Genomic DNA, 72,089 nt, shown 5'->3' on the forward strand with positions numbered 1-72,089 from the left:
CACATAATAAGAGTGGACATAATTAAGTATTGATTTTTAAATATACTCCTAGATTAATCCATGCTATAAATTGTTTTTTTTACTATAGCCTGATTAATGTCAAAAATAATTCACAGAAGAAAAAAATAAAAATAAAAAAATAATAATTCACAGAAGAAAGCAGATTTCGAAGGATGATATGATATTTAAGAACTATAAATAGAGTGGAATTTATTCAGGTAATTCCATGAGGTGTGGCTGGGAAATTGAGAGCCATCAGCATGTCTAGAGTAAGATACAAAATGAAAAGTAGATCCAAAAAATGGATAGCAGTATCTCATTGTCAGAAGCCCCATATCTCTGCTGTCCTTAAGTATAATATATAGGTCTTTATCTAACATATTATGCTGAATGCTTAAGTCATTTGTTTTCATTGGTTGTAAAAATGGTTAAGACTATATTTTCTTCTCAGTACTATTTTTTTTAATAAATTTATTTTTTATTGGTGTTCAATTTACCAACATACAGAATAACACCCAGTGCTCATCCCGTCAAGTGCCCCCCCTCAGTGTCCGTCACCCATTTACCCCGACCCCCCGCCCTCCTCCCCTTCCACCACCCGTAGTTCGTTTCCCAGAGTTAGGAGTCTTTATGTTCTGTCTTCCTTTCTGATATTTCTCAGTACTATTTGAATCTAGACCCATTTGTTTTTATATATAGTGCTTTTACTTAATTGCAGTTTTAATTTTTTGGATTCAGGAAGTGTTCAGAAGTTCTAAATAAATATTTTTCTTTTTTTAAAAAAGAGTAGGTTATAACATTCCCAAATGTTTCAGAAATTTTTTCATCATTATCATTGTTGTTTATGCTTATTTTTAGTTGATAAATTTGTCCATTGAGTCCAGAGGTTGTAAGTTATGCTATCATTACTGTTTAAAATTTATTGAATTTTCTTTTGTGGTCTAAATGTATTTTTGTTTTTATTTTTATTTTTTTATAAAAATTTATTTTTTATTGGTGTTCAATTTGCCAACATATAGAATAACACCCAGTGCTCATCTCATCAAGTGCCCCCCTCAGTGCCCATCACCCAGTCACCCCCACCCCCACCCACCTCCCCTTCCACACCCCCTAATTCATTTCCCAGCGTTAGGAGTCTCTCATGTTCTGTCTCCCTCTCTGATATTTCCCACTTATTTTTTCTCCTTTCCCCTTTATTCCCTTTCACTATTTTTTATATTCCCCAAATGAATGAGACCATATAATGTTTGTCCTTCTCCGACTGACTTATTTCACTCAGCATAATACCCTCCAGTTCCATCCACGTCGAAGCAAATGGTGGATACTTATTTTTTAAAGCATGCCACCAACACTTGAGAAGGGGGTAAATTTTTTCTTTGCTGATTAAATAATGTTATCTTTATGCTGTTCATATTCTTTCTGTTTCTATTACTATGTCTCTACTTGGACTTTGTTTGAGAAAAATATGTTCATCTGCCCCTATTAGTATCTTCTATAATATTTTCTTTATTTTCAAGAAGTCAGTGCTTTAAATATTTGATGCAATAATTTCATATATGAAAGTTTAAGAACACAGAATCATTATTTTGGATTACTTTATTTTTATACAAGTAGTTTACCTTTTAAGTTCCAATCTGTCATTTTCTTTTAAACATTTTATTTATTTAATTATGAGAGACACACAGAGAGGCAGAGACACAGGCAGAGGGAGAAGCAGACTCCATGCAGGAAGCCCAACGTGGGACTCAATCCCGGGATTCTGGGATCATGCACTGAGTCAAAGGCAGATGCTCAACTGCTGAGCCATCCAGGTGTCCCTGTCATTTATTTATATATATATAATCCAAATAGCAGAAAAAAAATATTATTTTTTCAATTTTTTGAAATACTTAATTTTTTTGTCATATCGTAATGTCTTATTTATACCAGTAACATTTGTGGGCTCTCTTCTAATCTACTGATTTACCTGGCTAGAACAGTGCTTTGCCATATGGATTAATATCACTCTAAAATATATTTTAATATTTGCTAAGGCATATCTCCCTTTTTAATGATTTTTTCCCATATTTTTTCTGCCTTTTCTCTCATGTTGAGATTTAGGTAAAATTAGAATAACTTGATATCAAATTGCAAAAATAATTCAGTGAGTTTATAAGCTATATTATACTCAGCTGATATTTTTATCAAGGCAGAAACTTTTTCTTAGACTTTTGGTTCATACTGAGTTTGAATCTCGTGTGGAAAGAAATGAAAAGCACCTAAAAAGAACAAGGGCTATTATTTAGGGCTTGCTATAATAAGACAGTCAGTTACTATCACGTGCGTCTGACAGAGACTCAAAAGCAGGCAGAGGAGTAGGAAAGCTGATATTGGAGGAAAGGCTTCAGTTATGCCCTAATTGGAGGATGCTGGCATTCACTGTTGGTGGGAATGTAAGAAGTTATACAGACATTACAAACAACAGTATGGAGGTTACTTAAAAAATTAAGGCCCTGGGCAGCCTGGGTGGCTCAGTGGTTTAACACTGCCTTCAGCCCGGGGCGTGATCCTGGAGACCCAGGTTCTAGTCCCACATTGGGCTTCCTGCTTGGATCCTGCTTCTCCCTCTGCCTGCTGCCTGTGTCTCTGCCTCTGTGTGTGTGTGTGTGTGTGTGTGTGTGTGTGTATCTCTCACGAATAAATAAATAAAGATCTTAAAAAAATATTAAGGCCCAGCAACGCACTTCTGGGTACATATCCAAAAGAATCCAAAGCAGGATCCTGAAGACATATTTGCACATTCATGTTTATTGCAGCATATTCACAATATCTAAGAAGTGGAAGCAAACCAGGTATCCATCAACAGATGAATCAATGAAAAATTGTGGCATATACATACAATTGAAAACCGTGCAGCCTTAAAAGGGAAGGAAATTCTGTCACATGCTACATGGATGAAACTTGAGGACATTATGCTAAGTGAAATAAGCCAGTAACGAAAGAGAAAATACTCTATGATTCCTTTCATAAGAAGCACCTAAGTAGTCAAGATCGCAGAAATAGAAAGCAGAAGATTGCCACGGGATGGGGGAGAGGGGAAAGGGAATTAGTATTTAGTGGACATAGAGTTGCAAGGTGAAAAAGTTATAAAAATCTGTTGTACCATAGTATAAATATACTCAACACTAGTGAAGTGTTACTCAACACTAGTTACACTTAAAAATGGTTAAAATGGTATGTTTATGTTTTTTTGCCACTATAAAAAAATTATGGTTTTACTTATTCTTTTGAAGGTCCCTTAGCAAAGATAAGGAGTTCTATCAAATGCTTTTTTCCCCACATCAAATCAAGGGTAGGAATATTTCCCTTTGACTATTAATATGTTAGATTCTATTATTATAATTATTCTAATACTAACTAACGCATATTGCTATTCCTAGAAGAAATGTAAAAAAACCCTCAGTTTTTAATATTTCTCCCCCTTCCCCCACCTGCCCTTTCCAATGTTCATTTCATTTCAATAACAATTCCATTATTTCAGGAGCTTAGATCAAAGTCATCTGGGGAATTGTACTGGTTCTACCTTCAAAATTGAGCCTCCCTCCATCCTTGCCATTGTCACCACCTTTGTCTAAGTCACCATCACCGCTGGTTTGGGTCATTGCAGTAGCTTCCAAACACCTGTTTCTGCTTTTATTCATATGACTTTTACACAGAAGCCAGCCTTATCACATTCTAAGGGCCAAAATTTTCCTTTATAGGAAAATGTTGGAAGGATGGCCATCAGTAAGAAACAATTTTAGGATTTGCAATATCATCTCCATTATTGGACATTTTGTAGAGAGTCAAAAAATGCAACTTAGATAGAAAAATCAATGAGAGGGATTATAATTGAAATAAAGAAGTACTATAGACTATAAATTTGAAGAAGCACTATAGACTATAAATTTGAAGATATAGAATTTGAAGATATAAAATTTACAAACAGTAAGAATGTCCATTCCTAGTAAATTTATTAAATAATATACTATAAATTTTTAATTAAAATAATAATGAATAGTTCAAAAGAACTGACATTAAAGATCCAAGATATATTTTTAAAATAAAGAAGTGTACGACAGTTTAAATGTCACATTACCAAGTTAAATTTATCTATACTCTTTCTTTCTTATGTTGCCATTGTCTGATATTGCTACCATGGTTCTAGACTCATAGAAATAAATATCCAGGGCAAAACATGTCTTGAAATTGCCAATGGATTATTTTGAATGCTAATTCAGTTTACTTAAAGACAATGGTCTGGTCTTTTTCTTAAAAAAAATTTTTTTTTGTTGGTTTACAATTTTTCCTGGAAAAAAATTTTAAATTTTCAAAATATGTTTACATAAAATTGTGCATAGTACTTTTTAAGTTTTCTAAAAGCATCTCTTGTCTTCCTTTGCTTAATCCCCTCCACATTTCTAATAGTATGCGCTCGCCATTTTTTATTGTTAGTTTTGCTAGAATTTCATCTTTCCTAGGCTTTTGCAAAAACCATCATTATATTCTCTTGATCTTTCAATGTCTACACTTTTTTTCACAAAAAATATAACACAGCATTTTATTTATTTTTAAAGATTATATTTATTTTTTTGACAGAGAGAGAGAGCACAAGTAGGGGGAGTACAGAGGGAGAAGCAGGCTCCCTTCTGAGCAAGGAGTCTGATGCAGCGCTTAATCCCAGGATTCTGGGATTGTGACCTGAGCCAAAATCAGATGCTTAACCAACTGAACCATCCAGGCACCCCATAACATAGCATTTTAAAGATTACATAGATTAATACTGAAAAACACTTAGAACCTAGAACAATGCCTAGAACATAGTAGTTAGTACAGAGTGTTTTAAAAATAGGGGTGCCTAAGTGGCAGAGTTGGTTAAGCGTCTGACTCTTGGTTTCACCTTAGGTCCTGATATCAGAGTTGTGGGATTGAGCCCCACATCAGGTGCCCCACTCAGTGTGGAGTCAGCTTGAGACTCTCTCCTCTTCCTCTGCCCCCACCCCCACTCTCTTTATCTCTCTCAAATAAATAAATTTTATTTTATTTTATTTTTTTCAAATAAATAAATTTTAAATTAATAAACAAGACCAAGCCCCATGTGGGGGCTCCACACTCAGTGTGAAGCTGCGAAGCCTGCTTAAGATTTTCTCTCTCTCCTTCTGCCCCTCCTTTGCTCTTGCATGCACGTTCTCTAAAAATTAAGTGAAATTAAATAAATATTAAGCATAGAAAATAAAGTTTTTTTGTATAAGTTGATAAATTGACACCAAATTTTTGAAAATTTGGGAGAGAGAGAGAGGGAGAGAGAGAATGAAAGGGGAGTGAAAGGGGCAGAGGGAGAAGCAGACTCCCTGCTGAGTAGGGAGCCTAATGCAGGGCTTGATGCCAGGACCCTGGGATCATGACCTGAGCTTAAGGCAGATGCTTAACCAACTGAGTCACCCAGCACCCTGATACTATGGTTTATTGGAAAAATTGATGGGCACTGAATAGTAAAAACGATTCAAAGGAAGAGAGTAAAGGTGGTATAAAAGAATTTGTGTCACATGATTCAAGACCTTACAAAACGCCAGCAATTAACTTTTGGGGTACTTAAACAGGGATATAATACATAGACCAATGAACCAGTATAGAGACTCCTGACCATCCCATGCACATATAAAAATATGGTCAATGACACAAATGGTATTACAAATAAGAAAGTAAGAAGAAATTGAAAAACTGAACAGAGATTTTGAGCCATCATATGGAAAAATACTGGATTCGTACTACAAAAACATACAAAAATTAAAACACAAAATATCTTAAAATTGATAAATATGGGATCCCTGGTGGCGCAGCGGTTTAGCGCCTGCCTTTGGCCCAGGGCACGATCCTGGAGACCTGGGATCGAATCCCACGTCGGGCTTCCGGTGCATGGAGCCTGCTTCTCCCTCTGCCTGTGTCTCTGCCTCTCTCTCTCTCTCTGTGTGTGACTATCATAAATAAATTAATTAATTAAAAAAAAAGAAAAAAATTGATAAATATGAAAGAATGCATTAAAATAAAATTAGTTGGATAATAATATTTAACATTGTATGGTAGAGAAAGATTTCATATATAAATAGAGAAATCATAAAGGAAAATAAACAACCATAAAGGAAAAGATAGGCAAGTTTAAAATATGCCATTAATATATTGAAAGGTTTGAAGTTAATTGTTGTTGTTGTCCAGAAAATAACACAGGGAAAAGACAAGACACAAACAGAGAGGATTATTCAGTGCTTTTAACTAGGATATTAACAAAATGAAAGAGAAATGTCATAATAGGAAAAATAGTTAGAAATATGAACAGGCAATTCAATTATTAGAAAACCAAAATTATTCATTGTAAAATGTGATTTATTTTGATAACGGGAATAGAAATGCAAATGAAAACCACAATGCTATACCTTTCAGTTCCTTTTAATTCTCAAGAATAAAAACGTCTGTCACTATCAGTGTCAGAAAGCATCAGGACAAATGGGTTCTCTCATTCACTACCAGTAGGCACATGAATCAATAAAGTGTCTGGAGAGGAATTTGGCAACGTCTAGTGAACTATGAAGATTTCTTCCCTTCAATGATGCTTTGTTTGTACTGGTACAAAGATTGGAAAAATAATCATTGGGAATTAGTAAGTGATGATGTATTGATTTCTTGGAGTGCTTTAAAATGGTTAAAAGTAAATTATTATATTTACATATATCAGTATAAAAACACTTTTAATGCTGGGTAAAATATCACAGGCACTGTGGTAACATCTGCATAATTAGGTTTTAGAAACCACAGTAAAATATTTAGACATGAAATGATATGGTGTTGGGAATTTACTTCAATAATAATCCATTTGGAAATGCGAACTGGATGGAAGTAGGGATGAAGCAAAGTGATGAGTACTTTATGTACGCATTAGCTACCCTGGCATTTCTTTTCTCAATTTTTATATATGTTTGAAATTTTTCATAAATAAAAAAGCTAAAGAAGTGAACAATTTGTAAGTAATATATAAAATTTAGATAAGACTTATAATACAGAAGTATGATTTCATTCTACAAAGATTCTGAGCACTGAAGCTAAGTTAAATTAGTGTATGTTTAATTACATGTGAATCTCTAAAAATTATTATCCATGCGATGCTACTAGTGAAAATTGCATATAACATACTGTGAAAATTTTCCTACAGCTATGAAACAGACACATGGATATACAAGGACAGAGAGAACAGATTTCTTACAACAGTGGTGCCATTCTAGACAGACAAGAGATAATTTTTCTTTACCTGTCCAGACAAGAGATAATTTTTCTTGTCCAGAAATTTTGTGATTTTTTTAAAGCTAATAATGTAAATAACATGAGATTTTGCATGCTACCATAATCAAAGATGATCCAAAAATTCTTCAGAAAAACTATGTTGAAATTACTTGTTTTATAACATTAGTTTATTTTTCTTCTAAAATCTTTATAAATATCTTTTCCAAATGCCTTTATAACTGCCATCATAGAGCATGGATAATCTTTTTAATATTGCTTAAATCTTATGATTTCGAGATGACATATACCTTATCAAATGCATTTTTGCTCACTTAAAACGAGAGACTTCATGAGAATAGACACTATTGTTCATCATGGAATAATGGTACACATCCTTGTTGTATTAAGGACTAATAAGGAAATCATTTTGTTCTCCTCTTCCAATAAAAAGTGATTGATGGTGGTTTGTGTTTATGAGGATGGAGGTAGCGGGGAAAAAGAAAGGAGAGACAGAGACAGAGAGAATAGGAGAGACATCAGTATTATAGACATCTTACTGTTACTCAGCCTAAACATCTTATTGGCTGTGATCAGCTAAACTAGCTTATAATTGTCCAGTGAGAGCATAGAAGGGACTGGCCTGACCCAGAAAAAGTAGTGTAAAGACAATATTGCTGGCATGAGCCTCTGACTCATTACCATCTTTAGGGGTATCACTTCCTTTGGCTTGGTTATATGAAAGGAAATTAAGCCCTTGGGATTTTTTTTTTTTTTTTAGTATTTTTTTTTTCTTTTTTCTGCTGAGAGTAACAATGGAAGATGATTGAAGAGTAAAGACCCAAGACTCTTCAATTTTCCAAATTGCTTTAATTTGATAGAGAAGGGATGCTACATTTTGTTAAATTATATTATGATAAAGAGAAGCTGGTTGCTTCTCAGCATGAATCTAAAAGCAAATTATTTCCACAAAAAAGGACGATGTATTTAACTAGAGAAGTAATTACCTTGTGGTGCTACTATCTCCCCTGCCTCAGATTAGAAAAGAAGAATTCAATTACTACATCATTAGATCAAAAAATAATTTTAGTGATACATTCCAAGTGAATTAATTTATTTCTAGGCAGGTTCTAATGAATTTTTGGATTAATGGTCATGCATTTTGCTGACTGAGATTTTCAGTCAATGCTTTTATTTAAAAATCTAAATTGTACTTACTTTATATTTTAACATTTTCTTCAATATTAAATTTTTCTTAAACTATACAGTTACATATATTTAATTTATAGCATAACATAATTGTTTTCTTTAGTTTAACCAAATTACTATATTACTGTATTTCTAGAGAACTCCATTTTGATTTCCATTATTTTGCAATGAGCAACACATACAAATATATCATAAATGCATACTACATATATATTTTTTTAATGTGTAACTATATGGTGAGGGAAAGAGAGAATGAGAAACAGATATGGTTAAGAGGGTAAACGGCCATAATTATACATTTTTGGTGTTTTGGGCTAAAACTGTTTATATTTTGTCATATTTATTTTTAGGCTTCTATTAAAGAAGTTTTAAGTACAGTTAATATCTTCTCTTTTTTATATAGTGTATTGAGGTACACATGATATATAACAAAATATGTATTTAAGCATTAAATTTATATATATAAACTATACTAAATAAGCTTTATACATACTGTCTATATACAATATATCACATTATACATAATTATATATTACATGTAATTGTATACAGTACATAATATATACATTATATAAACAATCTTGCCAATAAAAATCCTTCCATATCCATTATAGAAAATAGAGAAAACACAATTTATCAGTAAGAATTATACATTATACAATGTAAGCATACAATTATACATGTAATGATAGCACAAAAGTGTCTATAAAGAACTCGAACAAAATTTCATGTATATTTATACAAAAAAGTAAACAGTAAAAGAACAATAAAAACTTCTCTAATCTATTGAGAGATAAGGAGACTCACCTTGTGACTGTATCCAATACCCTCTTGAGGGAATTCTAAGTTCTTTTGGAAGTATGTATCTATTGTCCAAGGGTCAGAAGTCTACTGATCTTGAAATGTGATTAAAATTTCAAATCTGTCATTGGTTCTATTATGTTTTTTAGCAGACAAATCAAGGAAGAAGGGGCATGTTCTTCCTTTTCTTCATTCAACTGAGTAAGCCTAGTCATCTTACCCTTATATTTATATGAATCCATTACCACAATTAAGATAATGAACATACCTTATTCTCCAAAAGTTTCTACATCTCCATTTAGTATCCCTATTAACCTCCCATCCCCATCTCCTCCATTCTGAAGCAAGTAAATTGGTTTTCTGTTATTTTAGATTAGTCTACATTTTCTAAAGTTTTATGTAAATGGAATCTTATAGTATATTCTTCTTTGTATCTAGGTTCTTTCACTCAGTATATGTATTTTATGATTTATTCACTTTGTCTCTGCTTCTACTGTCCTGATTGAGTAGAGGAGGGAGAAAAAGAAGAGGGAAAAGAGGTCGTAGGATTTAATAACCAAGAGGCTTGCATTTAAAGGATTTTACACTCAACTGAAAAGGGTAGAATTGGTGTGGTTCATGAATAAGGCTGAACATATTAAAGCTGTAAACACTAAGAGAATGAATAAATATGAAAAATAATGCAGAAAGAGATTGTAAGAAAGATTACCTGTTTCAATTTCAGATCTAAATAAGCAAGAAAAAAATCCCTACCCTGAGAATTCATCACTACCGGTTTTCTGTCCTATGGGTTTGAGGCCAAATTTATAATATTTATATATCTACTTATAAACCAGTAAATTTATGTAAAAATTACTCCTAGGATGGTTATATCCAGTAAACTCTAAGCCTAAAATCCCAAATTATAAAAATACTAGGAAAGAATCTACCACACATGAGGATCTATCTCCTAAATAAATAGCAGTATCAGACCCTTAATCATTCTATACAATGTAATTATCAGATATTGACAATAACTTATCTGTGCTTAAAATGATGAAAGAAGGAATTGAAGGCAAGCACACAAAAAAATAAGATATTAACAATGCAGCCAACAATAAAAACAGCTAGATTTGAGTGAACAAGTGGTCAATGAAGTTTATAAAATGAAAAATTCATTTGGTGGTTAAGCAGTAAGTCAGATACAGTTTAAAGAATAGTTAGGGTTCACAGGACATATTAGAAGAAATCATCCATAATATGACATCAGGAGTTGGAAAATATGAGAGATTTATACCTGTCATAATAAAACTATGGAATACCAAGATACTGAGATCTTAAAAGCAATTAGTGAGGAAGGAATGACAATATTGATAACCTACTTCTCAACACGACTGATTGAAGCCAGAAAGTTATGGATATGTTTATCCTAGAATGTATATATCAGGAGCAACTACTGGAAGCAATCCAAGAGAGTGATAGGTGCGCAAACCCTCTGTTTAATTCCAATTTGTCTTGCCTTTCCAGCATGAACTGCCAAAAGCAAAGGCAGTCCCTTCCTACTCATCCTAGCTCCGTATCAGTTTATCCTCTAGGTTTTCTCAAGTCGATTGCCTCTTCAGTCATGGGTGAGCACCATATACATACAACATTCAGAGTGAAACAGAGTATTAATAAATTATATATAATAATTTATTTTAGTACACATGAATCATTACTAAAAACCATATATTATAGCCATATTCAATATTGTTTTGTACAGGTTTTAAATGCCAGACTGAGGTTTCACTTAATTATTTGGTAGTAGGCAGCTACTTTTTAATGACTGAGCAAGTGTTGGAGTTTTATGTTTAGAAAATTTAATACTATGTAAGATAAGCACAATACCTTCTGTTTCTCTTTATATTCCAGAGTTCCTAGTAAAATACTGTAATGACATTTTAATAAGCATTTAATGAATTGTGTTCAAATTACTATTCATCTTTTTGGTAAAAAAAAAAAAAATCACTGTATTTTCAGTTTTATACCAAATGACATCAAAATGTGAATTTCGGTATCCCTGGGTGGTGCAGCGGTTTGGCGCCTGCCTTTGGCCCAGGGCGCGATCCTGGAGACCAGGGATCGAATCCCATGTGGGGCTCCCGGTGCATGGAGCCTGCTTCTCCCTCTGCCTATGTCTCTGCCTCTCTCTCTCTCTCTGTGACTATTATAAATTAAAAAAAAAAAAGTGAATTTCTAGAAGGTATTTTTTTAAAGATTTATTTATTTATTGTGAGGGGGTATGCAGAAGAAAAGAAAGAATCTCAAGGAGACTCTGTGTTGAGTGCAGAGCCAGATATGGGGCTTTATCCCACAACTGTGAGATCATGACCCCAGCCAAAACAAAGAGTCTGATTCTTAACCGACTAAGCCACCCAGGTGCCCTATAATCTATTTTTAATAAAACAAGATATACATGGTGATTTTGAAGAAATTAAAAGATGAAGACAAGAACAATAAAATCATCTATAGTCCTGCTACTAAAGGTAATCACTCTTAACATTTTATGATATAAATTTTCAAAAATTTTATATATATGATCACATACATAAATATATAATAAAAAACAAACATATTTCTGTATATATATATATTTATGTATCTAAAGACATTACTTAATGGTGCTTATCTACATAAAAATGTATAACTTTATAACTTTGTACTCCAAATGGTTTATTAAAATACTTACCTATCAGTAACAGTATAATTTCATTTTATTTTATTTACTTTTTTAAAGATTTATTTTTAATTTTTTAATTCTAATCTTTTTAACTCTCTCTCTCTCTCAAGTGAGAGTGTGCATGTGCAAAAGTGAGCATGAGGATGGAGAAAGGTGGGGTGGAGGGAGGTAGAGAGAGAGAGAGAGAGGGAGAATCTTAAGCAGATTCTGCTCTGAGCTCAGAGCCCACCACCAGGCTCAATCTCACAGACCTGAGGTCATGACATGAGCTGAAACTAAGAGTCACATGCTTCATTGACTGTGCCACCCATGCACCCAGAATATTTTCATTTTAAATGTTTGCATTACATTTCTTTTATAGGCATGTTATCAGTATAACTGATGACTTCATGGATTTTAATTTTCCTTACTCCTGTGAAAATTTTGAGAAACTTTTATTTCATACACATTCTTTTTTGAAGTTATATTATTTTCTTACAACATATTTCTAAGTTGAAATTCCCAGATTAAATAATATAGCCATTAGTAAAGCATGAACAAAATTTTGAAGCCATTTTCACTCTTATCAGCAGTTAGAAATTTTAGAGATGTAGTATCCTGCCACAGGCATATAAAAGCAGATTTTCTTTTTCTCTGTCAAGTTCTTCCCAAAATGTATTTAGATTTTGAACTCTATTCTTCCCAAAGAACATCTGCAAATTTTCCACATTTATAATTTCTCACTGACTGAAAACAATTGGTTAGAATTTGTTTTCAAAGCCGTATTAGATTATTTTATAAGTGTTCTCTGATTAGACATCTGAGAATCTGGTATGTTTCTATTTTGTTTCTCTAAGTGAATTTGGATATGGTGTAATTTTTAGGCCTGCCTCAAGAAGATCAAAAGAAAATAACCTTGGCATTTGTTGACTTAGCATAGACCTTATAATCTTTGAAAATTAATTAAAATGCATGATATTGACTTTTCTTAGTTTAAATAATAAGTACTATCCAAATCAAACTGAGAGTCTGAATGGCTGTACTTCACTTAGAAAGGGTAAAGAAAACTGCATCCACAAAGCTGGATTTATTTAAATGAAAAAAAAAAGATAAATTTTGTATTAATTCAGTTAACCACTTTCTGAAGTACACTGTTTTATTTTAATCTAGTGCTATTTCACCCTCTCTTTTTGTCCTGGATGAGGCAATTACTACCCCAGATTGCTACATGGCCTAGGATCACCAGGAAGATTCTTAACACCTCACTTCTCTGGCACAACGTCACAGTCAACAGCATATTAAAATTCCAGTACAGCAACAATGACTAATGTGCAGCAAAGGCCTGGAATTTACTTCCAACTCATTTAATTACAGAAATCAATGAACTCTTAGAGCTGTAGCAGGTGAGAGAAAATGAACCTAGCCTAAATGACATTTTGTTTGTGCCATCAAGATAGTTTAAGCAACTCTGCTTCAAGAAATTATTACAATCTACAAGACATCAAATTGGCAAAATGATGATAAGAAAGTCCGAAACATTTGCTTTTGAATAAAATATGTGACACAGGTTTGCAATTACACTAAGTCACAATGAAGAAAAAATTTTTTGACCATGACTCATAGTAAGAAATATCACAATCTATTACACACACACACATACACACACACACCCCACAGTAACAATCAATAAGGGTTTTTGAAGAAGACATAAAAAAGAGTATCATATAGCATAGAGTCTGGCATGTGGTAGATTACCTCAAAAAGTGCTAGTAATAATAAATTATTCTAGAATCCAATCCAGAAATATGTTCTTATGTGAAATCTCACTATAAGGTATGAAGGGAAAATTTTTCTAAAGCAGCAAAAATATCTGATACCACATATTTAGAAACTGACTGAGAAGGGGCAAACAGTGCATGATAGTTAGCAACTAAGTATACAGAAAGCTTCCAAATGTTTAGAAAAAACAATGACAGCGAGCTAGGGTGGTATCATAAGAAGCAATGTTTGGACTGACTGGGACAACAGAAAGAATAGAAAAGAAAAGGGCTTTGGGGATTAATGAAAGATCAAGAAGTAAAACACAGACTTGAGAGTTCTCTAATAGCAGTAAACATGGGAGAAAGAGAAGCACATGCAGATTTTATATCCCGTTAATTAGCCTTCACGGTTTTCTTGGTTATAAAATAGAATGATGATAACCTCTTATAGTTCGTGACTCTTAAAATTTTTAATGCTTTAATATTAAGACATGAAACACTTTGCACAGAGTAATTTTTCAATATTAAATGTTAATATTATCATTATTGTCCTTATTATCTGTATATACATACTACAGTTACACACTTTATTTTGCTTATCTCTCAATTGTTAGGCACTGATCATGTACTCCCCTTCATTGCTGCAATTGCAGCATTTGCCAAAGCAATAGCATTTCAGTAGGTTACTCTTAACATTCAACATGAGCTAATTTCCTTATAGATAAATGGAAACTGCCTTCCAATAGATGGTGGATGCCTAATAATTGCCCTTCAGAGCCATACTGATTCATATACAAAACTCTTCCTCATAATTTTTCTCCAGATTTCCTCCTCCTTTCCTCCCTTTCTTTCTTTCTTTCTTTCTTTCTTTCTTTCTTTCTTTCGTTCTTTCTTTCATTCTTTTTTTTCTTTCTTTCTTTCTTTCTTTCTTTCTTTCTTTCTCTTTCTTTCTTTTCTTTCTCTTTCTTTCTTTCTTTCTTTCTCTTTCTTTTCTCTTTTCTTTTCTTTTTTTTCTTTTCTTTTTTTTTCTTTCTGGTATCTTCTCTTTTCTTTCTAATAGTACTACCATTCTTTCTGACAGCCAAACTACACATCTTGAATAATTTGTCATTAAGTAGAGTACTGGGGAACATGCACAGGGCAGGACTCTTGTGCCCTCAAATGAAACAGAAATGACAGTCTGAACCATGGACAGTGGCACATACGTGCTGTCCTAATACTATAATCACAAATAAAGCATTTTACCTTTTGGTTTCCTTCATTAAATGCATCTAAAAATTATTCTGATTCTATGCCCAATATTTTAACATGCAGTTATTTAGCAGCAATATATTCATAATCCATAATATATACTTAAAGTTTTTGGTACAAAGTTATAAAAAAAACAATATTGGTCTAAAAAATTCAGTATCTGTACCAGGGATATTCAGTATGATAATGTTTGATGAGCATTATAATACAAGATATACTGAGATCTAATGAGGCCAAAGGATAGAGTAGAAACAGAAATGCCAATCCAAGGTGTGGGCTAATGGTTCAAGTAAAAAACAGATGCTTGAGCTCAGTCTTGAAGAATGTATAGAAGTTAACCAAGGTAACTGTATTAGCTTGCTAGCATCTCCATAACTAAATATTACAGATGGGGTGACTTAAACAACAGAAATTTATTTTCTCACAGTTCTGGATGCTAGATATCCAAGATCAAGGTGTCAGCAGGTTTGATTTCTTCTGAGGCCTCTCGACTTGGTTTACAGATGGCATCCTTATCTTTCTGTTTTCACGTGGTCATTCTCTGTGAACTTACATCCCTGCTATCTCTATCTAAACTTATTCTTTTAAAAAAGGACATTAATCAGATCAGATTTGAACTTGTCCTAATGGTCTCATTTTAATTTAACCACCTCTTTAAAAGCTCTATCTCCAGAGACGCCTGGGTGGCTCTGTGGTTGAGCGTCTATCTTCTGTTCAGGGCATGATCCTGGGGTTCCAGGATTGAATCCCACATTAGGCTCACTGCAGGGAGCCTGCTTCTCCCTCTGCCTGTGTCTGCTTCTTTGTGTCTCTCATTAATAAATAAATAAAATCTTTAAAAAAGGGGGGAGGAGTAAAGGATGGGTTCAAATTTAAGCAACTCTCAACTTAATAGAGTCTGCTATATGCATAAGATGTCATTTACAAACCTAATGGTAACACAAATCAAAAACTGGTAATAGATAAGCAAAAAATAAAGAGAAAGGAATCCAAGTATATCAATAAAATAAGTCAACAAACCACAGGAGATCAAAAGAAGAAATGAACAACAACAAAAAAGAACTACAAAACAACCATAAAACAAGGAATAAAATGGCAGTAAGTACACCTATCAATAATTACTTTGACTATAAATGGACTAAATGCTCCAATCAAAAGACACAGGGTTTCGAAATGGATAAAAATTAAGACTCATTGTTATGCTGCTAACAAGACTCATTTATATCAGAGACACCCACAAAATAAAGTGAAGGAATGGAAAAGTATTTATCATGCAAATGTATGTGAAAAGAAAGCCAAGGTAGCAATCCTTATATCAGACACAATAGCCTTTGTTTACAAAGTCTGTAATAGGAGACAAGGAATGACATCATAGAATTATAAAGGGAACAATCCAAGAAGAGATATATAACAATTGTAAGCACTACGCACCCAAGATGGGAGTACCCAAATACATAAAGCAAATATAAAGGAAGTAATTGATAGTAATGCAGTAATATTTGAGGATTTTAACACCTCACTTACATCAATGGATAGATAATCCAAGCAGAAAATCGACCAGGAAATAGTTGCACTAGATGGATATAACAAATACATTCAGAACGTTCCATCCTAAAACAGTAAATACACATTCTTTTCAAGTACACATGGAACATTCTCCAGAATAGACCACATATTAGGGCATAGAACAAATCTCAACAAATTCAAAATGACTGAAGTTATACCATGCATCTTTTCCAATCCAGTCACAACACTATGACTAGAAACCGGTCATAAGAAAACATCTGGAGGTTACATGGGATATATGGAGGTTAAAAAACATGCTACTAAACAATGAATGGGTCAACAAAAAATTAAAGAGAAAATAAAAAATCACATGGAGACAAATAAATATGAAACACAATAGTCCAGAATTTTGGGGATGCAGCAAAAGCTGTTCTAAGAGAGCAATTTATAGCAAAAAGGCCTACTTCTAGAAGCAAGAAATATCTCAAATAAATACCTAACTTATGTAAACATAAGGGAGCTTGGAAAAGAAGAAGAAGAAAAAAAAACCCAAACCAGCAGAAGGAAGCAAGTAGGAACAGTAAAAAGATGTCTACCCTTACCAATTTCAAGAAGAGGTGGCATTCATATACATGGAACATTATTAAGCCATAAAAAGAACAAGATCTTCCCATTTGCAACAACATGGATGGATCTATAAAGAATAATGCTAAATGAAATAAATCTGTCAGAGACAAATACCATATGATTTCACTCATATGTGGAATTTTTTTTTTTAAATGTTTATTTATTTATGATAGTCACAGAGAGAGAAAGAGAGAGAGGCAGAGACACAGGCAGAGGGAGAAGCAGGCTCCATGCACCGGAAGCCCGATGTGGGATTCGATCCCGGGTGTCCAGGATCGCGCCCTGGGCCAAAGGCAGGCGCCAAACCGCTGCGCCACCCAGGGATCCCTCATATGTGGAATTTAAGAAACAAAACAAATAAAGATAAAAGACAAAAAAAAGACTCATAAGTATAGAGAACAAATTGATGGTTATCATAGGGGAGATAGGTGAGGGATGGCTGAAATAACTGAAGGGGATTAAGAGTACACTTATGATGAACACTGTATAATGTATAGAATTATTGAATCACTACACTGTACACCTAAAACTAATATAACACCATATATTATTTATACAGAAATGTAAATTTTAAAAAATTTAAAAATTAATAAAAAATTTGAAAAGTAGACAAAATAAAAACCACAACAGTTTATGGGGAAAATAGGGCTAGAATACAACACTTAAAAACATTAACAGTAACACATTAAAAAAGAAAAAGCAACCTAATAAAAATGGTAAAACAGTTTAGCACATCTTAAATATTTAGGAAATACATAAATAGTACAATAAATACTTTGTCTTGAGAAAAATTGGAGTTATTTATAGACATGGACACTGAAAGGGTTGTAGCTTATGAGTTATTATAAAGTAGTAGAAGGATAATTATCTGAAATAAGATAGAAGTTGTAACACCGGGGGGATGTGGGTAGCTCAGCAGTTGAGTGTCTGCCTTTGGCTGAGATCATGATCCCTGGGTCCTGGGATCGAGTCTCACATCAGGTTCCCCACAGGGATCCTGCTTCTCCCTCTGTCTATGTCTCTGCCTCTCTCTCGGTGTCTTTCATGATAAATAAATAAAATATATATATATATTTTTAAATAGGCTGTAACACCAGATGTGTATGAGACATAACACACAGAATTCAGATACCTGGTCAATGTATGAAATGTCTGTATTTTATGCATCATGCCACTTGCTTCTTTTAGGTTTCAGTTGTCTGTGCTCACCTGGCATTTTGCAAGGACAATATTGCACATAAGCAAGCATGAAATTTATGCTTAAAATTGTTCTCTGATTTATCCATTGTGATGGAATAAATCTGTTTCAAAACAAGTGATATAGCAGAACTGACTATACATCAACACAAAAATTTCAAGCATCCATAATGTTAGGTATTCGCTGAGCTTAGAGGATAGAAAGGAATGTAAAACATAACCTCTGCCCTCAAGGGGCTCACAGTCTAGCAAAAATAGGCCAGTAAGAAAGAAACAAACTACTACACCATACAGCATAATGCTTTAAAACTGTTACCAGAACAGTATGGTATTGTTGGAGCTAAGTGTGAATGTCATTGGGGGCGTGTGATTTGAGGAAAAGTTCTGGAGGACATAACAGGGAGAAATCCACTACCTGGATTTGTATTTCAGTTCTGCCACTTTATTGCTTTGTGATATTGGGCATGCTGTCAGTGTTCTGTGCCTCACTTTCCCCATCCACAACAACTGATGATAATGATATTAACTATTAAAGACTAGAGGGAAAGAATAAAAGGAATTATCCTATGTAGAATGCTTAGAAAAATGCTTGTTTACAAACTGATTAAACATTCAATTAGCAGCCAGTATAATTACTATCAATAGCATCATCATTATTATACATTGGATGTTATCATTATTACTACTATGGATGAACTAGAAGGTCACACAAAGGAGTTTGACATCCTTCCTGGAAGCAATGGGAAACCAGCACAGGAATTTAAGTTGGGATATCACAACATTATGTTTTATAATAGAGCTCTGATATTAGTAATATGGATAGGAGATAGGTAAAAAGGGAAGCCAGCATATCTCCTACCAATCCAAGGGAGAGTTTAGAAAGAACAGTTATAGGCAGATGAAGAGAAGGGAACATATTACAAAGACATGAGATGAAACCTCTAGGCCTTTATAATCGCTTGATTATATCCTGAACTCAAGGGAAAAGGAATCTGCAATGAGTCCCAGATTTCTGTTTAACTAACTCAGTATCTCACAAGACTAGGAATATCTCACAACACTAGAGATACAGCTGGAAAAAAAATAGGCTTGAAGAGGAAAACTGCAAATTAACTTTTGGATTTATAAAAATTGAAGTGCCTGTATGACAACACAACAAATAATTAAAAATAAAGATCTTTATTTCATGAAAAAGTTCCAGGCTGGAAATCTGGAGATCATGCACAGTATCAGCATTGTATAAATATGTAATACCAGCACTATAGTCATGAGAATGAGTACATTTTATTTTCATGTGGACAGTGTGCTTGACTTCATTTCTTTATCATAAGCCTTTATTTTAGTTCCTAGATTCTACCCCAAAATAATGTCAAGCTGCTTCCTTCTAATCTATAGATCAAGAAATTAAAAAAGAAAGAAAAATAAACTTCACTGGTGATAGTAAGACTATAAATCTAAGATAGATATAATATATCTATCAAGTATTTTCTCCCACTCCCCCCCATGCTTCTTATTGATACCAGTAAAACTGTAATATATACTACTCTCTTCTGTGTGCCAACAAATATGTCACCTTCATGAGGACCCTCTGCCATTACCTCTACTTTAATGGCTTATTCTCAACTGATTAAACTGTTCTGAAGGCCCAAATCACATGCTCTCGCTCCCATTCAATTTTTAAGAGTGGCTGCAACTTTTTATAATGTCTCTATTCATCTCAGCCTTTGTCTCTTGGCTTCCTATTTTGGAAATATTTGTTATTAATTACTTTTCATTCATTAATATTAATTAATTTTCATTCATTAATATTATCTAATTAATGAATGAAAATGAATACTTTTCCACTTGAGGTACTATTAGAAAGAAATGGTAGAGATAGCAGTGAGGGAAACAAGACAATATGTGGAAGCCATCACTTAGAAAAATTTTAATAAAAAATCAGGTAGTTTTTATAAATGATTTTTCAAAGAATAAAATAGTAGCTCCACAAACCTTAGGTTTCTCAAAAAATGATGGCATGATTGCTAACCATTGGGAGATTTTTAAAAAAATAACAATAACTTTTCATAAAATTTTTATTGATTTATTTTTCAAAATTGCTGAGCTTAAAATATATCAGGGGGGAAAATAAAACCAAAACACAAAGAATACACATCCTATTCAAGGAATCACAAATTTCCTACTTGATTCAGTTTGGGTTATGGGAAGAGAGAAAAGAAGAAAAAGTCCTGGATGATTGACATTTTTGTCCATCCTCGGTTATCTTTCAGTTGAAATGGAAAAATTGAGAGGAAATAAAATTTTGGATGAAAGAGCTAAATTTTAGGCATATTGTGTTTAATATCAATAAATATCTAAATGGAAATGTCTAATAAGTAATTGGCTATATACTGTAGTACACCATGAGCAGGATAACAGGAGCATCTATCAAATGTATAGACTATTGTTTAGAACTTAGATCAATAAAAGGTTTTTGGTGGAGAAATATTTAACCATGACCTAATGTAGAACTGTTAGGATATGGTCATAATAAAAAGCTGATTCAATTTTTGTTTCCTTAATATGCTTTCTGTAGACATTACAAAACCTCTCTATATCACTATTGGTCCAGTCTGAGCAAGGCATGGACTATATGGGCATAGTATTCAGGAACAAGCAGAGCTATTTTTGATACATTTTGAAGTATTTACATAGTATTTAAAGCCAGGAGGCTATAAGACCAAGCATAGAATATGAGGATAGAAAATGTAAAGCAACAAGAACTGAGCCCTGGAGCAGCATTCTGCTTTAAGAAATCTGGAGCAGTGGAGGAATGAGTAAGAAAAATTAAGAAGTGACTAAATGAGGTAAATACAAACATAAACAAACAAAAACACAAAATGAATGTGGAATTCTGAAATCCAAGTAAAGAAAGTGAAAAGAAGGAAATCATGGTCACATTATAGTTAAGTGAAGATTAAGAGCTGACCCTGAATTTAGCAATGTGGTATAACTGGTGACCATGAAATGACATTGCCATCATGACCCACTGCCAGGTGGGGAATGAGAACTTGAATGGGAAAAAAGAAAAAAAAAGAAGAAGAAATAATTGGAAAGAGGACTTGGAGAAAGTAAGATAGAAAAATTTTTCCAAGGAGTTTTGCTCTCAAGAGTAATAAAGAAACAGAGGTGCAAGCCTTTAGTGAAGTAGAGTCAAAAGAATGTTTTTATTATAGCTTATGAAATTGAGAGGAATTATAGAATCTTGTTTGTTTTCTACGTATTTGAGATGAAGGCATTTATTAGAAAAGATTATCATCTCTCAATATGAGGTATTTATTTGCTTCTATAAACTGTTTCTGAGATTGTACATGAAACGTAAATAAACTCTTCATTCCAAAGACATATATTGCTTAATTGCATAATGCAATTGCACAATTGTTAAGCAGATTAGCACTACTATCACTGGGTCTGAATATAAATCCTCACTCTACTGAGAGGATCCTTAGCAATTCGGAAAAGTTAATTAACTACTCTTTGGTACAGGTTCCATCTCTAAAATAGACTTATTTTAGCTATCTCATAGTGTTACTATGAAATTTGTAAGACAATGAGCCAAAAGCTTTTATTATAATGTGTGAAAATCCATTAGCAATTAATAAATATTAAAATCATTTGTTTTAATATTGATAGCACAAAGAATGTTTTCCTACAGGACTTTTAGTTCACATATATAACATGTTGATTTACTGGGTCTTACTGTTAAGTGTGCATATTCTTGAAATCTGTTATTAATGGATATTTTTAGCCACTAGGTAAACTGCTTGGATTTCATATGAAAAATACCTGTCAAAAAAAAAAAAAGGAAAAATACCTGTCATTAGAAATATAAAGAATCTTCCTCAAACTTCTAAAAGTTATCTATCAGAACAAAACAGAAAATTTTACTCCTAAATATAGACCATTTAAAGCATTTTCTTTAAAATGAGAAATACTAAAGGATGCCTACCATTATTATTATTGATCATATTCAACATGCAATGTCTTAGCCAATGAAACATAACAAGAAAAATAGGTAAAAGTTATAAGGATATAAAGAAAGAAACCAAATTGCCATCATTTTCGAATGACCTAGAATCATCTAGGAGAGTCATTAAAAATTTAGATTCAGAGATTCTCAGTAAGTCTGAATTTCTCAGGCACCATTTATACTGACTTAATCTGTTTCCTGTATATGGTCATATTTTTGTTAAAGAAACAAAAATGGAATGAATATGACATTAATTTTTTGTTTTAAAATATGGACACTTTGATTAATATAAAGTGGAAATTTCGGAAATTAGATTCTCTTAAGGTTTGTTGTTTGTGCTTACTATAGTTTGTTTAGTGACTCTTCTGAATGTATTCTAGAATGTTTGCATGTTGTATATGTTCTCTGAAGTCTCTGTTCTATTGGCTGAATGGTTAACTAACGACTGGACAAATGTTTCTTTATTTTTTATTTTTTATTTTTTTAAATTTTTATTTATTTATGATAGTCACACAGAGAGAGAGAGAGAGAGGCAGAGACACAGGCAGAGGGAGAAGCAGGCTCCATGCACCGGGAGCCCGACGTGGGATTCGATCCTGGGTCTCCAGGATCGCACCCTGGGCCAAAGGCAGGCGATAAACCGCTGCACCACCCAGGGATCCCTCTTTAAATGACTAGAACCAAAAAAAATTTCCAGTCTTCATCAATGGGCTCTGTGTCTGTGTTTGGGGCATATCTTTAACAATCTGCAACACAGTTGACAACTCTGCCTTAGCTTTTGCTTCCTGCTTCCTTTGAGCCTCAAGGTTTGCAGGAACTGAGGTCTTAAGATCTTCTTATACCTCTCGTGGGCCCTGAACATATAGCTTTGAACATGGGTGAAGCCTTCTAGATTCCCAGGAATACATTGGGACTTTTTAAAATCCTTAAGAATCTATCTCATTCTCAGACTTTCTTCTCAAACTTTCTGGCTAATCTGTTGTTTGCTCTAAATGTTATCTATTGCATCAGGCAGCAGCAACCTAAGATATTAGCCTATAAACTTCAGTATATCTGCAACCCCATGTTTACTGCAGCATTACTTACAACAGCCAAGATATGTTAACAACCTATGTGTCCATCAATAGATGAATGGATGAAGAGGGTGAAGGGTATTATTCAGTCATAAAAATGAAAAAAATGTCCTACCATTTGTGACAATATAGTTGGACCCCAAGGGCATTATGCTAATAAAATAAGGCAGACAGAGAGAAAGAGAGATACTGTATGCATGATCTTGCTTAAATTTAGAATCTAAAAAACAAACAAACAAAAAACCAAACAGAACAGATTGGTGGTTTCTAGACACAGGAGCAGGGGCAAAGGGTTGAAGAAGTGGGTGACAGTGGTCAAAAGGTACAAATTTCTAGTTATCAGATAAATAATTCTGGAAATGTAATGTATGGCATGGTGACTACTAAAAAATAAAAGCAATTTTAAAATAAGAGAAAGAAAGGAGATACAGCCATACATTAATGTTATGGGATGAATTGTGTTTCCCTTAACACAAATGTTGAAGTATATAGTATATATCCTGGTACCTCAGACTATGACTATATTTGGCAACAACATCTTTAAAGAGGCAATTAAGGTAAAATTAGATCACAAAGGAGTGCCTTAAATCCAGAGAAGAGATAATTAGATGAGCAACACACAGAGAGATGACTGTACAAATCATAGGGAGAAGGTGGTTATCTGCAAGGCCAAGAGAGAGGCCTTGTGAGACTCTAACCTACTGACATCTTGACCTCAGACTTCCAGCCTCTAGAATTGTGAGCAAATAAATTTATGTTGTTTAAGCAACCCACATTGTGGCATGCTGTTATAGTAACCCTAGAAAACTAGTAATTAATGATTTTATTTTATTTTAATGATTTTAAAACATGGTGAAAAGCAAAATAAAAACATGGATCGTTAAAAGACAGTCATTTAAATGCCAGGTCTGCCACTTACTAGGTCTGTGAACATTCTCAACTCCAGATTCCTAATTTGTAAATGAAGATAAAAATCGTATTTTACTATAATATTGCCTGCAAATTATTTTCTGATGTCCTAGATGCTGTGATGTGGTGGCATTTAATAGTTCTGGCAGTAATGGTAGCATTGGTAGTAGCGTGGCTAAGGAAAGTGTTTATAAAAATTATGTACTTTTGTGTTTTTCAACTTTCCTACAATGATCATGCTTAACTTTTCTAATCAGGGCAAAGAAGCCAATGAATGCTATTTTAAAATATATTAGTTTTAAGAACATTTAGACAAATTCTCTTTAGTTAATCATTTGTAAAAAGTGTCATGTTTTGAAACATATCGGTCAATGACCACAAGAAACAGACCTATAGTCACACAAGTTAGCAGCAAGGGAAAGCACACACAAGAGGAGTTTTGAGTATTTTGGTAAAAGGGGGTTGGGAGGGGCTCATTATTGGACTTAAACACGTGCAAGGTGATTTTAGAAGGGCTGATGGGAATAGTGCCGTAAAACACTATTAAAATGTAGCTAATACGCTCCATGAACAGCAGCATTCAACACATATTACAGCAACAAGCAAGCAGATTCCACCTTAGAAATGGTTCAGAAATTCACATGCACCCTTAGCTGACTGATTGAAATAATCACATTTAAAATATTTAGAATTAATTTTACTCCACTCAGATAGCAATCTTCGGCTACAGGTTATATAAACCAAAATGTCCTGTTCTATACTTAGGTCTGCTCTTTTATATTGCTTTAAATTTTTAAAGAAATTATATTGCATGGATATGGTTATTTGTGCATATTTTTTAACAATGCTGAATCTGTATGAATAATGTAAACTCTGAGTTTTTTTTTTTTTTAAATCAGATTTTAGCTTGAGCCTTTGACTAATGTACAGTAAATGCCAAACTCCTTGACAGGGATGTTTTTGTAAGTTAATTTCATAAGACTTTTCATCTTTTAAGTGATGCTTCAGGTTTTGTTTAGTTGTTTGGCCATGGGGTATGGAGTTGTTACTGAAACTTGAAGCTATTTGTGGTTATGTATGTTTCTCATTAAAACAAAACAAAACAAACAAAAATCAGTTTTTGATCAGTTCTGGATTGGGTGCTATCAGGAAGCAACAGGCAATTCTGTGATTGGGTATCTTGGCACACTGAAGCCACAGGTGGGATAATGTGTAACGAGTGGTTACTGATGAAGAAATACTAATCACTCATGTTAGCCAGAAGAGGGGGGTGTTTAGTCATTTTTGTGCTCCATGGTATCCTTTCATCTAAGTTTCATCACAGAGTCTCTGTGTCACTGTCATGTTTCTCCAGGGTCACATGTGGCTTTGTCTCAATACTGTTTATATTCTGTGGAATTTTTTTTTGCCCATGCTTAGTTCAGAAACACCCCAGCCTGGCTCTCAGCTTCTAGCTACCAGCTGCCAGTGACTTTGCTTTTGAATTGTTTTATTGAGAATATATTGTATAGTCTGGACACTGCTGATATGGATGCCCCAGAAGGAGTTGTAGCACCACACTCTCAATCCCTTAGATGTTTTTTGTAGCCAATAATCTGTAACAAATAGACATCCTTGGTTGGCAAACATATTTCTGCATAATTGGTTTTCAGACATAGTTTTTGAGTAAATAATACTATGATACCAAATTTTCTTCATCAAAAATAGGATTAAAAAGATTTCCCCTTTGCAATTCCTTGCATTCTCTATGAGGAACTGACTCCCACTCATTTAGAGCCTAAAACAGAGCCCCTCCATAAAAAGCAGGGGGGTAACAGGTAAAGTTCCAATTAGGTGTTATTTCTTGGGCCACATGAGAAAGATTTAACATGTTGGGCAACTCTAAATTTTAACCAATAAATGGCTTTCAAATAAAATGCATTAAATGTTTTGCTTGCAGGGGAGAGGTTCTTGAGTGTGGCGACTTTCCAGTGCTCCCCACTTGTTCTTCAGGCTACATATGCCAGGAGAAGCTTGGAGAAGGAGGTGAAAGAGAATCTCATGACCTTGTCTAATTGCTTCTGGGTAGACACGTGGCTGCCCTACTGAGATCTCCCATGCTTATGTGTTGGGGTGCAGGTGGGCAATGAGAGACAAAAGGACCTTCAGAGAGGGGATGCTTTAAGCTACTTTCACACAGTAAGAGACAAAGTTTTCCCATTTTCTGCTTATCCTAATGGTGGTCTGGGATACAGAAAAGCTTCAAAAATTAAGAAGACTCACACAAGGCCTCATGGGGAAAAAAAAAAAGCACATAATGAAAAGAGGCAATTTTTAAAAGTCACAATCAGAGGAGAGAGATACTGAGCTTGCAATTATGTGCCAGAGAAAGTTGAACTGGGAAGGGCCTGAATTCACAGGAGGGAAGTACCCAGCTAAGGACGCCACTAATGAATTCAAAAGGCTGTTCTTGCTTCGAAATGTCAGAGAATAAGAACCAGTTAAATCTTATAAGGGGAAACACAAAAAACCTCAGTGACTAATGATGACAATGATATTTTGAGTCATTTAGATATTGACTTAGAGGACTTTTTTATTGGAATAAAAAAAACCATAAATGCTTGCTTCTCGGGTTAATAGATTTGGGTTAAAAATCCCTATGAAGGTTCTATAAATCAAATAATTGTTTAATCTCTAAGGTAAAGAATTAAAACCCTTGGATAGACTGACCTCAGTGAAGGGCAGCCAATGCACAGAGTCATTACACTGAGGAAAAGAGATCGTGAAGTAAGGTTATTGTATAGAGTAATTCAGAAATAAGATAGTGACATTTTGTGCCTTCTGAAAGCACTGGCTCCCTGAAATCCCAAATGCCTAGAATATGCTACCTCAGGTAAAATACAAGCAGAAAAGCTCCAGAGTAGTTTTCAGAGGACCAGTTCCATTCTGAAAAATGATTCACTAAGTGAAAATTGATCTCTTTAGTCTTAGACATTGCTGTTGTTCCCATGAAGGAACAAGACAGAGAAGTTAAACAACATGAAGATGCATGACCATTCTTCCCAAAAACCTTGAGCTTTATTTTCCAGGGTTCCCAGCTATTCTTTTCTGCTCTATTTATCTCATCTCCGGGGAACCTTCCCCAAATACCTAAGGTACACAGCTACCTGTGAGAAACAGTCCCTCTCCACTATTAAATTGTGCTTTGGGGAAATGCTATGTTTAAAGACATTCACATTGAGGTATAACTAAACAAAATAGGTGCAAACAGTATTCCAACAAGTGGAAAACTTTTGTAAGGTTGAGGAATAAAGCTGTAATGGGGGGTTTCAGATAGGAACCATTAGGTAGGGCTGATTTGTGGTACCTGTATCTGAAATCCCACTAGCATTTACATGTTCTCCTGTCCTCTATGACAGGCTAGCTCCCTTCCCAGTTCCTGAGAGGCCCATTTTAAATTTGAATGGGGTAAATGAGTTCAGCCATAATAGCCCCTCAAGGCATGTTCACAGATTTAAAAAACTTTCTCTGATTAAGAATAAAGTCACGGGAACTGAAGACTATTGGATGCAAAGCATGCCTAGGCACAATTAGGGAGGAGAAAATTGGAAAATTAAGCAAAATGGTAATAGAACTCAGCAAGACATTTCAGATTACGGATAAAGTTAAAACAAACAGGAGGAAAAAAAGTCGAAAAGGGAAACTGCTGGGAAGTGATTGTAGCTCTGAATTTGACAAAAATGACTCAAATCCAAGAAGCCAACTCTACTGCCTTCAATTTGAAATTTCCAGCCACAGCCCAGAGAGTGATTTAGCAAGGAGAAAGATACCCAACTGGACCAAAAAGGGTGCGTAGGGACCAAAAATGGTAGATGTTAAGATCAGTTTGTATCCAGGTGCTCCAACAAGTCATATGCAAGTCAGGAGCCAAGTTGAGGGCAGGTTCTAAACCCAAAAGGAGACACAAAGCACTGAACCAGCTGGCATCACAGGAATTGAATACACAAAGTTCTTTTGTTCTCTTCCCTTCTGAGATGACATCCATTTGAGACCAATGACCTTTAAGTTCTTCCTGATGTAATACCACTATTGGTCCTATGATCTCTGAGTTAGGCTGTTGCTGAAAATAAAAATGAACAAATGGAACTCTTGGTTACTGGAGGATGAGAAAGGCAGAAGAGTCCCTGATCCTCACTGACAGTTGTTGTGCCCAAGATTGCGAATCCGAGAAACCACCAAGGAGCCGACACCAATGCAAACACATGAGGGTTTATTTACAAGCTCGAGCTTGGGTCCAAGTATACCCGACACAGTGGAGCAGGGACTTGGACCCTGAGGTGGGTTTCAGCTGAGTTTTATGGGCTGGTCTAGGGGACCTCCAGAAGGGGTGGAGGAATTTCTCAAGTTCTGTATACATTCTGATATGGGGCTTTCAAGGGAATTGAGTTCTGTTCTCATTCTGATATGGGACTTCCTGCCATGGGCGTTGAGCTCTGTTCTCAGTCTAATATGGGGCTTCCTGCCACTGGCTTGGACTCTGTTATTCTAATATGGGGCTTTCTAGGACTTTAAGCTGTAAACTGGTTTTTTTTTCCTGTAACTGAAGTAATGTAAATTTCAGCTCTTATTCAGAGGGGCCTGGGATGGCTGTACTTGTGCTAACGCTGAACTTAAAGTGGAATGGCCTTAATTTTCTCGGCCTCCACAGCAGTAACTAACACTGCAACAGCACACTAAAATCTATCCCATAAGTATTTTTGAGTGTCTATTACAGCCACCATCCTAGGGCTATAAAGATGGGCGAGCAAAAATTAAAAAAAAAAAATGACATAAGAGTGACTCCCTCTATTTCAGTCCAAAACAAGCTTTAGGGGGAGATTTAAATACAGCATTACAGGAGGACACAAGGATGGGTTACTTCTGAGTAAAGGAGATGAAGAATAGTTTCAGGAGAGTGATTAAAAAGATGATGGGGAGAGTAAGCCTCATCACGCTCTCATTTCTTCTGTTCTCACCCTTCTTCCTCCTCTCCTCCTTTTATTAAAAAAAAAGCTATCGACTTAAAGAGGGTGCACATTATGAATAAAGGATATACTATGGGATCTTCTAATTAGTGTCATTTCCCATCATTTTGTATCAAATAGAAGGAATAAATAAGAAATTCAGTATCTGTGTTTTATTTTAATCTAAAGGCATTTTATATCAAGAATACCTCAATCTAAAAATTCATCAATTCTACAAAGACAGTGACTTTGGGTAAAGCAACTGTGATTTTGAAGGGATCTGAATGATTATCACAACCCTGGACTTCAGAGGCAGTGTTTTCTGAAAACAAAAGCAAACAAGTAAATAAATAAAAGGAAAACCTAGCAGAGTGCCTCTAAACTGCTGCTCAGCATGTTCAGCCTGCTTACCTAGCCAAGCATTCCTTGCATCAGGCCCCCTATTGGTTTTATTTAACAAGAGAAGTACTTCTATTCAGTTTGGCATGCCTTTAGTGATTGTTGGTTTAAGGGGAATTCAACAGAACCAGCAGGATGGACTGCTCACAGTCCTGATTCAATGTTGTAAGATTAAAGAGTTAATACTGAAAAAACAACATCTTCAGAAAAAAATCCATTATTTTTAACCAAATTGACAGTTGTATATTTCTTCCATTTTTTAAATTGCTTCATTTAAAGGGAAAATGCTTATGGACATTATTAAGGATATTGTTTATCATAACAGCATGTAATTTACAGAAAAGAGTATACAAACACTTTGAAAGCTGGATCATTTTTTACCTGAAAAATAGTAAAACTAATTATATCATAATTGAAATTACTAAGCATTTTTTAAATGCAGTCTTTCTACTATCCTCCTTTAATATCTTCCTTTCCTGTTCCTGCTACATTCGTTTTCTTTTAGATACTCTAATTACTCCATTTACCTTATTGGTGAATGAGGGGCCCTTCACCCAAAACAGTGTGAGATTGCTGAACACATGACACCCAACACTGGACAGATGATAGTGGCAGCAGTTTACTAGAGAGGAGGACACTGCACTCTCTCTAAAGAACCAAGGAGAGTAGGGAGGTGTGGTGAGGTGAAGCTTTTTTTTTTTTTAAAGATTTTATTTATTTCTGAGAGACAGAAAGAGAGAAAGAGAGAGGCAGAGACATAGGCAGAGAGAGAAGCAGGCTCCATGCAGGGAGCCTTATGTGGGACTTGATCCCAGGACTCCAGGATCATGCCCTGGGCCAAAGGCAGGCATTAAACCACTGAGCCACCCAGGTGTCCCAAAGCATTTATTTACCAGCAGGAACTGTGGTAGTCAGGCTCTGTAATATTCAGAGGGTGGAGTGCAGCTGGGCTAGCTGAATTCCAGGTAAAAAGTCTTTCTCACTGGGTGGGTGATAACAGGTAAAGGTAAGGAAACTCATGGCTGAGTTTTGTGACCCCATGAAACCCCCCAAACTCAAGACAACACATGGAATTTTTAAGTCTTGCCATACACATTTCTACATGTGTATCCTTTGGCTGCCCATGGTTCCCGGGCACTGTACATTTGAAGCTTGACCTTCTAAGAGAATGTGTCATGCTCTGATACCAGAGTTTTAGTACTTGTAAAACTAAATTTTCCTTCATTTTCAAGGGGAAATGTATAAAAAATTCTCATGAAGGTAGTAGTTTGCTATCTTACCTATGCAATTCATAAGGGAATAACTTCTAGTGCTTTAAAAATTACACATATCCTGGCATTCCCACTCCAGAAATTCTGATAGCCTTGAGATATGCCCACAGTTGTGTCTCAACAAAATACCCCTACATCCCTCCTACAGTAATTGATAGACACCATAGTCGGAAAAATCAGTGAAGATACAGTGGAACACTACCACCAGTCAAGTGGATCTAACTGATATGTATAGAATACTTTATCCAAAGACAGCTGAAAACACCATTCTTCTCCAGTGCAAATGGAAGATTTGCCAATATAGACCATATTCAGGGCAATAAAACATACCTAAACAAGTTTAAAAGAATACATATTATACCAGAGTATGTTCTCATATTGCAACGGAATTAAACTATAGTCAATAACAGAAAGAGGGATGGAAAATCTCAAAGTATATGCGGATTAAACATCACACTTCCAAATGATGCATAGGTAAAAGAAGTCTCAAGATAAATTTAAATATATTCTGAACTAAACAAAAATGAAAGTACACCTTATTGAAAAGTGGGAGATGTAATGAAAGTGGTGCTTAGAGGGAAATTAGCACTGAAAAAAAAAGAAAAAAAGCTCTAAAATCAATAATTTAAGACTCCACCTTAGAAAAATAAAGGAATAGAAGTAATATAAGTCTAAAGCAAGTAGAAGAAAATAAAAATCAGAGAAGAAATTAAAAGAGGATGTCAGTAGAGAAAAATCAGTGAAACAAAAGTCATTTCTTGAAAAACACTAATAAAATCTATACACAGGCAGGTTGTGTGGCTCAGTGGTTTAGCACTGCCTTCAGCCCAGAGCCTGATCCTGGACACCTGGGATCGAACCCAGGTCAGGCTCCCTGCATGGAGCCTGCTTTTCCCTCTGCCTGTGTCTCTGTCTCTCTCTGTCTTTGTCTCTATCTCTCTCTCTGTCTCTCATGAATAAATAAATAAAATCTTAAAAAAAAAAAATCTATACACTTCTAGCCAGGCTAATCAAGAAAACAATAGAAATGATAAAAATTATTAACATCAGAAATAAAAGAGAGGTTATTTTTTTTATTCCATAAACACTGAAGGAATAATTAACTGTCTACCCACAAATTGTATACAAGTTTCCTTTGTCTATATTGGCAAATCTTCCATGTCTTTCCAACTGTAAGACATCAACTACCAAGACTTAACAAAAACAACAAAATAACCTGAATAGCTCTATATGAATTAAAGAGATTGAATCCATAATTAATAACCTTCCAAAAAAGGGAGCACCAGCTTAAGATGGTTTCACTGGTGAATTCTACCAAGTATTTTAGGAAGAAATGTTATAATATCTCTATATTTTATTCTTTTCCATAAGATAGAAACAGAGAACATTTTATAATTCATTCTGTGAAATCAGTTTTACTATAATACCAAAACCAGTTCAAGACACTACAAAAAAGGAAAGCTATAGACCAATATCTCTCCAGACCACAGATATAAAAATTATCAACAAAACATTATCAAATTGTACCAAAAAATGTGTAAAGGAATTATATGTTATGACCAATGAGATTTGCTCCAGACAAGCAGAACTGCTTCTACATTCAAAAGTCAGTTAATTTAATCAATTGCATCAGCATGCTAACAAAAAATTCATATGAGCAAATCATTTGACACAGAAAAAACATTTGACAAAATTTAATAACATTCATGATAAAAACTCTCAGTAAACTAGGAATAGAGGGGCCTTTTGTAACTTGATAAAGAACATCTGAAAGAAACCTAACATATTGGATGAGAAAAAACTAGATGTTTTTTTCCCCCTAAGACCAGGAACTAGGTAAGTATGTTTGCTTCTACCACTCCTATTTAAAATTGTACTAGAAGTCCTAGCTAGTACAATAAGACAAGGTAAATAAAATATATATAGATTAGAAAGAAAGAAACGTATTTGCACATAACATGATTATCTATACAGAAAATCCCACTGAGGGGCACCTGGGTGGCTCTGCGGTTGAGCAACTGCCTTCGGCTTAGGGCGTGATCCTGGAGTCCCAGGATGGAGTCCCACATCAGGCTCCCTGAATGGAGCCTGCTTCTCCCTCTGCCTGTGTCTCTGCCTCTCTCTCTCTGTGTCTCTCATGAATAAATAAATAAAATCTTAAAAAAAAAAAAAAAGAAAAAATACCACTGAACTAAGGAAAAAATCTCTGGGAAGTAGCAATTGTAGCAATTTTTAACAAGGTTGCACAATACAAGGTCAATAAACAAAATGCAATGGCTTTCCTATATAACAGCAATTAACAATTTAGGAGAAAATATTTACAAAACATATATCTGATAAAGTACTTGTATCTAAACTGCAAATATTTCTAAAATTCAGCAACAAAAACACAAGCAACCCAATTTACAAATGAGCAAAAGTTTGAACCCTAAGGTAAACTATGGATGCTGGGTGATAATGTTAATATAGGTTTATCTTTGGCAAATAATGTACCATTCTGATAAGCAATATTAATAACAGTGGTGGCTATGCATATGTAGTATCAAAGGATACATGGGAAATCTCTGTACCTTTCCCTTACTTCTTTTGTAAATCTAAAACTGCTCTTAAAAAAAGTGACCTGGGACACTTAGGTGGCTCAGTCATATAAGCAGCTGCCTTAGGCTCAGGTCATGATCTCAGGGTTCAGGGATCAAGCCCTGAGTCTAGGCTCCCTTCCAGTGGGGAGTCCGCTTCTCCCTCTCTCTCTGCCACTCCTTCTACTTGACAGCTCTCTCTATGTAAAATAAAGTTTTAAAAAATTTAAGTCTTTAAAAAATGGGCAAAAGATCTGAATAGATACTTCACAAAGAAGATACACAGATAGCAAATAAGAATCTGGAAAGACGTTCAATACCATCTATCATTAGTGACTTTCAAATAATGCAACAATGAGATACCACTACACACACCTATTAGAATGGCTAACCTCACCCTTCTCAAAAAAGACAGTGCCAAATTCTACCCAGAATTCTGAGCAAGAGGAATTCCCATTCATTGCTGATGGAAATGCAAAATGATGCTGCCATTTTGGAAGACAGTTTGGCAGCTTCCTAGCAATGTAAACATAGTCTTACCATGTGCTCCAGCAATTATGTCCCTAGATATTTTTCCAATTGAGTTGAAAACTATGTCCGCATAAAAACCTGTACATGAATGAGTAGAGTGCTTTTACTCATAACAGCAAAAAAACTGGCAAAAACCAAAATACCCTTAAATAGGTGAGTGGATAAACAAACTGTATTATATACATACAATGAAATTTTATTCACAATAAAAAGAAATGAGCTATCAGGTCACAAACAATCAAACAAAAAGCCTGGAAGAACCATCTTTGGTTATGGTGACTTTCTCTATTGTTTATTTTCTATTCCAATAAGTTACATTCCTGTCTTTATTATTTCCTTATCTCTAATTATTTGGGGGCTGATTTTCTCCTTTTTCTGTTTCTTACAATGAAATCATAGAACATTTATTTTACTTTTCTTCTTTTCTAATATAAATCTTTAAATTTATCAGTTTCTCTCTTTCTCACTGCTCAAGTTGTATCCCACAAATCTTGTTTTGTTGTGTTTGAAAGCATGTGTGGCCAGGTACTCAGATGAGGACCTAGACTATCCTACCCAGTAAGCCACCTATGGACAGTATGAGGGAAATCTAGAATCTCTAGGAGAGAGATGAGTATTAAATAGAGCCTTAGGAGCCAGTTTTCGTGACAGGAACTTTGCTTCTCTACTAACCCTCCGTTTGTAAATTTTCTCAGGAAACAAAAACAACCAGAATCCTGGAGCAGTTCTTTGCAAGAGAGATGAATTTAGACTATCAACTCAGGAAATCAGAATGCAAGGGGTGAACTGTAGTCAATTATTATGGAGGGCTTCCCTGAGCTCACCATATCCTCTTCTCAGGACTGAGTTTCTCATTACTCAGCTGCTGGAAAGGCTGTTGCTAAAGGCTCACAGCTGTATTGCTCAATGGAAACTGCCTTCAGACAATGGGACTGCTTTACATTCCCTGAATTTGTGCCTTCTCCCCTGGGGCAGCCTGTATTCTGTATTGGTTGATACAGGGGTGCACAGCCCTAGACCTTCTCTCAATTCAGACCAACTCTGTAGTGTCAACCCCATGACACTGGTTGATGCTGCCTTATGACTACATCACAATTCAATTTCCCCACTGAACAATCCTATTTATCTCATGCATGGAAGTATTGTTCCCTAACAGTATAAGCAAATAAGTCACCTTCACATAAGTCTTAGAATCTTACCTGACCTACGTCAGTAAGTCATACTTCAATAAGAGCTCAAATTTTAAAAAGGAAAACAATGATATCTGATTATAAAAGAGTAGCTTATATCATACTAATTAAGAATAACTACATTACCAAGTATACATTATTTCAGAAAAATATAGGATCAATGATATTATCCTACCAAGGAACATGACCTAAATAGAAGGATCTAAGGACTCTTAATTGGTATGCGTATTAAATATTTATTTGAACATGCTACGTGTGTAAAGGACACCATTAAAGTCAGCACTGTGTGTTAATTGGTGAAGCTGGGTAACTTTCTCTAGGACACTGATAAAATTCAATTTCTTGCTCTGAACAAGCTTCTAGAATCTAAGTTCTTCTGTAGCTGTCACCTTATATAAAGCTCCCTAAGCTTGGACTATTGTCCCAAAGCACTTCCTCATTTATAGTAAATTTTCTGTTTTGTGGACAAAGTCACCCTGGCCTTTGTTGGAACTGACAGCTGTGGGGCTTTTGGGCCAAATGTCATTTTGCTTGTGGGCTAACAAACGAAGACTGGGAGCTATATAAAAAAGCTGTTCTGTTTCAGGCTAAGGTTCAGAACACTCAGCAACTCTTGTCATCACAGGAACCTTCTGTGTTCCAAAGTACACTGCCCCAGTTACATTGGAAATGCAGTGAGCCAGAGGCAAACATGGACAATTAGCAAGTTTTCTTTGATTACATCACATTTCTGGTTTTGCTCATTTACGTTTTTTGTGGAGCTACTTCTTTCTAAATACTCATTGTCTTGATGATGTTCTTGTTTGCTCCACAGCCTCTCACCAAGACTCTGGACTTTTCACTTTCTGCCTTTCTCTCAGATGCCAATTCTACTTACTTAGTTTATAGCAATGATTTGCACTTTATAATAAAAGTGCAGCATATGACCAAGAAATGATAGTTGGTCATGACCATGTGGTACAAGTGGGACAAATCAGTATATCCTGCCTCTGACCCCTTTGTTCAGAGAGGGATAGAATGCAGAAGGACCCGGCACCTATCAATTCTGGATAGCAAAGAGCAACCTTTTTCAGCTAGAATGATTTATCATGGAATTGCAGGGAGAACGTCTTTGAGCAGGGAAGAGCCAAGAGGCTCCAAGCCCCATAATGGAGGGTAGAAGGAGGTACAGGAATTAGAGCCCTATTGTTCTGAAAGGGCAAAGAAGTAACTGTAAGTAACACAAATGTTAGTTGCTTCCTGGAGAATTGTCTCATGTTGTCTTCAAGGGAAATGAATGTTTTCTATTATGTAAGGGGCCTAGGTTATGTGTGACAGAGTTCTAGTCAGGGAATTTGGTAATGTGTTGTCTGAACTATGAAAAGACCCACATTTAAATTTAATCATAGGTCTAGAGCAATCTGCCTCAGAATCAATTGGCCTATGGTTAATCTAAGGGACATTTTGGGTTTATAAAACCCAGAAATGTATTAAGAAACCAAACCGCTCCTTTGTGAGGTTAGGCTTTTGGATGTACAACTAAATGAGGAAACTGGGGAGAATTTCATCCATATACTTTCCATAATTCTACTATAGCACCATCAGGGACTTGCCTTTCCCTCCAAGAAAGTTTATCGTATGTCATCATCTTGGCCTGAAGGCTTGATCTATCCCAGTATACCATGTTTTGTTGTCTGCTTCAGAAAAACAAAAACAAAAGTGTAGATCCTTCAAGCGTATTACAGTAGTAATAACCTTGGGTTATTTATTAGAGGCTAAGTGTCCTACCTCCTTGAGAGATCCTGGAGAAGATACTTGATATAAGAAATAGCATAAATTCTGTAGTTTTACAAAGATTTTCCTTCTTCATCTGGGTCCAAAGGAAAAAGAAGGTTATAAAATGCTGTGTAAAGTATGATTACAAATGTATTTGTAACATTACATAGTCATAGGAAAACACTAGGAGATTCATGAACATAGAAGCTATCTCAAAATATCTAAATTTAAGCTCCTGGAAACTCCCCCTCCTACTATATAGGTGCATATATATACATATGCACACACACCTATAAATAGTTATATAGATACAAACCTATGAATTATAAAAATATATGCAATCTACACTATTAAATAGTACCTTATATGGTCTAATATGTAAACTATATAAAGATATAATCCACAGCCCACTTTCTCACAGGTTAATGGCAACTCTCCTTACACATTTTAGGCCAAAATACTTGAAGTCAACCTTTTCTGTGTTCTTTTTTTTTTTTTAATTTTTTTATGATAGTCACACAGAGAGGGAGAGAGAGAGAGAGAGTCAGAGACACAGGCAGAGGGAGAAGCAGGCTCCATGCACCGGGAGCCCGACGTGGGATTCGATCCTGGGTCTCCAGGATAACGCCATGAGCCAAAGGCAGGTGCCAAACCGCTGCGCCACCCAGGGATCCCTGTGTTCTCTTTCTTATTCTTGACATCTAAACAATCAAAGAATATTGCTGTCACAGAATTCAAATTATCAGGATATGACCTAATTTCAGAATCTCTACCATTACAATCCTCTCCTTACTCCTACGTGAACCCCCCAAACTGCTCTTTCAGCTTAAATTCTTGTTTATTTGCCTATTCCCAAGTAATCAGAGGGATCTTTTTCTCAGCCTGAAAACTTGTAGGACCATACAGAGATAGCCTAGGTTAATCTAACTTAGATAATGGCTTTACAAATTCATTTATGTCTTTTGAGAATGAGCCTCTATTCAGTCTTACCCTAGTGTTCCATCAATGGGCCATGGCACTGATAGTTCAAGAGAGGGCAACTCCATTTTTACTCATTTTATAAAGTGGGAGTTCAACAACTTAGAGGACGTTGTTTGAAACTCACTGCTCTGATCTAATGCACTTGATCCAACAAACTGATGGTCTTATGTGGCCCAGAAATGTGCCTTCAGCCCTAGCCTAGACAGTTTTCAAACAGACATCCCAACAAACGGAGAACCCTTGGAGTAAAAGACTTCAAGATAATTGCCTTGACTGATCACACCCTGAGATCTCTGCGCTCAGAACTGGGCTAATGTGTGACTGAGAGCTATCTTAGGAATCAGCATCTCTTACTAGTGTGAACTAAGAAGTTTTACAAAATTTATTTTTTAATAATATCTATTCATTTGTGTGAAGTCACCATGGTGACTCAAATAGGTTACAGCTGGTTGTGGAATGAAGAACAGTCTATACTCTTGTGATCTATCATAATAATAATAGCAATAATAATAACAATAAAATAATGCAGGCTATTGTACAAACACTTGGGAATGTCTGACCAGGGCTGTCTGTTACTCAAGAGGAAGGATGGGGAATCACGCCCAAGATGTCAATAAAATAGTTAAAGAGGGTGGGATACTTGGGTGGCTCAGCGGTTGAGCATTTGGGGCATGATCCAGGAGTCCCAGGATCAAGTCCCACATTGCGATCCCTGCACGGACCCTGCTTCTCCCTCTGCCTATGTCTCTGCCTCTCTCTCTCTCTCTCTCTCTCTCTCTCTCTCTTTCTCTGTGTATTATGAATAAATACATAAAATATTTAAAAAATAGTCTACTGGGATCTAAGTCTCTAGGCCCATTTAAATAGACGTAATGCTAAGAAGATAAGGGTTCTCTAATTTATATCCGAAAGGGACCTTTCAGATAATTTAGTCCAATATTCTCATTTAAATGATGAGGAATATGAGGCCTAAAAGGGCAAACTAACTTTTTCAAGTTTATCCCACTAATTAGAGATAGAATAGTGCCTGGAATCAAACTCTCAGGTTTCAGTGTTTTCTTTTTTTCTTTTTTTTTTTAGTGTTTTCTTTACTAACCAATATAGTAAGATTTGGAAGGAATTTAGTTATGAGTGGTATTTTATAACAAATTCCTATGGGTTCCAATTATAATTTTACCCTGTAGTCCCATCTTATAAATCCACGACCCCTCATATAACAGTATTCAAATAAAATACATACATAACTTCAATCAACTGTTTCAGAAATCTTTTTCAATTTAAAAGCTTCTTTATATCTACTATTTATATATATTTATTTCTTACATAAGTAGGCAGACAATAAATCTAAAATATCAAATATTTATTTTTGGTATTCTGGTTCTTTTCTAATAATCTTAAGTCTAATTTCTTTTTTAAGATTTTATTTATTTATTCCTGAGAGACAGAGACAGAGAAAGAGAGCCAGAGACATGGGCAAAGGGAGAAGCAAACTCCCCATGGGGATCCTGATGCAAGACTCACTCCTAGGACCCAGGGACCATGACCTGGGACAAAGGCAGATGCTCAACCACTGAGCCACCCAGGTGTCCCTTAAGTCTAGTTTCTAAATCAGTTCAGTCCATCCAGCATTTTCCATTATATGATTGCTATGTTTCAAGTTTTCTTTAGGCCAATCTCATTTCTCTCGCCTTCTCAATCTATTATGGAAGTACCCTTTTGTACAATCAAAAGCCTGAGGTGGTATATCTAAGCTTGGATTCTGGGTGATTTGGGGTGAATTCAAGGGTGATGTGGTGTTGGCCTGTTGGTTACACATAGCTGTGCTTCCACAGGGAGTATCCAGAGATTCAATCACACCAATGTAGATAGAAAGAATGCTAGAGACAAGCCAAATATATGGGTGCTAGTGGACCCATTCCACTTCCAGGATGGAAGACAGAAGCTAGAAAAGAAAAGTAGCTTCAAAACAGTGGGTCATAGGAGGTGGAGCAAGAGCTCACACATCCTTTTTCTATGAGTAGTGGTGGGGAGATCATAAGTGAATTGCGCTAGTTATTACCTCTGTTTTACAAAATATTTCTACTTCTCTTCTCCTACTCCCTTGGATGTGGGCAGAGTATCACTTCTTGTAAAAAAAAAAAAAAAATAACTGTGCACTTCATCATGTTCCCATTGGCAGCCTGTTTGATCACAGAAGCATATGTTGTTTGGAAGCCTCTATCAGCCTGAGGGACTAAAATGAACATAGCTCCCCTTCCCTCATCCCTACCTGGTAACTTCCACTGGATGTGTAGCTCAGATGATAAACAGACATTTATTGTTTCAAACTAGCAGGTTCTGGGGCTGTTTGTTATCTTAATGTAAGCTACCCTATCTGAAATGATATACCTACATGGTTTGGACACTGCATGCTCAGACTCTTTTCCATGGGTAAAGAAGAATAAAACTTTCTCTACATTCGTCTGGTAGCAAGCTGTCCTTATTCAGACCTTTGCACCAGGATCTAGTGGAACAGAAAGTGAAGTGGAAAGTGGAAACTCAATGAGTGAGGTCAGACAGACGGATGAATAATAGGAGGATTCATTTAGGGGAAGTCAATCAGACTTGGGATGGTATTAGAGTAGCCACTTCTATCTCCATGAAAAGATCTAGATCACCCCTCAGGAAGATGATCTCCAGAGGATGTCTCTCAGAAGCTGGTTCAAGGGTCAGTGCTAGCCACTGGGAAGGTATCTGATTAATATATTTCCACGTGGAAAACACTCAGGATTCTGGAACCCCTCTTTCTCACTCCCACTTTCTGATACTTTATTTCTATCAGTGTTTTCTGTTTCAAGGCACAAACAGGGAAGACTACGAGAATTATTTTTTAAAAAGAAAAAAAGAAAAATAATTTTCCCCAAATCTTCCCAACCTCCTAAAGGAAAAGACTGACTTTCAGTCAAGATACAAGGGTCTTCCTGGTCATAGAACTGACAAGCTAATTTATCTCACTCTGCCTTTACTTAATTCAATTACTTAGAAGATATACTTAAGTTACTGTTAAGACTTGAGACCTAACATTCTTTGACTCTAAGCCATTGTATTACTCACTACTCTTGGTAACCAAGTCAGTGATGTTACATATTTGCAGAGTCCCTAGAATATTTTTTACTCTAATTTTGAAGAAGAATTGAAAAAGGGCTAATGTCAAAAATTGTTTATGTTTTCAAAAAATCTAAAATGAAAAACTCAATCAACATAAAAGCCTCTGTAGTACTTTAAATTGTGCTGTTCTTCTGAGCCTTCTTTACACAGCAGTTTGGATTGCCCCCTAAGGAACTATAATTGACAAAAAGCAAACTACATTTAGAATAATGATTAGAGTTACTAATATGCAATATTATGATTCCATCAAGCTCTATCTTTGGCGGTTAATTGGAAAGGCACCAAAGGATTCAAGTAAAGTCAGCTTTGCTTTAACAAATTTAAAATTTTCAAGAATTAAGGATAGGGCCTAAACCATATTTTCAAATGTACCATCTAATCACCAGGTTTGTGGAACCATCACACCTCCATCTGAATTTGGGATACATTATGCATAATATAAAAACCCAAGATAGGGCTTCTCTAGTACTTTTGCCTTATCAGAATATTTTCTTTTCTTTTTTTTTTTTTTGTCATACTCAGTAATTACCTTTAATAAAGTATCTTTGATATTTTGGAGAATCTAAGAGACTGGAATTTCCTTGTCTCTCACAGATTTGATGACTGCTAGACTAAGCAATCAAACATTCGTTTATGCATGGAAATCCTGGGGTGAAATGTAAGTATTATTCTTTCTGATTTGCAAAGCCTAAATTCCTCTTAAAGTAGACCCTGAGGTAAAGTTTATATACAGAAAGCAGAAATTATGCATGGTGGATTCAAGCAAGGGAAAAGGAAAACTCAATGTGAGAGTACATTGTTTAGCCACTACTATGAATAGTGGATGCTCTATCCCACAGATCCCTAAAAAATCTAAAAAAAAACAAACAAACAAACAACAACATGTTTAGGACTTTTCCATGCAGGGAAAAAAGAAGGAAATATTTATTCATCATCTCCCATCTTCTATAATTGAAAAGTTACCATATATGGGATACTTACAACTTTGCACTTCTGGGTCATTCATGCATCAGTTCAGACGTGAGTAGATTCCTATGGATGTCTTATAATACAACTTAAGAGAAGCTCTGGGTCAAGAAACAAGAGAACTTGAGGACTTTTAGGTTGCCCTTGTATGAAGTTATTTGAAGACCATGTGGAATTTATTATTAAAACAATGGCTGAAATGAGTTAAAGCCACAAAGGTTTGAAGTGATGCAGAAAAAGCACCCAACACAGTGGAGCCCAGGCACTACTCAGATATGTTAATACCCTCCACTAAATTCAGCACAGCAAAATATCACATTCAAGATGGGAGCCAGTCACATGCTCTTCATATAATTAATACAAGGGAATTAGTAAAAAAAACGGCAGTCCTCACTGTAGCATCTTAATCCTGAAGTTTTATTGATGTTTATCATCTCCACCCTCCCTCAATTATTCTAGAATTCCTTCACCCTTTACCAAGACTTACACTGGTCTAAGTGGCTAGCTTAGAATGTGATCTGAATTTCATGCATGAGTCCTTAATTGCCTTGCTTTATTGGATTCAAATGCTGCAACTGCCCATTAACGGTTACTGAAAATGGGGGCACCGAGCAATGTCATAGTGAATCCTAGGTTCCCCTTATATAGCTGGAATTCTAGCTGCTCACAGTGCTTAAAATGGATTACTGCCACCTATACAAGAACTTGATTTTTTTGGCTTGGTTTCTCCCAGCATGAGAAGCCTATAGAGACCATGTGATACTTCTAGCTTCAAGTTCTTTAGAACCCATCTTGTATCCTCTAGAAGAGTATTTCACCCAAGAAGATTTAGCATTTGTAATCTGGAAGAGTCTAAGTTTACAGAAATAGAAAAACTTCTACAAGTGAGTGACTGAAAATGAGGGTGAGGGGAGTTAATTCTGCTTCTGTCGTTTGGTTTCCAGGTCTATGTATTCTAGTTATCAGGGATACAGCTCCATATGAGAGATCTCAATTCCACAGCAGCATCTTCCACTACCTATTCTAGTATCTAAAGGACAGCCAATATTGAGCTTTTCAGAGATGCCAGTTATGTCCACATGAGCACACTCATCACTGCCTAGATGAAAGCAGTGTTCTGGGAACCAGCAAGAGAACTAAGTCAGCTGATGGGTTCTCCAATCTCACACAATTAATTCATGACAACATACTTCCTGAGCCTTCTGACCACTTCTTCATAATAGGCTTTACAGTTTCTATATCATCTCCATTCCATTAGCTATATAAGCAGTTATCATGTCCCAGCTTCAAAGATCTACGTAGTAAGTACTGGGACCAGAAAATCTTGCCAGAATATTGAATCTCAAGACAGTGATGGGTGTTCACATGCCAAGCCCTCACCTAACCAGTGAAAGACTCTACAAATTCACTTTCATCCATGTTTTACCAATTACCTCTAGGGTATATTAGCCAAGACTTTACAATGATTCTGTGTGTAAGCTCTATTCCCAAAGAGCCGCAGCTCATTTCCTACTTGGGGTATACGGAGTCCTGACCCTGGTATTTGGCATAAAGGCAATATAGTGGAGGCAGGGGTAGATCTTCTAGTCAGCAAGCACCGTTTTGAAGGCACCTGCCTTAGGTGAGTATCTACAAGATCACTAAGCAAAAGTAATATGTTCTCTATCAAGGGAAGGGAGATGCTTCTGTTGGCACACACATAAAAATCAGGGAGCTTTTAAGAATCTCAGGTTTATCTAACAACTATTCTTGGGCAGCCTGGTTGGCTCAGTGGTTTAGTGCTACCTTCAGCCCAGGGCGTGATCCTGGAGACCTGGGATCGAGTCTCACGTTGGGCTCCCTGCATGGAGCGTGCTTCTCCCTCTGCCTGTGTCTCTGCCTCTCTCTCTCTCTCTGTGTCTCTCATGAATAAATAAATAAAATAAAATAAAATAAAACAACTATTCTCATTCTAGGTTTTAGGTCTCAAGGTTTTTTTGTTTGTTTTTGTTTTTGTTTTCTTTTTAGGTCTCTAACTCTGACATAGGGAACCTGTCACAGTTGCACACTGAGTTTCCTTGGCAGATCTACCATGCTTAAAATTAAATACTGGGACTCATTTTTAGCCCAGTTCTACCAGATACTGGAGACAGAAGGGCTTTCTGTAACTCTTCAACAGAAACACTGTGGTTTCATAGCTTTCTTTGAGTTGATAGGTTTCTCACTGAGTCTATCATTTTCTCTTGTTACAGTTTTTCACAGCACTTAACAAATTCTGATTTATTTCATAATCCTTAAAATTGAAGTTTCTGCCATATGGTTTAATGGCCCAGGTATCATACAACCAAATGCCTCACATCCTACATGTCTATTATCACAATTAAGCAAAGATAAGAATCAATAGATATGATACTACATGTCATGAGTTAATTTCTAACCCCATTCCTGGTACTAATGTTATTAGTCTGGGTTTTTGCCAGAACAGGCATGAAACAAAGATCTGTGAATGGGTATAATATCTGAGAAAGTAATTCAAAGGAGCAGGAGTAAAGGACAGAGAGACTAAAACATAAAAGAGGCAAAGTCAATGCAGAAATATGTAATCACTAAGAATGCTAAGAACTGACTACCCAGTCCAGTGAGATATAACATTTGAGAATCATGAACTAATCCTGATGACCACCTGCTTCTGTAAATAAGTTTTATTGGAACATAGCCATGCTCATCCATTTGCTGTGTATGGTTGCTTTCATTATAATATATGCTTGAGTAGTTGTTGCAGAGACTGCATGATTCTAAACATATTTATTATCTGGCCTTTTACAGAAAAGAAAAATGTTTGTTGACCCCTGAGCTATAGAATCCAAACAGAAGAGGGTAAGATGAATGCCATCTGATTATCATATATAGAAAACAGATGCCATAGAAGAAAGAGATGAATGAAAGGCAAACTACTCAGGGAGAGGTCTACCTGAGGCTGGGAATGTAAGAAGTTGGATAAGTGGAAAAGAGGAGAGAAGGATGCTTTTACAAATAGTCTAAGAAGAAGCAAGAGTCTATATTAAATAATAAACACGGATTTGTAAGAATAGCTGGCTTATGTTAGGTAGTAGTAACATGTAAGTTGATCAGGGATTTGGGTTCAGATTTTTGAGCTTAGTACTCTTCATTTTATGTTCCAGTGTAAACCACCCATGCTTTTTCCTTTTTAAATTTAAACTCAGGCTCATACTTTATAAGGTTAGAAAAAGCATATCTAAACTGAGTCTCTGCTATCTGAATGATCTTGGGCAATGTACTTAACATTTCTGAGCTTCACTGTGTAACATTCCTGTATCCTAGGATGCTTGTAAGTAATAAAATAATGTTGAGTACATAAAATATTGGCAGAATGTCTGTTCATAGTAAGGTACTGAGTCAGGAAGAGTTCTTAAGCTGAAAATCACAAAAATCAGAAAAGAAATTTATTAAGGGATATTAACTATCACATAAAGATCAGAATGTCACACTTTGAATCCATGTATTCGGGAACGACATGGCTTCACTATGGATTGACTCCAGCAAAGATGCTGCAGTACTGCTGGTGGGCACAGACCACTGACACCGATGAAGGTGTCAGCAGAACTACTGCTGCTGGCCCTGGAAACTATATGTCTCTAAAGCTGCCCGCACCAAAAGGTGGTTCTGCTGGGTGCATGCTTCCTCTGATGACTCAGTCCCAAATCAAAGTCTTGTGAAACATCATCCAATTAGCAGAGTTCAAACGCTGCATTCCAGATTTAAAGGAAGCTGACTAGTGAGATTTAAGGCTTCTTCATTAGGCAAACATCAATGCTAAAGAAGAAAATTCCCCTAAATCCTGAGATTCTTCTTGAGGTGATAAATAAGCAGAAAACAAGACAAACGTCCAACAGAAGGCTCAGTATTTGTTTCGTTCTCACTTCTCAGATACTTATAAAACTTGATAGCCTTCCCTCCTGCTAATACAATAGAATTCCCCATAGTGGAAGTTTCAGTGATTCATAGTTATAAACTTGCAGTCCATCAGACTTTTTAGCTTCCTCTCCTGAAACCATAGATTATGAGAAATAAATACCAATGAATGATATATGGAAAAATCAAATTACACAACAGATGTTGAATTTTAAATGTAGTGTGGGGTTTTCTCAGTCTTTAATTCCACAAAACTATAACCAGGAAAGGAAGTTCAAAGCCAGTGTTGACTTCAGCTACAGCATCATAATACTGATCCCTCCCCACTCAAATCCCTCTAACATTTAGCTGAATTGTCACAGAGGCATGAATTAATGAGAACTTAACAACCACTCTTCCAATAGAGGCTAACAGGCCCACTACCCACTAAATTGTGTAAATAACACAATGCTAATAGGAGTATTTAAGATCTCAAATTTCCGTTTACTCAATTTTTACAAAAATTTTTCATAATTATCAGATAGCGGATCAGGAGATTTGTGTTCCATTTTGGCTCAAATCACCTCCAGATGACAATAAGTTTGGGACTTGAGGCAAATTATTTAACAATCCTACTTATGCATTCTCTTCATTTTTAAAACTGAAAAATAGAGATTTATTAGCTTCCAATATTTGATCCCATACCCATTAAAAATTGCATGCATTGGTGATTTTTTTATTAAATGTACAAGGAAACAGCTTGACAAGTATAAAATATGTGGCCAACCAATGATAAACAAAAGATGTAGAAATACTTCAGTAGATAATAAACTGGCTAGCTTGAGTGTAAGTAAACAAAGATAACCTAATTCCTGTAACACAGGTTACTAACTATGGGCTGTTCTGAGTGCAGAGTAGGGGCAGTGTCCCTCTGTCATCTAACTTACTTTCTCTTTACCAAATGCTAACTAATGGCCATATTTTGGACTAGCAGAAGTGAAAGCTTGAGATGAGACCTGGCTTCCACTTTGTGGGTAACACTATAGAAAATGAGGTAGTGGCTTTTCTCCCTCCTTCCACAGACTTTTCATACAATGAATCCTTAGCAATTTGGGGAGAGCAGGGACATTAATTTCAGACTGGGTTGACCTTTTCCCTTGTGTTTCTTTAATGTATACTTTCCTTCTATCAAACTTGGAATTTTCTAGCGGTAAAGACAGGTTTTCTTAGCTTTTATTTTTTTTCATTTTTTAAGGGTTATTGTCTCCAGGAAATTGAATATAAAGTCTATGCTTTTGAAGAACTACTGTGTACTCTCCATAATTTAATGCATTACCATTTACCAGTTTGATTTAAAAAATATATCCATTTGTTAGGTCCAAGACTTTTATGCATGAAAGAGAAAAATTGGTCCCACTTTTAAATGAAAGCACATGCTAACTGAAACACTGTATGAAACATCTGTATAATGTACAATACAGAATCATAAGTGTGTGATGGGAAATTCAGACAAGACAATACGAACTTTTTAAAAGACTTGTCATCACCTCATAGCAAATCTAAGGAGTTACAGCACAGTAAGTCTATATTTATAATATACATGAGTTAATGGAAAGACATTATTATCTTCTCATTAGTAGAGTAACTTCATGGAAAAGCAATATGATATACAGTGTGCTTCTTCCATTAGCTCATCAGTAAAAGATGTTTGGTGGGCACTTTCTTCCAAAATGACCACCCTGGTGAACCTGAGATAATTAACCTTTTCTTCTCCTCTTGAGAAGTCACCATTCTCTCCTCCTTTACCAGGGGAGGGAGGCTACCCAGGACATCCTTCTGTGCTGTCACCAGGCAAGGTGGGCTTTTAATTCATTTTCTGGTTCATTTGTGGTTTAGTCCATATTTAGTTGTATTTTCTGTCCTGAAACTGTAACTCCTTCATTAGTCTGCTGGATGCTGAAACACAATAAAATGGCCTCCACAGCTTTCTGCCCTGAATATCACCTCTAAAACAAAATATAAGTGGAGGTGATTTCTCTCTTCAATAGAAAATGTAACTGGAGATGAAACCAAGTCTGCTCTGCATGGTTTTTATGTGCATGTGGTTTCCAGGGAAACCTCGCCCTGATATTTCTAAATGTTAGGATAGTAACTGGTACCCCTTAGATTCTGCCTTTGAACAACTTAAAAATGTTCATGGCATCAAGGAAAGAGGGGTAAGAGCTATTGAAAAAGGACAGAAGTTGCTTTTAAAATGAAATTCCATTTTTAAAGATACATTTTAAATTACATTGTAAAGAGGCAGAAAGTGGGAGATTCTAAAAATCTAAAATTTAAGTGAGGGGATGAAAAAGAGGTCCCTTTATGTGAATAAACAAGTAAATCTTTATTTCAGGGTAGCTTTTCAGACTTCAGAGTAAGACAGTAAGATGTTTCAAATATCTGAGTATCTCTATTCTACATGAGGGAGAGTCACAGAAGATGGGAGTAGCAGGTATATGACCCTGGTAAAGAAATGTATTTATTGGGATGCCTGGGTGGCTCAGAGGTTGAATGTCTGCCTTCAGCTCTGGACCTGATCTCAGGGTCTGGAATCAAGTCCCACATCGGGCTCCTTGCAGGGAGCCTGCTTTTCCCTCTGCCTATGTCTCTGCCTTTCTCGGTGTCTCTCATTAATAAATAAATAAAATCTTAAAAAAAAATAAATTTATTGAAAGGGCAAAAAAAATGAATGAAAATAATTTATTTTAACCCTTTAATTTGCATAAGTATGAATATATATTAGTGATGATTAATGTGAAATAATAAAGGTTAGAAAGTTACCCCAAAGCAGTACAGCTCTTCCCTTTAATATGGAATACTATGTGCTTTTTTCTTCAATTTCTAACTCTTATTATTGTCGTCCTGACTTTCTTTCCTTTCTACCTCTTGAAAATCTACCTTTCATTTCAGATCCTCCTCACATTTCAGATCTTCTAAATGATGCTTGTTTCATCTTTCTTTTCAAATGCACCTAAAATTGGTAAGATATTTTGCATTACGTTTATATTTGTAAAATATAACTTTGTAAATATTGTTACAGCTTCTTTGGAAATAAAATGTAGTCACTGGATAATATTCCTTCTTTATAGCTAAAGTGTTCTCTAATATTAATCTTCCACTGAAAGAATGTTAATTTAAAAATCAACTCACAAATCTAAAAAATACTTCAGTGATGGACAAGGAAAGCAGAGGAAGAGAGAAAGAGCACAACGATCAAGTCTGAGCTGTGTTATTTGGCACCTAAAGTAGCTCTAATCAAGAATTAAAGCTGGATTAGTGATTTTTCCCCATGAATGGAAGTGAAGGATGGACAGGGAGGAATACATTTCCTCCTCTAACATTGCTTGAGAGGCAAGGAGCATCAGTAAAAATTCCCATTATATAGATTCAGGTTGGATTTCAGGGCAAAATATTCATTCAACAACCACTATAATCATCATCATCATCATCATCATCATCATTCTGGAAAGCATGGTGTGTTTTATTTCATGTTTGGTTCTCACCATCTAGCATAGCCCTCGGCACAAAGTAAGATCAAAAGCACAGATATCAGTTAGATGCTTGGGCATAAGGGGAGATGTAATTCTTGTCTAAGCACACACAGAGATGAAAACATCTGAAATCTCATGAATATCTCACTTGAATGATTACAAAATTGATCTTTTCTTATTCTGGCAAACAATCTACATAATTCAGCGTTTGAAGTGGAATACTAGACCTGGATTTTTTATTTAGCCTTCATAAACTAACTGAGTAATTGTGATCCTTTATCTCATGCTGTGAAAATGCCAACCTTTCAATTCCTCCAAGCATCTTGGTGCAGATGGTAACTTATTGCACAGCCAACAACTGTCATTTTATTTTACCAATATCTAAGAGACAGAATGATTACATCTACATCAATCATCTTGAATAATAGAGACAAAAATCACTGAATTATTGCAAAATAAATGTCTCTCACTTTCTAGAGAAAAGTCTGTGATTTGCAACATTTATTCGTGATAATGTAGGAGACAGTCACTCATGTGACAACATTTCTATTCTCTCGAGTCAGGGGTGGGACATGAACAAGTTTTCAAAGGAAAAGCAAAAAAGGTAACTTATTACTCCAGAAAGCTTTGGCTTTCCAACAAGCATCAGGCTGAATTACTCAATTGTCTATCACTATGGCAGTGTCTCCATGTACCAAATGGCTTGAATGTGTTGATGGATGGGAAAAGAAAGCAAACCACTTACTCAAACATCTTGTTCTCTTGGGTATTTTGACAGCCTTTAGTACCTACATAGACTGTGGTTTCAACTGAGATCATAGCTACAGGCTTATGTGATATAATTTTGCTGTCTTAACAATTATGTCAATCTAATCAGCAAGACTGAAATTGGCTATCCTCTCAGAAAATTTAAAAAGGAAGTGATAGAAAAGAGGAAAATTATTTATTAACTTTTTGTCCCTCTCCACAGCCAGATAGGTTATTCACAAATACTGGTTCCAATTACTAGAGACACTTAATAACAATAAATTGGATTAGCAACTTTCATCCCCTTCTTCCTTACATAGACAATAGCTATATTTGAAATAATGTTTTCAAAAAATGATACAGCTGTTTGTTTTATTTTGCTGACTTACAACATCTCTTACTCAAGGGTTTAATTATACAAATTAGCAGAGTAAGTGCCCCCTACAAAACAAAAACAAACAAAACAAACATGGGCAGTATCTTCCTACATTATTTCCTAAAAGGGACCAAATAGGGCTAGATATATTCCTGGCACTCAGTAAATCATTTTGGGTTGGTTGATGATGGTCATCTTTATCTTTCACCTGACATTAGTAAGCCACTTTTCCAAATGCATGATATAATTATCAAAATATCCCAACAATAATCATGTTGTGTGTTTTGGATTTGCTTTTTTCTTTCTTTACTTTATCATGTAGCACATCCATTTCATTGTTTTGGAGTTATAGGGCAATGGAAAAAATACAATTTTCCATCTTATTAAAATTAGGAACTTTCTCAGCAGTAAGTTAAAAACAGCTGAACAAAAGCACTTCAAACTTGGCAGGTGGCTAGGACTCCTGAGGAATCATGTCACAGCTAAGTTTCAAAGAAATATTTGAAATTAAAGTTTAGATGGTTTTAAAGGTCCCTTTGAGTCCAAATGTTTGGCAGATATCAAGATTTAGGAAATCATTTTGGAACTGAAGAAACTAGCCCAACCCTTTTTTTCACCCCTGCTCAGAATTAAGGCAAGGACTAAATCAGCAACAGGGTTAGAAAGACAAGAATCCTACTATAACAACTTAGAAATATCTTCATTCCTGTGGATTGATGATTGACATGGCCGTGGTTGCATGGTGAATGAAAATGGAACTATCTTGGCCAAAAATTCTAGTATTAAGCATTGTAATCACTAGCTACATAAATTTAGAAAACTCCATTATCTTCTTTGAGTTTCAGTTCTGCTTATGTCCCATGTCGATCACAGTAATTACAATTGAGTTTTAACTGCAATTTTTTAACATACTTTGAAAAGACAAAAGGAGATTAAAATTATCATACATAGCTTCTCTCTCCACCTCTCTCCCTTTAGCTTACTACATAGAATTACTGGATTATCTCAAATTTCTTATTTGGTGTTGTTAGCATAGACTTGACTTAAATGATAAAAGAAAGTCTGAGGTCACATCACTCCCAAATCCAGCAGTTGTAATTATGTTTATTTAGTGCCATGGAAGTCAGTAATCCAAGATGAGTCATTTTAAAAGCTGATGTTGTCAAGATGATGAAATTAGTCATGTAGCCAATCTGATTTGGGTAATCTGAGGATCAAAATATATGACCCAACCAAACTAAATTCCAATTATTTCCATTTTCAATGTTGTTAGTCATTTGAGTTTTCACTAAGATTATGCAATCCAAGCCACACTGGTTTGCAGGGAGAAATGAAGCAATAGACAAATTAAGAACAAGGGTAATGGTAGCAATGCATTGAGTGTAGAAGGATAAATTAAGAAGTTTTAAGAGAAAAGTGCAATGATTATCATCACCATCATCAGCATACTTGGAATGAGCAAGATATTGCAAGCAAAGCACAGTGTGAACTGAAAGAATTACAAAGCATACAACTTGCACTTTATAAACAGAAAACATAGAGGTCATAGGCTATGTACTGTAGAGGATTAAAAATACTAAATGTAGTATTTGTTGTATCTCAAGTGAATGGTATAGATGGTTGATGTTAAAGGAGCTTAGAGGAGTAACATAATCATTAAGAGTTGAGTAGTTAGAGGTCTTAGAGCAGAGCCTAAGCAAGAACAGAGCTATGAGCAAGTATAAAATCACCATGAATAATAAAGTACGGATTATTTCCTATATATGCCTCATACAAAGATGCTAGGACCAAAAGAGATGCCTGGAAAATAGGAGTAAATTTAAAAATGAGTTAAGGTAAAAGTAGCTTACATGGTAATTGGATTGGAATTACTAAAAATGAGGAACAGTTAGACCTATTAGCAACATACAAGGACATATCATAGCTTTGGATATGATCCAAATTGGAAGCAGTACCCAAATTAGGCTTAATTGCAAGGCCTGGCAGAGGTATTTTCTTAGTTAGGTTACAGACTTGTGGTTCTAGGATGGACTATCCAATTTTAAGAAAAATTCTGGCCAATAGCTTGGATGAAAAGAAACCAGGATCAGGCACTGGGGCAGGAAGTGATTATAATCCATTAGCCAGAACGTAAAGACTGCTAACTCTGGGAAACGAACTAGGGGTGGTAGAAGGGGAGGAGGGCGGGGGGTGGGAGTGAATGGGTGACGGGCACTGGGTGTTATTCTGTATGTTAGTAAATTGAACACCAATAAAAAATAAATTAAAAAAAAAATCCATTAGCCCTACAGTGAAGAAAGTAAGCAGCCTCCACTCATACAGACTGGAGTGGGTACCGCTAGAATATATACAAGATCTCATTCTAATCTCACTGCATACTGGATAATCACTAACTCTAGTCAGAAGTGACTGGGACCTCTAATATGTTGCCAGATTTGGTCTCAATTTGCACAAGAGTTCTCTCTCTCCTTGAACTAAGGGTTTTGAATTGTCTTTTGTACATCTGAGACAGTAGGTTTGGGGTAGGGAAAGACTGACTTTAGGAGTGTTGTCCATGTCCAGAAGGGTATTGCTGATTCATTAATTGTCACTGAAATCCTCAGACAGCATTAAGTAGCAGCTAGAGGGCAGGGAAGAGTTACTTGAGAGTTTGTCCCTTCACTGACTTTCTAGACCATGGTTTATACAGCTCTGTAGCTAGTCCAAAGCCACAGTTATCAAGTTTTATATCTCATCTTCCAAATCACATTGATTCTACAGGACATATGTCAATTCTAAAGATTAATACCCCACCAGTAGAACCCAACTTATTATTAACACATTAAAAATATTATGCTAATTAAACACACACACACACACACAACCCCCACATATTTACATTGAAAATAGGTCACAGCATTGCTAATCATGGGCAAAATGACATTTCTAAGACATTCCTAAAATGATTAACCTTGTCATTTTCCAACCCTTTCTGCTCAGCCTATCTATGGAGATCCGTGCTGCTAAGATTTTTTTTTTTTTTTTTTTAGATTTCTGCTAGACGACTGATAGAATACAATGGAACAGCAATTCTTAGCCCACAGAGCTCAAGAGCCACTTAATCAGTGAGGAGTGCACTGGCAGTGCTATGGACTGAGATTTCTTTAAAATAGCTAAGCCACAACCCAGACCAACTGCTGAGTGACAAGACTGATGCATAACCCAGAAGGAGAACAAAGCCTGCTATTCTTGCTCTCAAATGTATGCTTTTCAAAGTTGTTAATCCTTTATATGTGGGCACTAAACTTTTAATTATCTTCTTCTTGTGTTACATTTCATCTTCATCACCCATGAAATGGGTTGGGCACATGTGATATCTTTACAGGTGAGGAAATATGGGTCAAAATATTAAGAAATATATTCTACATTTCATCTCGACAGTGAGAAAATAGAAAATACAAGCCAAACCCTTCACTCCTAGAACCACTCTTTGCAAGATAGTGCTTGCAGATTTTTCCCAAATTTATTGGAGTCAACATTTACTACTTAGATACTAATGCCAGTTTCTGACAATTTCTTACTTTCCAAATCAACAGCATAGGTGTAAATTTTTCTTATAAGCTTTGTGGTAAAATCCTTTATTTTTTTGATACAAGAAAATTCTAATATTTATCTAAATGTAGTTTATTAGGAGGAATATGGCATAGAACTCAGAGCTTTGAGATAATTTCTTTCACTCATAAAACATTCTCAGACATCGAGACATAAATATTAGCAATATTAGGAACTTCCCCAGTAGCAACTCTGAGTCAGTGTGTTATGCTCTAGGTAGGAATAGAGGATGGAAACTTCCATAAGACTCAATTCCTTCACTCAAGGAACTTGCAACAGAGTTAGGCTGACATCCATAAACAAAGGAACATTTTCAATGCATATGAAAAAATATAAGTACATTGATGAAATATGAAGCATCAGAAAAGTCATAAGGATATGAAATTAGTAAAGGTAATTTATAGGGAGAAGTATTTGAGCCATGTTTCAAAGGAAATACAAAATTTGGATTTCTAGAGTGTTGTGTGTGTTTATGAATTTCACACCAATGGAAGAAAATGAAAAGAGAAAACTGCCAGCAAATTATATACCCAAGTCAATGATCAGTCTTTAATAATGGTCACCCTGACCCACAGCAAGCCAAAGAACTCAACTTATACCTCATCACCTTAAAAGTGTTATTACATCATATTATATAGACTGTTTAAAGCATAGGAAGTTAAATCAGATAGGCCTGGGTTCAAATGATGACCATTCTGACATATAACCACATACTGAGCAAGTGGCTAAAACTTTCTCAGTTTCCTCACATATAACTTGTCAATAATATTACCTACCCAATCATACTGTGGGGAAGTGGAGGCGTGATGTATGTGAAGTACTTAGCATAGAGCCTGTCATCATGGCTCCAAACTCCTATCATTCAGATGTCATACTTCTATCTATTGGAGATGGTGGTATAAATTTTTTATTCCTTTAAAGTATCTGACGCATAAGACTGACACTCAATTGAACTTTATAAACTTCCTACTTTTGGGCTGCATGCAATTAGTAGATAAGACTGGGCATATTGTATATTATTAGCTAATGACTCGATATGCCTCATGTCAATTGTCTAGAATTCTCTTCTCTGAACTCAAAATCCGTATTTTTCTTTAAAAATGTGTTATGTGATGTGATCCCGACCCTATTTGACCTCATTTTCCACTAATTTATTTCCTACTAGTTTTCTTCTTAATAAAATTCAAATGTTCATGTCATTTAACTAAGTGCTTTGCATGTACAAATAACTTGCTTATGAAAGACCTGCCTACAGACGTCTCAAAGGCTTTTAGAAAATGATGTATTATGTGAATAGATACATGGCTATAATATAACAAAAAGAACGTGTGGTCTTGTTTCAGAGAAAGATCTGGACTTCATTCCAGTCATACTCTCTTTCCAAGCCCTAGGTTTCCAGATATCCTGTTAAAAATCGGTAGAATTGGAAAAGTTTTGGACCACTGAAAGGCAGGTCGAACACGCTGGGAAAACTGGATGGGATTGCCCATGTATAGGGTCACAGGCATCACTTCTAGATAGCTAGTGGGAGATGCTGCAGTGTTAATCAACTAAAATAGGAAATAAAAACTTTGTTCTCAAATAGCTTTCAAACTTGTAGGACATACACTCACTGATATTTAAAAGGATAGAAATTCCCTTCAGATGTTAGATTCAGACTCAGTGCTAGAGGTGATCAGAGATGTGAAGATTAATTCAAATTCAGGATAAAGAAATTTGACTTAGACACAAAAGAATGAGTAGAATTCTAAGGTGTTTTTCCAAGCCATATTTGCTGGTAAAATTAGGGCTATAGAATATAGTAGGTAAAGGAAACGACATTTTAAAAAAGAGAAATAGAAAACATGATGTTCTTGCTGATCTTTCATTATTGGTTGGAATACAAGCTTTATGGTGTAAGGAGAGTACTATAGGAAATATACATGGTTGGGAACATGCTGCGCTGAAGGAATGTGCTGCTGCATTTTGAAAGACAGGCTGAGTTTTATGATTTAATTTTACATTCATTCAATATATAGTGTTTACTCTGTGTCAGGTAATATGCATTTTAGATCAGCACATTTTAGAAGATAATGTGGATTCATTTATATAGATTACTTGCTTAAAAAAAAAATGCAAATTTTGCTTGCTTGTTTATTTTTTTAATTATTCCAAGGTTAGCTCAGAAACTAAGAAGCAGAAGTTTTTTTTCATAATACAAAATTGGTCAGAATAATTTGGTGCACTCATGAAAGGCACCAGGTGGCCATTTGTGTCTATTCATTTCTAGCTTCAAAGCCTGAAAAAATACCAGAGTCATAGCCTACAAGTCTTTACTGCCATTAATGTGACATATTTCTTCTTTGCTATAAAGGTTAAAAGAGCTGTAGATGTGAGATCCTCTGAAAAGTTTTAAAAGGCATCTGACATCTGCTGAGAACTTGTCATGGAATTGAAAAAAAAAATCTTGGGGTCAGTTTTCAGGGAGACTCCTGTACTATATCTACACTGAAAATACCCAGAAACTACCTCTGCAGTTTCACACTTGATGGCAGTGTTCTGCAGGAAATCTGGAGAAAAGACTCAGATATGTCCTAACAGCCTGTATTCAGATTTATTGGGAAGCCAGGCTCCATTTGAATGTGCACATTATTCTTATTGAGAGTCATCAATGCTTTGTCAAATTCTACAAATGTCTTTTAAATGACCATTAAAGTAAAAAGACAGTGAAATGTGGGAGTCAAGCCTTAATGCAGTCATAATAATTTTCATCCCTAAATCTGAGTTCCCAAATCATCCAACCACAGAAAGATCAGAATTAACATGTGAAATGTAAAGAAATGATAACAACCATGGGGTCTTCTTTTGGATCCTAGGTCACTCTTGCTGGTTATACTCCCTGGCTAAGCTGGCACACTGAGGGCAGGGAATGACAGGTTAGATTTCAGATGTTCTTTCAGTCTTTGTAATTGTGCCAAGGGTAGAAACCCAAATCTTGTTGGAAACTAGGGTTTTCAAGGAAACAAAAATCTGATGGGAAGATGTAATTGCCTAAGGTATATGTAAATATTTAAAGATAAATATATGTGAGCTTGCTGTCTATTTAGAGACATAGCCATGTGTGTATTTGCGTCTCTGTGTGTGCGTGTATATAGACATACAAAGACATTAACTCACCCGGATATTTATTTCTGGATATGACTATTGGAAATACATCACACAACCATCCAAATTTCTATCCCAAATGCTGTTCAAGACTGTAGACAATTAAATATTTGTAGTAGCATCGGGAAAGCAGAATCAATAGCAGGCTTTCTAGTTAAAAGTTTGTACCTCTTCATAGTTTTGGCATTTGTTAGTTTCAGATGGTATTGTTGCTGATCGAATTTTATTAAATGTTTTACTCAAAATCATGAAGTGCTTAAATCTGGCTGTCATTATTATACAAACCATAGTCTCAGCTAGGCACTATTCCTTAGGTAGTGCAAAGCCATAATACGATCTACACAGATTAAAGTAACATGCTGACTTCCCAAAGATTAAGGTAACTTGGTCCATGTAACCTCCAGTCTATTCAGTATACACAGCCAGGTAACAATATGAGGATCAGTCCCCCTGTACAAAAGCCATCTTTTTTTCTCTTCCAGAGCCACTTTCAACCCCAACCAATCACTTGGTCCTTCTCAGATCTTCATCATAAGAGAACCTAGAGGAAAGAATATGTGGCAAAATGATTATTCTTCCTCAGACTAGACCTTAGAAAACATTCAATAATACTGCTGACTATCATTTGTACAGGGATTTGCCTGTTCTAAAGCATATTTATAGTCTTCTGTCTCTTCGTTTCTGTCCTCCAGTCTTTCTCTTTCTCCTTCTTTCCTTAAAACAGCCTTATAGTAAAAAAAGGGGGGGATGCTTCATTATAATTTTTATTATAATTCCTGTGTTGCTGGGCAGCCCTGGTGGCACAGCGGTTTAGCGCTGCCTGCAGCCCAGGGCGTGATCCTGGAGACCCTGGATCGAGTCCCACATCAGGCTCTCTGTATGATACCTGCTTCTTCCTCTGCCTGTGTCTCTGCCTCTCTCTCTCTCTCTCTCTTTCTCTCTCTCTATGAATAAATAAATAAAATATTAAAAAAAATTTCCTGTGTTGCTGAAGAGGACATGTAAATATAAAGGAGTAATTTACCTTAACTAAGATTAAAGAACTACTTAAAGGGATGTTGGAATTTGAAATCAAGTCCTTGATATCATATGCAGTATTCTCTGACAATAATAAAACTATGATCTGGTAAATTTGGTAGAAATTCAACATACCCAACAATGCAAAAAGACATCAGAAAATTTATCAATCTGTAACCTAGAAAAAATTTGCTCCTGTATAATAGTGGTCTGCTTAGGGCTAGGTTGACTAAACTTTATTCACATCCAGGTGCTTTCCAATCTTGCCCTCCATTCAAAAACTGATCCACAAGTTACAAAACTTATATGCCTTTGTTCCCTGTATCTGTACAGTTCTATCTTAAACAAACAAATCAGACCAAATTCAAGGGAGTTTGTAGTTCTTATCTGTGTCTGTGAGGTACCATGTACACATCATTCCAGGATTTACTCTCATCTTAAATATCCTGTCCAAATCTAGACAAAGAGATACTGAAGACTTTACTTTTGTACTTACTACAATTGAAATTAATACATAGCATTTTTATAGTACTTTATTATCTCAAAATACTTCAATCTTTTTATCTAAGTATAAAGGCCTATTACAGCAGCTTTCATTTTATAACTCAAGAAAGTAAGATCTAATGACTAGCCAAAGACTCACACCTAGTTTGTGGCAGAAACAGGGCTAAAATCTATTACCTTAAGTCTCATAGTCTTGGAAATACTTGAGAGTTTTCTCTTATTCTAATGACAGATTAAATGATCTTACTATTTCCTTCCCATCCACAATCAATCTGTGTATTCACAAAGGGGCTTTCCATCAGTTGGTATTGTCAGTGCTGTGCTCCAGTTTGAAGTGGGACCAGGAGGGTGCGAAGGTGAGAGGAAAGTCAAGACATTCTGTTTTAGGAGTTACTTTCCCATCAGTCCATTCATGTATCAAAAGATCGGTAGTGTTTATTGACCCTGAACTGAGTGCCAGGCTCTGCACTTGACATTCAGCATTCAAAGCAAACAAGACAAGTCTTTTGCCTTTATTCTCCCTGTGTTCCCAGGGTCTTTACAGACCTATCCTCTACTTTCAGAGCCCTCTGATCCTCTCCGTTTCCCTGCTTGAATACACAAAAACTGATTTATACTAAAATATTTCAGGTATAATAAAGGAGACAACTGGGGACAAAGGATACTTCCAGAAACTAAACATGGAGGTTAGTCTGGGTTCCACCTGTTCCAACAGCAGTCTCACAGATACCAAACAGAAAGAAAGTAAGCAGAGACACTAATGATTCTCTCACAGATCCAGGCCTGTCTTTTAATATTTGTAGGGCCCAGGGCAAAAGTACATGTGGAGGACTGTAACCCACTCCTCTTCTTTGCCTACCCTTTTGTCACATTCTGCAAGGAGTCTCAGCCATGTGAATGCAAGGAAGACTCTCTTCCTCTTCATCAACCCACGCTCCCCTGCCACCAACTGCTAAACAACTTATCTTTGGCTGTTTGGCATGGGGGGGAGGGGGGCATGGTTTGCCTTAGAGAGGAAATTATGAGAATGGTGCTCATGTAGGTCCTAGAGGTGGGTCCAGGACACTTGAGAAGAGAAGTAGTACATGGTCTAGATGAGGAGCCATGGGTGCTGGGAGGTATATCTCCTGGCCTTAAGGTCTTCTTACTCCATGGGAACAGGTGTGGCCAGAGAAGGGCCTGGAGGCCTCTGAAATATAGCCCCCAGGGCAGGAGTCCCTGTTTCCCAGGTCCAAGGATGGCACTCTTTTGGCTTATTCCTGAGAAAAAATAATATTAGGCAAAATTTATTCTTAGCTTTCTCATTCCTCTTTTGCTTTGTTTTTAACTGTCTTCATATTTTTAGGATCCTGTAAACTGACACTCCTCCTCCCCCACAGGTCTCCTCCAGGGCTGCCTTCTTAAGGAATTTCTTTACATCAGGTACTTGTCCTTTTACACCTCTTAGGTGTCATCAGGCTACAAATAGGCCATCCAATAGCTTGCTACTCAGTATGCCTGTGAATTTATTTGTAAAGGGATTACCTGAGAAATGTAGAGTCTTGGCTCTTACTCCCAAATCTACTGAATCAAAATCTGCATTTTATCAAGATTTCCAAGTGATTTATATACACAATAAATTTTGAGAGGAACTGTTCTAATAAGACTTATTTTACAAGGAGATATAAAGAATTTATATAATTTTAAAACATTCAATACTATTGATTTTCATTTTTCTGATGATTTATGATGTTGAGCATTTTTTCCTGTACTTGTTGGCCATCTAGGTTTTCTTTTGAAAAACATCGACTCAGATTTTCAGCACGTTTTTAAAGTCAGATTCTTTCTCTTTTTGTTTTTCTTTTTTTTGCTCTTGAATTCTACAAAACACAAGTGTAGCAAGGCTTCCTAGAGAGAAGAGCTCTTCCTTACAGAGAAGAGCTCAAGGTGCAAGTAATGGCCTCGTGGAAGGAGATTTCATAAAGGATTCCAATTTTGAACTCTAAGAGAAAATAAGTGAAAAAAGTGAAGAGTCAGAATTTAAGAGAAGGGGGAAACTTGACGATGAAATAACCAGAAATGGCATATGCACCAGAGTTCCAAGTAAATTAGAGATTGTGTAACTGAGCAATCAGGAAACTATTTACAGCTTTGGTGAACACAGTTTCTCTACAGTAGCGGAGTTTGAAATCAGATTATAAGTTTCAAGAGGTAAGGAAAGAGTAGCAGCTGATGAATTAGAAATAGGCAATGTTAGTTAATCTTTCAGAAAGGACAGCTGCAAAGGAAAGCACAGAGATAGGAAGGTGCTGGAGGGACACTTGTCCTAGGAAACTGTTCTCAGGATTAGAGCAGTTTAAACTATAAGAGCACCAATTAAATGGGAGTGGGGACAACCAATGGAATAAGGTACTAGAAAATGCAAAAGGAAGTGATTTAAGAACAAAGATGGAAAGGTTGATTATGAGTAGAAGTTGCACCTATATTTCTCACAATGGGAAGTAATTCGTGTGTGTGTGTATGAGAGAGAGAAAGAGATGGTTTTGAGGTTATAGGTTGGAAGTTAATGAGAAAGTGAGGCAGATCATACCTGGTAACTTCAGTTTTCTAGAATAAGTAAGAGACACAATTTCTGAGAGGAGGGCATTGATGTGAGGCTTATTGAGTTCTTGAAGATGCTAAACTATACTTCTGCCTCAAGTTCTCGATTCTATAAACTGGAATTCTGTTCCTAACCTGCTATTCCTAGAGGTTTTTTAAATTTTCTTCTGGACTACTGGTTCTCCCAAAACTACTTCTGAAGTGGAATTTCAAAAAAGAAATTTTGCTCACCCATGTCCTCTGTAACTTCATTGAGTTCCTAAGCATCTTCCTTCTAAAAGCTTTACTAGCTTGCCTTAGACTAACTGCCTATCATTCATTTTGCTACAAATCATATCTGGACATAATTTACATTACTTTCAGCATTTTAATACCCTGTATCTGCAGTCAAGATAATCAACTTCGTTTTGATGTTGTTGTGGTTTTGTTTTTTGCTTGAAAGTAGAATCAGCAGTCTTTTTCTTAAAAAAAAAAAAAAAAAAAAAAATTTATTTGAGAGAGAGAATGTGTGGATGCACACGCATGAGTGGGGGCAAGGGGTAAAGGGAGAGGGAGAGGCAGACTCCCCACTGAGCAGGGAGCCCCAACACAGGGCTCAATCCCAGGACCTGAGATCATGACTTGAGCTAAAGGCAGATGCTTAACCAATTGAGAGCCACCCAGGTGCCCCAGAATCAGAGGTCTTATATAACAATTTCAAACAAAAAAATGCTTGAAGGGAATTTACAAGGATAATTATTTTTAAGGGAAGAAAAACAAACCATTTCATTGGAGTCAAAAGAATGGCAATCAACTTGGTACATGTTTACTTGTATATGAACAAGATAACCATCACCATGAACTCTTCTTTGGGCTGCTAATGCACATAGAAGAGGATGAAATCATGAAAAGTGTAGATATTAGGGTTAGTATGATCCAAAAAAAAAAAACCAAAAAAACCAATTTGGCTTTAAGTTTAAAAATGGGATAGACAGGGTCACAAAAGGTTTTTCTAGACAAATTTAATGAATATAGTATTCACTGTTTTAAGCTGAAGACAGTCAGGACTAGTTACAAATAGTTAATAAATTACCACTACATTACAATTGACAAAGAAAACCCCATGCTCATATAAGTAAATTATCAAAATAAATTCTGGCTCAGATTTAAAAACCTCTTATAAGTTTTGATTCTAGGGGATAATTCTCATTGTAAACAAAATACATTACAGCTAGCCAACCTCTTTAAGAATTTGCAAAAGCTAATTGTTGCTCACTATGTCAACCTAATTTTTTTCTTAGTTTCTGAGTATCTACAAAGATCTGGCTTCAATTTTCCTGTTGATTAACATACAAGCATATCAGCTTTTTTTTTTTTTCCTCATATGCTTATCCATTTATCTTTATATGCCTTTGGTCATGTTTTTCTTAGAATGCTATCCTTAACACTATCCTTCTCAAAGTCTTTTCATTCTGAAAGGATAAGCTGAAAATCCTTAAGCCCATTGAAGATTTCTTAAATTATCTCAAAATCCATCTTACAAATTCTCTGAATTTAGGTACAATGGAAGATTATGAATCACAAATTTATATTTACAATTACAAATAATTTATTTAGCTTTTCACATGTATTTTGTGGTGGACTAAGCCCTTAAAAGATTCCAATATTCTTCAATGTTACACTGCTCTTCCATCTACATATGTTGTTTTCCAAAATAAATCTTAATTTTCAAAAAAATCAAAATTATTATGATACCCAGAATTTTAGAGCACACAGATTAATGTTTTGTATTATGCACATGTTCAGCAGATACTTACTGGTCAGCTGATTAAGTTCTGTGTCAGAGTTTGGAGGAAACACTTTTGTTCAAATACTTAGTGACAACGGGCAACAAGTTAACATAAATATGTTCTGGCTTTTCATAGCTAGAGAGGTTTCATTCACGTAAAATATAAATAATTCCTATCTTCACATCTGTGTATTTCACTTTATTGAACTTAATTAGAAGTGCTATTATATAAGATCAACTCCTCTGAATTGTAGAATATTTCTAGAAATATTTTCTTAACATTTTATCCATCTTAATTTTCATAGTCTTAGGAGAATATTCTCAACAGCAAGTTATTCATTTTAATTTCATTAGAAAAAAAGTTCCTCACAAAGTATTAGATTTTAAAAGCATCATGTTGAAGTAAGATTGACTCATTTACGAGTCAGAATAGATGAGGGAAGAACCACAAAGTGAACAAAGCAGGAAGTATAGGCCAGCAAAATCCAATTTCCTTCAGTAAATTACTGTGTGCAGATAACAGCAAACAGGTCATTTAAACAGACTAGATGAGTCATTTATCCATTGTTCAGAGCTAGCAAAATTCATTGCTCTGTAGGAACATCCTGGTTATTGACAAAATTTAGTGTGTGTGTCATTTATCAAGAACTTACTAGTTTAAGGGAACTAGTTTATGGACTTCTTCCCATTTCAGAAATGAGAAGACATCTTAGCTCAGAGGAAGTGGAACTGAGGGAGCAACCTAAAATATCTGTAGATGGCCTCAAAGGATCAGCCAATAAACATCAAAGAAGTATTTCCTAAAAATTATGGGAAATATTCAGTGCTACATATAAATAGTAAGAGTTTTAAAAATATATTACCTACACTAAACACTCAATTATATATTCCCATGTATTCTATTTATGTGGATATTTTGTCTCCCTGACTTTATTATAAATTTCCTATGAATGTAGGTCATGTATATTATCCCTCAATTTTATCTTCAAGAATGTTGAAATCAAAGCAGGAGTTCAATAAATGCATGCTTATTGATTGATTCAGATCAACAAATTGGCTGACTGAAATTTCTTTTTCTACTGGTTTTGTGAGAATCATTAAGTTATCATTCTAGAACAGGGAATCACTTCTTCTTCAAGGCTTAGACAGAATATATTTTAGGCTTTGTGGGCCAGAGACTCTGTGGAAACTACTCAACCATACTGTTGTAGTATGAGGACAGTCATAGACATTACAAACTAACAGCTCTGGTTGTGAACCAATAAAACTTTATTTTAAAAAGCAGGGTATCAGTGGGCTGTAGTTTACCAACTTCTGCCCTATGTCACCTTTGAATTCTATTTAACGACTTTATTACAGGAGATACTTATAAAAATATGGTATTATATAATCAGTTATTTTTAGAATGTGGACCCAATCCATGACTGTCTCATACAAAATGATACAAGCTAGCTAATCAGTGAATTCTATGATGTGACTGAAGAAATGAGAAGCATCTAGAAGATCTACTGGGTCAATTTATTATTTAATATGTTCACCTTTGGAGTCACATCTAAAAGTCATAGAACATAGTTATATAAATGGATACTTTTGCTAACCAATTAGCAGATGAATTATCTAATTAGCCTACTCGTATCCATTTTTACAGAGATAACAAAACTCTGTAAAAAGAAAACTATGAAGAGTGGGTTCTAAAACTGATGTTCTTTTAACACATACATATTTTGTTGTTCTCTTGAAACCAACATGCAAATATTGTGTAATCATTGAAGGAGCCTGTTGAAAAGAATTACTTTAATAAATTTTGGTAATCAGCCATTGAGAGACTAAGCAAGCAGTAATAGCAATAGCATGGTCTCGTACAGTCATATTAATTGAGATTACTTATTAAGATAGTAAGTCCTGTCACAAAAGACCATAAAAAGACACCTTATACTTTAATGTCATATATTATTTACGCTTAAAGTTTTTTGTAAAGCTCTGTAATCAAATACTTAAAGTTATCTCTTAGATTATGGTATTGCAGTAGTTTGTTTTCCTTTTTTATTGTTTGCCTCTGTGATTTTCTTTTTCAAGCAAAGTATACTTTTTCAGAAGATACAGTTTTTACAAATTAACTTAAGGTTTGTTTAAAGCTGTTCTGGTTTAGTAGGCTATACAGGAACAAAGTACATTGAAAACCAAGAGAGTAGGGACACCTGGGTGGCTCAGCAGTTGAGCATATGCCTTTGGCTGAGAGTGTAATCCTGGAGTCCCAGGTTCGAGTCCCACATTGAGCTTCTTGCATGGAGCCTGCTTCTCCCTCTGCCTATGTCTCTGCCTCTCTCTCTCTCTGTGCCTCTCATGAATAAATAAATAAAATCTAAAGAAAAAAAAAAAAGAAAAGAAACAAGAGAGTAGAAACCTTTATTTCCTACCCTATCCCTCCCATACGCTCTAATGACAAAATCTGACTTCATGCTAGTTGGCAAAGGAGATCCAGCAAAATAGAAGGTGTAATTATTTCTGGAGTCAGTTGAGGAAAGAGTAGAAGAGGAGTAAAAAAAGATTACTATTATACAGTCTTTTGATAATTTTTTTTTTGTTATTAAGGTGGTAGATGAAGGAAGAAATGGAGTCAAGAATATTCTTTTGATCCAGTAGAGTAGGAAAAAACTGACAATCAGGATAAAGGATAAATTTGGGAGCAAATCCTTAAGAGAAGGTAAGAAACCAAGTGCCCTGCAGGAATGTCAGGTTAAGATAAGGAGCAGGCTCATCACAAGAGCCAGAAGAAAAGCAAAGTATGTGAATTTAGATGGAGCTTGGTGATAAGACTTGGGAGGTAGCCATTTCCCTTTCAATTGTTCTATGATCCCTGTTAAATCTCCTGAAATCTCTACAGATAGTCTTTCAAAGAAAGCCAGGGATCAGTTAGGGTTGCCAATAAAATACAGGATGCCCAATTAAATTTGAATATCAGACAAAAAGAAATACATTTATAGTATAAGTATGTCTCAAATACTGAATGAGATATAACTTTTTAGTGTAAATTTGGTATGAAGCAATATTTTTAGTAGAATGCATATTTGGTATGTATTTATACTCAAATATTATTATTTATCCAAAATTAGAATTTGACTGTGTCCTATACTTTTATTAACTAAATCTGGAAACCTATCCACAATCTAAGTAGAAAGCATATGCAAACTCTGGTATGTAGAAATAAGTGCCTTTAAGAATATTGTCAGTTATTAGCAGGTTGCATATGATCTTTTGATGGCAGTGGAAAAATGCATAGGAAAGGTGTTACTGCGCAGAAAGAATAAAATGGAAGTTTTTATGATTTAGTATCTCTGCAGGGTACTACTCTGATGCCAGCAAGTGTCTAATACTAACTTAGGAAAGCTAATTACCAGTGGGCAAATGACATGGACAGAAATTTCTCCCAAGAAGACATACAGATGGCCAAATGACACATGAAACCATGCTCAGCATCACTAATCAGGGAAATGCAAATCAAAATCACAATGAGGTACCACCTCACACCTGTCAGAATGGCTAAATCAAAAACACAAGAAACAACAAGTGTCAGTGAGGATGTGGAGAAAAAGGAACACTTGGGCACTATTGGTGGGAATATAAACTGGTGCAGCCACTGCAGAAAACAGTATGGAGGTTCCTCAAAAAATTAAAAATAGAATTACCAGATAATCCAGTAATTCCACTACTGGGTATTTACCCAAAGAAAATAAAAACACAACCGTGAAAAGATATACACACCCCTATTTATTCCAGCATTATTTACAATAGCCAAGTTACAGATGTAGCCCATGTCCATCAATAGACAAATGGATAAAGAAGAGATGGGATGTGTGTGTGTCTGTGTGTGTGTGTGTGTGTGTGTGTGTGTGAATGCAAGTGCACACGCACACAGACATATCATAATGGAATATTGACCATAAAAAAGGAATGAAATCTTGCCATTTGTTACAACATGGATGGAGCTAAATGTATAATGCTAAGTGAAATAAGTCAGTCAGAAAGGACAGATACCATATGATTTCACTCATATGTGGATTTAAGAAACAAAACAAATGGCAAAGGTGAGGGAAAGCCAAACAAAAGAACAGATATATTTTCTTAACTATCGAGAACAAACTGATGGTTAACCAAAGAGGAGGTAGGTGGGGATAATGGATGAAATAGGTGAAGAAAATTAAAAGTACACTTATCATGACAAGCATTGAGTAATGTATAGAATCGCTGAATCACTATATCGTACATCTGAAACTAATATAACTGTATGTTACTTATACTGTAATTAAAATAAAAGAATGCTAATATCAGCAAAAAGTACCTTAGTTTGAAAATCTTTTGTTATTATTTTTATGAGTACTGTGAAGGCACTTAAACTAGTTCAGTGCATTTTATAAGTGCTTTACATTTTCCAGAGTAGGAAACAGAGTATACAGATGATAAATAACTTGCCCAAAACACTGGAAGGAGGTCTGCTCACCACTAAAGTTGATTCTCCATCACAGCCTTGTCAGCAAGACATTGGAATTAACAGTGGGACCTACAGGAAGCTTTGGGCTCTGTTGGAGGGATTAGGCTCCTCAAGGCAGAGTGAGAGAACCTGAACTAAGAAGAAGAGTGACAAGAAGAGGATGGACATATACAGAAAAAAATCACCATTTGAACTTCACAGATCACTAAGTTTCTCTTATTTTCAGCTTCTCTTTTACCTTCTTAAACAATTAACGAACATATGTTGAAATCTTTCTAAATAGGGAATTGTGCTGCATGGGTTCTATGATGAATAATACTTAAACCAAAGAAAACTGCTTGATTTGGTGTGAAGATAAATAATATTTAGGAAATGGAGAATATGCAAAAGGTAGTACAACTTATGATAGTTGTAATGGGTATTTAGAGGGAGTTTACAGGAAGATGGTAGATATGGGCTTGGGTAAGAGTTTAAGGATTCATGGTAGTTAGACATTCATTAATCCATTCATTTCACAAATACTGAGTTAGTACCTATTATGTGCCAGGACTTGTACTAGCTCAGAAATTTTAAAAATGAGTAGGTTACAATTCTTGGCAAATTCAGATGTTCCTCAAAAAAAAAAAAAAAAAAAAAAGTTACATTACCTTCAAAGAACATCAAATAACTCTAAAATAGTTGCAAGATTTCTCTAAAGAAAACTATAAATCACTATTGAAAAATATTAAGAAGGTCTAAATAAATGGAGAGATACACATTGCAAATATTTTCAAATGGAAGAAGACTCAAAAATATAAAGGTATTTTTTTCACGAAGTAATCTATATACTGCAATTCTAATCAAAACCATAGCCATTTTTTTTAGCTTTTATTAAGTCCCATTTAGTTAACATACAGTATAATACTAGTTTCAGGTGTGCAAAATAGTGATTAAACACTTACATACAACACCGGGTGCTCATGACAAGGGCACTTTTTAGTCCCCATCAGCTATTTAACAAAATTGAAAAGCTGACCCCAAAATTTTATATGGACATGGAAAGGATGAAGAAGCCAAAGTAATCTTAAGAAGGGAAAAAATTGAAAGATTTCTGCTATCAGTTTGCCCTATGAACTTGGTACGAGCAGTCAGATATATAGATTAGAATAGAGAAGCCAGAAACTCATGCATATACAACGACCTGATGCATGATAAAACACACACACACACACACACACAAAGACACGCACCCCCTGATATAGTCAGAGAAATGGCCTTTTCAATAAATGGTACTGTGTCAATTTAGTATCCACAAGGAAAAAAATGAATATTGAACTTACATTTTGTATTACTATCTAATTCTATTACAGATGGATGGTAAATATAAAAGGTAAAATGAAAAGTAAAAACTTCTAAATGTCCACCAAATGACTGAATGGATAAACAAAAAGTATATATCTATATAATCGAATATTATTCCATCATAAAAAAGTATGATACATGCTACAACATAACAAACTTTGAAAACTTTATGCTAAACAAGTAACAAATTACATATACTATTTGATTCCATTTTTATTAAATGTCCACAAAGGGCAAATCTATAGAGTCAGAAAGCAAATTAGTGGTTGCTTAAGGCCTGGGGAGACTGGGAATTAGAGAAGAGCAATAGCTTGGGCAGCCCCGGTGGTTCAGTGGTTTAGCACCTGCCTTCTGCCCAGGGTGTGATCCTGGAGACCCAAGATCCAGTCTCACATTGGGCTCTCTGCATGGAGCCTCCTTCTCCTTCTGCCTCCCTCTCTCTCTGTCTCTCATGAATAAATAAATAAAATGGTTTTTTTGCGTGTGTTTTTGTTTTTGTTTTTTGTAAAGAAGAGCAATAGCTCAAGTGAAGAGAATTTCTTTTTGAAGCGGTAAAAATGTTCTAAAATGGACTGTGGTCATGGTTGCCCATATCTGTGAATATACTAAAAAAAAAAACAGTAAATGTAAATGAACCCTTAAATGCAAAAAAACAATCTTAATTGTACCATAAACCATCAAATGGGTGGATTGCACGGTATGTGAATTTTATTTGAGTAAAGCTGCTGTTAAAAAAAAAAAAAAGTAGAATCTTATAGAGAGCAGTAAACAAAGATGAAATCATTCATGGCCCAGAGCTGTAGGCAGATTTTTAAACAAGATAAAAAATACAGTAGCCATAAAGAAAAAAATTCATAAGTTGAAGTACTTTAAAATTAAACTTTTCTTTGAATTAACATATGCCATGAAGACTGTAAACACTGAAGCCACAAAGAGAAGGCAATTGTAATGCACATACTCATAAAGGAATCATTTTCATAATATATAAAGAACTCTCAAAATCAATAACAGACAACCTAATGGTAAAAAAGGCCAAAGGGCTGAACTTAATAAAAGATAAACAACCTTACAAAAAGATGCTCATCATCATTAACAAGACAGGAAATTCAAATAAAAAATACCCTGCAATACCATTACACACCTACCAAAATAAGTAAAATTTAAAAAGTGAGGAAAATACCAAGTGTTTGTAAGTATATGGAGCACTCAGGAGCTCATATACGCTGCATCTACTTGGCAATAAATTTACGAAAGTTGTTTATACTCATATTTTATGATTCAACAATTCCTCACTCCTGAGGATATACCGAACAAATACATACGTATTTGTCAAATGACAGATACAGTAATTTTCATAATAGTACCACTTACACTATTCCAATACAGCAAACTACCTAACACCTGTTAAGTGTTAGACTTGATAAATAGGTTATGGGACTTTTACAAAACAGACCCGTATGAAGAAGCCGTGAGAGTGGCGGGGCGGGTCTACATCGACACCCGTTCACACGGATGATTATCATAAACATAATAAAATAGAACACTAAGAGAAAAATCTAGGTGCGAAAGCATGTAGCTTGCAAGTCTCCATTGATACACATTTCAAAACCAGTTGAAATAAAACGTGAGGATAGTCACTACCCATGGGAGGAGGCCGGGAAAGGGATTGCTGGTAACCGGAAGTGAGGGGTCAGGGCAGGTCATTTTGACCCCTTACCTTGAGCAGAAGGCAACCGAGCAACACAGGAAGAACGGCCTCGCCCTCCTTCTCGCCTAAAACCTGTCTAAGGGTTACAGAAATCTGCACTATAACGTTTCACTTCTCCTCTATCAGGGTAAGGAAAAGAACTCTTACCTGCCTAACAAACCTTACTAGTCAGCCCTTAGCCCGGTCGCTAGTCACTTCCCCACAAGTAACCAGCCCTAGGGGCCTACTCTCCTACTACTGGTTCTGGCACCGTCCCTGGTAGGCGAGGCGGAGCTGGAGCGAGGCCGGCCCTGCTGACCGGGGAGATGCGGCCGCTCCAAGAGCGGGGAACTCACCCAGGAGGCTGGTCCAGGGGCCGCAGGGCCGCGCACGCCTCCCCGCGGGGTCCCCGGGGCTCACGTGACGCCGGAAGTGGCCGCCGCTGCGCATGCGCCCGGGGGGGGGGTCTCAGCGGCACGTGCGCACACGGGCTGCGCCCTGAAGATGACTGCCGCGTGGGGTCTGAGGGCGCGGTGTCCAGTGTGAGGCGGCGGAGGGGGTAAGGACGCCCCCCGCCCCCTGTGCAGGGTTCCAGACCCCGGGTCAGCCAGTCGCATGCCCTCCAGGAACTCCGCCAGCTCTCCAGCCCCCGGGCCCCCTGCTCCTCATGCCCCGGGGCTGAGCCGGGGGTCCCTGGCTTGTTGGGCGGCGACCGGGCTGCGGCAGAGGCGGCCGTCCGGGCAGCCGTCCGGGCAGCCGTGGAGGCTCACGAGGGACGAAACAGGGTCACGAGAACGATTCCAAAAGTAAGTGACCGTTTTCTTCACCAAGAGCCTCGTGATTCAAACCACGGATCGGTTAGGCCCCCTGGGCTGGGAGTCGGCCCCTCACTCGGGGTGTTCACGCCGGTGCTCACGGAGTTGGTGGAGATGCCACGTTAGCCGAGTGCTGCGGTGTGAACGCACCGTATCCTGCTCGCAGTGGCACCTGCCCGGAGGGCTGAGTTGAGGGCAAGGCACAGAGTGAGGCTCAGGCTCAGGGGTGGCGTTCAGGGGGGCACTGAACACGGGGCTTCGCTCTCGGGTCCTTAGGATTTCTGCGGCAATACCTGTATACCTGTCATCCAAACGGCAGGATTTCCTCATATGTGTTGCCCCTCGGGGTTCGCAGGCGTGCTTTGGGGCTGGGTTGGGTCAGAACCCAATCTAGGGTTGCGGTTCCGGCCAAGGAGCTTGGAGGGTGCTATTTGCCTGCAGCGTGGTGACTTGCCTGAAGGGCTGAGGTGAGGGTGAGGGTTAGGGTGAGGCTCAGGCCCAG

At 36.0% G+C, this 72,089-nt stretch overlaps 1 long non-coding RNA gene across 1 annotated transcript; it reads left to right on the plus strand.

Moving 5' to 3' along the window:
• The first annotated feature begins 9,423 nt into the window (after window positions 1-9,423).
• On the plus strand, window positions 9,424-53,951 carry LOC140635198 (uncharacterized). The gene is made up of 6 exons (XR_012032565.1): window positions 9,424-9,498; window positions 41,733-41,796; window positions 44,910-44,960; window positions 47,805-47,851; window positions 48,948-49,017; window positions 53,681-53,951. It is a non-coding gene; the product is annotated as an uncharacterized lncRNA (long non-coding RNA).
• The last annotated feature ends 18,138 nt before the right edge of the window (window positions 53,952-72,089 follow it).

The sequence above is a fragment of the Canis lupus genome, chromosome 6, assembly GCF_048164855.1.
Source record: "Canis lupus baileyi chromosome 6, mCanLup2.hap1, whole genome shotgun sequence".
NCBI classification, from domain to species: Eukaryota; Metazoa; Chordata; class Mammalia; order Carnivora; family Canidae; genus Canis; species Canis lupus.